Source organism: Ochotona princeps, chromosome 18, assembly GCF_030435755.1.
Source record: "Ochotona princeps isolate mOchPri1 chromosome 18, mOchPri1.hap1, whole genome shotgun sequence".
NCBI classification, from domain to species: Eukaryota; Metazoa; Chordata; class Mammalia; order Lagomorpha; family Ochotonidae; genus Ochotona; species Ochotona princeps.
The window spans coordinates 9,397,832-9,469,401 of NC_080849.1; the positions used below are offsets into that span (position 1 = coordinate 9,397,832).

Sequence of the window (71,570 nt, forward strand, 5' to 3'; positions counted from 1 at the left end):
TTCTTAAATCCTGAAAGCCAGAGGGGACCTAGCTTTTAAAGAGAAAATTGCAGACAAGTATTTGAAGGGAAACAAAATCTTTAATGAAGATAAACGGGTGGATAAAAACCAGTAATCAGTGGAAGAAAGATGTTCCCAAGCCAATGAAAATCCTAATGAATTATTCAGTGGGATGAGATCCAGGCACTGGTGGTATGTGCCCCTTCCTCACTGTGTAGATACTGGCTCCAGGCTTGTGTCCATGACATTGCACTGAGCTCAAAAACCTGTCACATTGTTGTAGCATGATGTTCCACTATTACTCTTACTGTTACTATTATTACTACTATTACTATACTACTTATACTACTAAAAAGACACAGTAACATTTGTCCAAATTCACTGGACAGCCACTTTTACAATATTAAGCTGCATACTTGGGAGGCTATGGTTCCAAATGAAGACCAGCTCTCTTTGAAAACAACTGGGCCAGTTTTTTAGCACAGGTTAAGCCTTCACCTATGATGCTGGCCTATGTGGGTGCCAATTCAAGGCTAAGCTGCTCCACTTCCAGCCCAGCTTCCTGCTAATGATCCTGAGAAATCAACAGAGGATAGACCTAGGTACTTACATAAATGATCTGGAAGAATCTCTGAACTTGTGGCTATGGCCTGGCCAAGCTTCACCCATTGTGCCCAACTCTCTCTCTGTGTTGTCCTTTCTCTCTCTCTCTCTCTCTCTCTCTCTCTCTCTCTCTCTCTTTCTCTCTCTCTGCGTCTCACACCTCTCCCTCTTGTTTTTGTCTCTTTGTTCTTACACTCTGTTTGCTCTCTCTCTCTCTTCCCTCCTATTCTCTAACTCTGAATTTCAGACAAATAGAGACTACATCTTTAGAACAGTCATAACCTATGATAGATTCAAAGTAACTACAAGAACCCAAATATTCCAACATTTAGGAATTATTTATGTGTGAAGATAGGAAAACGCTAATTATCTAGATTTTTGTCATTAGACACTGAATACATCTGTTAAGGATTATGTTGAAACCACATGCATATGCAAATATTACATGTCAATAAGTTGATTCATAACAAATCTTTAATAAATATTCTATTGGGAGTAGTATTACTGCAATACAATGTGACTATAGTTCTGATATAAAATACAGGTGTATATGGAAGATATTTTTATTCCAGTCAGCCAATGATGGCTTCCTGGAGCCTATAAGACAAGCAGGTACACAAAATGTAGAAAAGTGAGAAAAGGTTTGATGAGGGAAGTCAGCCTAGATAGAATAAACAAGGCATGCAAAGGCGTGTTGGGGATGCTCATAGCAGACTCCTGGATCTGAGGACAGTTCCATCTGGGTTTAGTGAGCAGTGTAATCATGTGTGTAGAGAGAGGAGATTGTAAGGAATTATAGAAACAAAACTTTAAACAGCCTTGTATAATCTACCACAAAACCTGAACTTCCTCTGGAAGGCTGCAGCCACTATTTCACCTAGGCTGTGAACTGGGCTGCCCTGACATGGTCACATAAACACTGAGGTGTAGGAGTAGAGCATTTATAACTGGAGTGCTGCAGCAATTCAGAGGAGACATAGCACTAAAATGATCTAAGCCAGAGGTCGCTACACTTTCACTGCCCCTGCAGCTTTATTGGGAGGCAGACACCTGCATATACAGATCACCAAGGGCTGCGCCAGTGGGAGAAGAACAGAGTTGAAGGGTCACAACAGAAAATGTTTAATTTGCAGGGCCTGATGTTTGCATTATCTGGCTCTGACCAAAAAAGTTCGCTAGATGCTGGTCTAATAAAAGATAAGGATGGATGGCAATAAAAGAGCACACATTTTAGAAATATCGTGGGACCAAAATTGAGAGTGTGTACTGATTGATGTGGTGAAGGAAGAAATCTAAGATGTCAACTATGAGTTGATATACAGGTGATAAATTGCTTTTTAAAAGATTTATTCATTTTATTGGAAAGTAGGATTACAGAGACGGGGGTAGAGAGGGGGGAGATGGAGAGAGGGAGAAAAAGAGAAAGATAGATAGATATATATATATAGAGAGAGAGAGAGAGAGAATCTTCCATCCACCAGTTCACTCTCCATATGGTTGTAAGGTCCACAACTGAGTCAATCCAAAATCAGGAGCCTGGAGTTTTGTTGGGGTCTCCCACATTGATATGGCCATAGGACTTGAACCATCATCTACTGCCTTTCCAGGTCATAAGCAAGGAGCAATATTGGAAGCAGAGTAGTCAGGACACAAACTGGCACTCAGATGGGATGCTGGTACTGCAGGCAGGGGACTAATGCTCTACCCCATGGTACTGAGCCCAAACAGGTGATAAATTTAGAAGCCAGATTTTACACTCTTTCTTTAGAAATACTTATGTATGCTTAATATTTAATACTTAAATATGAAATAATTATGCTATTTCTGAATACTACATTGCAGTGTAGAAAACAAGCAACATGTAATATAGTGAGCCCACAAAAATATCAACCCTATAATCCAATACAAATTTAAAACAGACCAGAATCATATTTTGAATCAAAATTTGGTGCGCAGATTGTCTTCCAAATAAAATCAAACTTGTCCCTTTTGAATTGATTTTCCGCTTTAAGTGAGTCTCCTTTATGTCATAACTCTGCATCTTGGACAAAGCATTTCCAGTTTCAATTTTTTTTACTTGCAAAATCATGAACTATATTGCCTCTAAAATTTAAAGATTCAAGCATTAATTATTCTAGACCAGAATGATTTTCAATTAAATAAAAAGAAAGGAAACAGGCAAAAAAAAGAAAAAGATAGGTGAGCTGCCTGCAAATTTGTCTGGGAAATAAAATACAGTTTGTAAAATAATTATTTTATAAAATGAGTTATTCCAGAGCTTGCAAGAAGAAACTCCAACCTAGAGGCTTGGGTGATATATATATCCAGTCTCATCCAAAGCTAGACTGAATACATACCATATTTAAGTAGTTATGCTTCCAAAAAAACAAGAATGTAGAGGCCTCCTAATGCCTTTCTCCTGGGCTTCCTATTACTTCTAATGCCATGATGATTCATCTCTTTGGAGAAGTTCAATACAATCACTGACTTGTTTCTCTCACATTCATGTGTAGAATCAATCAGTGCTGTTGGTCTGTCAACTGGCCAGTGAGCATATTGGAAAGATTGATATGAGTCAGCTGAAATATTATGCCTTGGCCGGTTGCCTTGATTTTGATGTTCTAGAAGCACTCCCTTCCGAAAGTTTTTCCTTTCTCCTTTTTCCTCTCATTTCCTGATGGAAGAAGGGAGAAAGGAACATTGTGTGTTAAGATATCATCGATTATTTTCAGAAAAGCAATATTCACTCAGTAGAAAATATTGGAAGAGCGGAAGTTGCATATGTAGTGGCATTGTCTATTACTTTAGCATTTAGGCATTTGCATTTGACGCTCAGAGCACAAATATTTTGAGTCATGATCAATTTTGCTTTAAATCAGTTAGGTAAGTCCAGAGCCAAGACACACCAGCAGCAGATGATAAATTGAGTCCTTAAGTCCTTGACAGAGGAGCTGACTTAGAGATACGAGATAAGAAAATTAGTTTGCAATGGAATCTCTGATGATTAGTTGGGATGGAAATCAGAAGGTTTCCTGCAGTACTGATTGTATTTTTATTATCTAGACAATTTATTTGATGCATCAGCATATTTTGCAACTTAACTCCCTTGGTCCCCTTGGTCCCTTCAGTAAAATCTTTTGCTACAGTGAGCAGTAAATAACAAGGAAAACTAAGGACAATTAGCCATTATCATAGTCCTATGACTAATGAAAATCGGCCGTTGCACTTTGGGGAAAAACATATTTGTTAACAAGCCTGTTGGGGATAGGTTAATGTTGCTACTTTAACTTTGTTTAGGAGACACAGAAGTGGAATAGCTTACCCAAGGTTATCCAGTGGTCTGTTGAAGTCCAAATTACACAAACATAGTTCTTCCCAGCAATGGCCCCAAGCCATGTGGCGAAGACAGAGTAACCGCAGCTTGCTCTAGTCACAGCTCAGATTCTAAACAGTTTCTTCACTGTGAGCTTTTTAGCTGGCAAGCTGGAAATGGGAAGTATTCACAAGCAAAGCTTAAGCTCCCAAAGCTTTTCACCTGGATGCATTTACTCACTTATTAAGATGGTGCAGATTTTAAAAGAGTAGTATTAGACATGGGGCAAATACTGAAGCATTTTTCTGATATGAAATGAAGAAAAATGTTTTATTCCTACTTAATGGTTAGCTTCTGGACATTTCTAAGCAAGCATATACATTAGTTATAGTTTCATAATTGCTTCTAGCAAGTCTGGAGGACGGAGCAGGAGCTGGAGCGGGACTTAGGAAATGATAGCTCTCTTCTGAGAGGGATGAGGACTTGGACTAGATCACTGGCTATGGGTAAGGAGCAAGGGAGACAGATTATTGGAAGTATCAGTAATCACAGGACACAGACTGATATACACAAATGACTGGACTTATGACACAAGAAAAAGGTGACATCAGACAGGGAGGCCAGGTGTCTGGCTTGAGGAACTCAGTGGATGGTGTTGCAGTTCGCTGGAACACCACCAGGAGATAAATCAGAATGGGGCAAAGGGAGGATGATGTGCAACAGCTATAGGAATGGGAATATACTCATTTTGAAATACACTGATTCCAGAACACCTGAAGACATCTTGAAACCAATTTCCAATGTTAAGTTTTCTACGCAGGTCTAAATGACAGAGAAGAATCTATACTAGCAAAAAGATTTAAAAGTCATGACAGATTCAGCCTTCCTGTTTCTTGACTGTCCACGCTTCTGGTCCAACTTGAGCTTGATTCTCAAATAAGGTTGTCCTCCCTAGAGGTGAAAACAGTTGCAGAGATCATCATTCATTTTCTTCATTTATGTTAAATTCTTTTTTTAAGCCATGTCATATTATTCTCATCTTAGCAGTACTAGGGAAGCATACAGGCAGATATCAACTTGTGGCTGATGAACTCTGAGACACTTGTATAAAACAATAGGCAGAAGTGCTATGGGAGACAACGATCAAGTTCTCAATTACCAAGCCATTGTGGCCATTTGTGAAGTGAACCAGTGGACAGCAGCTTTCCTTCTCTGTCAACCTCTGCCTACCTCTCAAATAAATCAAAGACATTATAGAGATAATTAGGCTTTATGCAAGTAAATCATTTAACACAGTGTCTTCACACCATAAATACTAAATAAATGTTACTTTTCTTAGCTATCTTACTAGATCCAAATACTATGACATCTTCTGCAGAATAAAAGTAGATATAATAATTAAATTATTCGTTGTAAGAAAACAAATCTAAGCTTTTTGACTGAATCTGCATAAGTTTGCCCTGAACAATATGCTTAATGGTTTCTTCTGATCCTTTTGTTTCCTTCCATTTAATGCACAAAGAAACCTGAATGCCATGACGAAGGCTTTATTTTCTTAATTAGAGACTATATATTTGCTCAGGGATATACCTCCAAAATAAGACAAAGGAGGTTGTTCTTCAGCTATGAAGAAATAAAGTAATATTGGAATTCTGCTAAATCCATTCCAAATTATCCTGAAAGTGTTCCTTTAAAACGAAACAACTGTCACTTATGTAGAATATATTGAAACGAAAGGAGCAGTCCACTTCTTACAGACTCATAGCGACACCAAGTGGCATTACAATGGAAATATTTTTATTTTTAGTCTTTGTAAACATGCGAAAGTGAAAACCTAGGGAAGTTGCGATTGTAATCAGCATGGCCTGAACTCTACCTCTCAATTAGGTGGAGCTTTTAAATTATAATTACAGCTAGTATTTCTGTATGAAAAGTTTTATCTCCAGCCCAGATTATAGTCAAATAAAAACATCATAAGGAAACCATGATCGGTGTGTACATGAACACTTGTACCTCTGTACAAGTCAGGTGTTTTGCAGTAGACCTCAGAACTCTGCAGAAGCAACTGCTACCCCAAATGATCACATGAGTGATCTGTGCAAAAGTCCCATGTTTCGTTCCTTCCTAGGTGTTTTATTTGAAGGGAATGGTGTCAGTAGGGACAATTATAAGCTTTATGCACCTTCTGAAAAGCTTTCTGACCCTATTGAATAAGCAAGGCCTGCTCCAGCAGAAGAACTCCCCAGCACACTTGAGTCACAAGGCATGCTTCTCATGAAGGCATCCTCAGGCCAGCTCTTCCAGATCCTTGCCCAGGATGCCCAGAACTCTCAGAAGATCACTTCTTCTCTCCTGTGGAAAAGGAGGTTGCCTAACTCAACCACCTTTTCTGCAGCCCAGCATGGAAGCAACGTGAAACCATGACGTTCTACAGCAGTATTTTTCGTCCAAATCTTAGCCTTCCACTTAAATGTCACTACTTACATTCCCAGGAGGGTGGGATCATCCAGAGACCCAGCTTCCCACCAAAGGAATCTTGCCTACTCTCACGTAAGAAGCAGCCCTGGAGAAATAGCAGCGAATTCTTTCACTGTGAGGAGAGAGACTTCAAAAGCTCCCAACAAGGAAAGTGGTGTCACTGGGAAATGTTGAGATGACAAAAGGCTGTATCTCCACTGACAAAAGCTGAAGATGAAACAAATGTTAGAACAGTGAGCATGATTTTGTTTTGCCACACTGTCACTGGAAGCCATCATCAAAGTCCTCAACTAAAATGAAAATGGTACCAGTATAACAAGCACACCACAGTCAACTTAGATTTCTAACAACAAAAAAGTCATCTTTCAAGTAACTCAAGCTCCCATATAATGAAAAACATCAGTGATGAAAGCAAAACCTGGCCCGAACAGTCCAGTGCCACACATTTGCTCAAAAACCTCCTAGCTGGGAGCCACCTGGGGATCCTCGGGGGAAATCCTTTCCTGCCTTACCAGCAAGAGTCAGAGCCCAAAGGATTTCAGGTAATTTGCTCCAGGTCCTGTAACCAGGTGGCAGTGACTTTGCGATCGTTAGCAAGTGACCTCTCCAGCTTCCTAGAGCCAGCTTCTGAGGTCTTCTATCTGTAAATCCATCCTTACCCAGTTCCCAAGCTCTGATCAGGGCTGACCTTGAAGTTCAGCAGATATATGTGGTCTGGGGTTTGTCTTGATCTCTTTGACCCACTCTGTGTTATGCTCACTGAGATACAACACAGTTCACTCCTCTTCCCACAATTGTGCGCATCCATGCTCCCTGCCATAAGTCTGTCTGGCACATGACAACAGGTACAGGACACAGGCTATATATTTCAAAAGAGTAATGGGCACAAAGGCACGAAGAGCTGGCACAAGCACGGTTCTTCAAAGAATTAAACACTATGGGTAGAGGAAAGCACAGAAATCCCAAAAAATAAAATACACCCTTACTTTTCAGATTTTGCTTAGTAAGACAGGTCCAGAGGATAGGTTGAAAGGTAAGGAACTCAGACAACTTGATTTTTTAAACAATGGCTAAAGTATTGGACTCTCTTTCTTCCAAATCTAAAATTCTCAGTTTTCCAAAATAAGAAAAAATGAGAAATAAATTGTGTGGAGCCTGTAGAGAGAAAGAAAGAAGCATTGGGGCCAGCGTGGTAGCACAGAGGGTAAAACTGCCTTATGGGCACTGGTTCCTGACCTGGCTGCTCTACTTGCAATTCATCTCCTAGCTAATGGCTTGGGGGGAAATGCAGAGGATGACCTAAGTGCTTGGATGCCTGTCACTCCTGTGGGAGATCAGATGACACCTGTGGGTCATGACTTCATCCTGGCCCAACTATGGTCATTGCAGCCATCTGAAGAGCAAAAAGTTGATAGTAAAGAGAATGAACACCAACTTTCCTACCCAGCTTAAGAAGCAGAGGATCACAATTACTTTTGGAATTTCTTTACCCTACCTCATCATTTTTTCTTTGCTTGCTTCTGGATGTAATGCTATCTTATAAACATTTATGATAATAATAATAACTTTGTATCTTTTCTGTTTATCGCATACATGCACCGTTACGCCACACAAGCATCCGTTTATCTAACGGTGAATTTACACCAATGCAGTTTGCACTTGTTTGCTTTGTGTCATGTTCCCTGCAGGGGCACAATTTTCCTAATGTGTGCTGTGTTACCAAAGGCTGCACAACCTCAAAGACAGAAAGAGTATATGAACACTGTAACAATATGAATAGCTTCCTGGAGCTGAGCAAGCTGATGGCTCAGATTCTCCTGCTGGAGAACATATTTCTGTCTTTATAATGATTCATTATTTTTAAATTTTTCTTAATATCTTTTCTCCTTAAAATGAAGAATAGCTTTATGAGCAAGAGTGTGCATGTCTTTTGAGAAACATGCAACAAGTTTCTCCAAGGCTTCTAAGTGGGAGTGAACTATCTAAGCTTTATTAAGTAATGACAGGTGTTTTTTTGAATGGTTTCACCAATGTTTACTTTCAACATACATGTGTGTTGCTATTGATCTTCATCATGATTCTGTATTGACTGACTTTTCTTTAATCTAGAGACTATAATAATTTATTTCTGCTTTGATTAGTTTTCTATTAAGATGCTTAGTATCTTTTCATAAGCTCATTGACTTTTTATTCTTTTAAGTAGCTCTATGAGACTTTTTCTTTCTTCTAATGTGCTATTTGATTTTTTTGTAGGTGTTTCTGTAGACACATTTTAGTTTTGGATGCTTACTTTTATAATTATTTGTGATAAATATAAGTTTGTTGGTGCTTAGATTTTCAGTTTTATGATGCACTTTAAATAGAATTTTACATTAATATATTTTTACATAAATTCAATGCAGTTGTTTTATTCCTTGCTTTGTATTTGTGTTTAAGAACCATGTCCCCTTAATCATCTCACCAAAAGTTCTGTATTTTCTTGTAGAAGCATCTGAAATTGACTTTTTCTACTTAAGCCATTAACTGTCAGGACTGGTTTTCACTTATATATATATAGTAAAACCCAGCTACCCTTGGGTGGTCACTTACCAGCTAGTATCTCATGCTAGTTCTACTTGTTTCACATTTCCATACATGAATAATTATACTCTGGACTCTATTCTAGGCTGTTGATTTTCTGTCTACCCCTGTGAACCCACCATACTCAGTGAAGGCATATACTCCTATAATCTATGTTTTTGTATGTATGAATCTCCATAAATAAAAGTTATGGAAATCCCCCTTCCTATGCTAGGACATATGTGGAGCCAGGCATCCTAATCCCCAGTACCTGAATTCTTGTCTTCCAGTGGTTGTTTTGCTGTGTAAGCAGCTCTCTCATTGAGTGACACACATTAGACACACTTGAATATTGCCTGTCATCAGATCCACATTGGCTCAAGGCATCTCTCAGGGTTACAATCAGTCTGATTCCACTGTCCTTGATGCCATGAAAATCCCATATCACTCACTGTGGACTTATACAGCTTAATCCTCAAGCTGACCTCATGGAATCTCCACCACAGGAAATATTCCATATTGTCACCCCAATGTCCAGAGGACAAGAGTGCACAAAATGCCTTTCTCCCTGAGCAGAAAGGTTTTTCAAGAAGCTCCATCCTTAGGTAGATGTCCCACCCCATCTCCTCCACCTTTTTCAAATTGACAGAAAGCATTTTGATTAGGGTTTAGATCAGTGTTAGGCAAACAGTGGCACAAGTACAACATTTAAGGAAGCATAATCCTTAAAGTGAATGTCTCTTTAAATTTTCTGCCTAGTAGCTATTTCTTGTTTAAAACATCAGTGTCCAGGAGATACAATCCAAATGCTAAAGTTCACAATTTGAAAGCATGTAATCCAGTGATTTTTAGTCGGCTCACAGAGTTGTTCAACTAGCTCATCACCACTGACTGCAAAATATTTCAATCACTGTAATAAATAAATGCCATGATACCCCATATGAACTTTTCTGTCTTTCGCTTCACATAGCATTTTCAACGTCCATCCATGTTTTTTATGTAACAGATTTCATTTCTTTTCATGGCTATTTAATATTTCATTCAAATATACTACATTTGTTTTGTTCTTTAACCAACTGATAGACATCTGAGTAGTTTCCACTTTGGGCTATTTGTAACACTGCTACTAAGAAATAATTATGAATAACTTACACAGATCTATTTTCACTCCTCTGTGGCATATTCCTCATAATAGTAGAATTATTGAGTCATCTAAGAACTCAACTAACTGAGGAAACACCAAATTGTTTAACTGACCGCGTGTTTAACTCACACTAGTGACTTGAAAGAATCCTAGTTTCTTCACATACTTATTACTGGATATTGCCGTGGCCACCCTAGGCAGCTCAGGGTCTCACTGTGGTTTGGATTTGCATTTCTCTAACAACCATGATGTTGAGCATCTTCTCATTTCTTAAGTCCTCTGCATGTGTTTTAGAGCTATGTATATTCATATACCTTATCCTTCTACATCTCCGTTATTTCGTCGTTGTTTAACTTATAAAGCAATTGTAGCCCCAAAGTTCAGATATGCTTCATTATCTCTTTAGTATATTGTAAATTTCCAGGATTACTGATACTCACCATTATGTAATTAGTTGTATCTTCCAAAGTAATTTGGTAACTCCCTCTGTAGATGACTCATTCACTATCTGTTACAAACATAACACTTCCCAGAACATTTGTAGTAACATTCAGGTGTGTTTGTGTTCCACCAAAAGGAGAGGGAGGTGTTGGCTGCTGCTGAGAGTGGTGGGAGGATTAGAGACCAGATCCAGGAGTCTCATTGGAAGGGGGTCAACCACATTCAGCCTGGCACCAGCAGGAGGCTTCTCAGCCTATCCCCTCCAGTCAGAAAAACCTCCCACTTCACAAGGTAGTGGATACAACGCCACAGTGTTTTCATCTCAGTAATCAGGGATAATTAGCCCTAGAGTAAACTCAGCGGAGATCCCACCTAACAAAGCTGAAACCAAGACCTGTGAAAATCATGAATAACAGTTTCCTAGAACAAACCTTAACAATATTCATATGAAAACAAAAATATCCACCATCAGAAAAAGGCATTTGTAATCCCTAACTTCCACTCACAGATTACCAGTCATGCAATGAAGCAAGGGAATATAACCTATTGGGACTACAATTAGTTGAACCTGACACACATGATAGAATTAGAAGGCAAGATTGTTTAGATGGTTATTATAAACTTTATCAGAAAGTCTCGGGATGTTTTTAAAGTTCCAAACTAAACTTCTGGAAATGAAAGCTACAATGTGTGTAACAAATATATATTCAGATAGATTAATGGAATGTTAGACATTGCAGAAGAAAGATTAAATGAAAATATAACAACAGAAACTATCCAAATTAAAACACAGAAGAGAAAACCAGGTAAAAGTGGAAAGAACAGCAATCACTATGAATTATTGCCTAACATTTGATATGACTGGACTATCTCAAGAATACAGGAAACAGTAGTATAGTTGAAGAAATAACTTCTGTAAGTTTATGAAATTTTATGAACACTTATAAGTGCTCAGATCTAAGAATCTCAACAAACTCCAAGCACAAGAGTTTATCATCAAAATCTGCTCTTAGGCATATTTAATCAAATTTCTCAAATACAATTATAATGAAAGAATCTTGAAAACCAATTAAAAACAATTCGGTTTGGGTACTGAAGAATAAAGATGACAATGATGGACTATTTCTCTTTAGAAACAATGCAAGTGAAAAGACATTGTTAAAATGTTGAATGAACAGAAACTATCAACCTAGGGTTCTGTACATTTAAAAATATCTTTCAAAAAGTGAAAATGAAATCGTTTTTCAGAAATGCAAAGACAAAGCCCGAAATAGGATTATCTTGTCAACTTCCATCAGCCTTGCTTACGCCTGTCCTTTAATTGGTCATTAAACCAGTCACTGCTGTGGCTCATGGGTGATGCAGACAGTGGGAGGTCCATTGCACATCACATAATTAGGCACACTGATATGTAGTTTGGGCTGTGGATCCACGCAATGTGCTCAGGTAACCAGAACAGGAACCAAATAAGGTCTCTAGGGGCTACATACTGTGGCCCAAATCATTGGATCACCTAGTGATTATGGGTCCAAATCCATGGAAGGCATAGTTACAATCAGGATCCAGAAGACCCCTCTGACTGGAAGGAAGGGTCAGAGATAAGCAAGCTACTAAGCACATCCTAGCTGAGTGGTGGAGCGATCTGTCTCTGCACAGGATGTTTAGTCAGTGCCAGAGTCTGACAGGTAAGCAGCTCTTCCACACTGCTCTGGCATCACAGTACTTGCCTGCAAGTCCAGTCTGGCATTGTGGCTGAGTTGCCACGGGCCTGCTTCTCATGGATGCACAGGTGTAGTAAGTTTCATATTTGTATTCTCTGAGTAAGGCGGCCATTTCTTCTCCCCCTTTGGCTGGCAGGTGCAATTTGCTCATTGCTTCAGTCTGTTCAATTTCTTGGTCAACACAGGGAAACTCTTTAGTGAGCATGCACAACTCTAATGAATAGCTTATTAGGAGCATAATATTCTTGTATCCAGATATCTCAGCTCTACAGAGGGGCTTGTTTGAGTTCTCAGAACAAGGCCTGCCAGTGGCCCATTTGAATATTCAGGCTAGTAACTGTAGCCCAAGACTGAGTTAGAGAGACAGCCTGAATCCTTTGCTGGTGGTTCTCTTGTTCGATGACCTGGACAGACATCACATCTCACAATGCTTTTCTTGTTATGCTAAACTTACTATGTTCGTTAAGATACAAATACTTTCAGCTTGGATGACAGGTTCACCTATTCCAACACTGCAAAAATTAGCCAGAATGCGCCATCAGAAGTGAGACTCCTGTGGCCCAAATGGTCTTTTTTATTTTTATTTTGAATTTTGAATTTTATGGTACAATTCCATTGAGTCTGGGATTCCCTCTTCTAGATTCCCACCCCCCAACTGATTTTCCCCGTATTGCTACAATAGTATAATCCTTCATAAGAAGTTATAAATCCATCAGTCTGTTATTTAAGCATGGCCTACGTTGCTGGTACAGACTATGTCAGACAGTCCAGTATCCCAAATGGTCGTCATAACTGAAGTTCCATGAAGCTACAAGGATCCAGTTAGGCTGGGTTTCCACAGGCTCTATATGCAGCATTTCCACTCACTAGACAAGACTTTTGACCCACTCATGCACGCCTGAACCCCTGGACAGGATAACAACTGCATTAATCCTAGGAGCCTTCCCCATGTAGACCCTTGTGGAGGGCCCCTCGCCCTCTACACTCCACTCCCACCTTGCGGGGAGCCCCTGAAATCTCTTCAGACATCCAGGGCTCCCCGGGAACGCGCTGTCTCAATCGTCCAGCAGGGGACGCCTAATCACTGTTTCCGTCTGTGTCTGATTATATCCCTGAAGAAGAATTACTTCTTTGAGATCTCCAGTAGTCCCTGCGCCTGGGGCGGGCCAGGTAAGCAGGAAGATCTGGCAGGCTGCGCTGAGGTAGCCGCCTGACGCCCGCGCGCGCTTCTCTCCTTTCTGCCTCAGAAACAGCGGCAGCAGTCTGGGCACGCAGATGTGGGGCGCCCCACCGGCCTGCCCTCCTCCCTGGGGTCCCCCAAAACGGCCTCCTATAGTCTGGAAGGAGTCAGCTGCCTCTCAAAGGTGCCAGGCCGAGCACCAGACGCCTGCCACCATGTGGCCCAGAGCCAGCGGACTAGGAGTGGGCGAGTGTGTCTTCAAGGCCCGCACAGTGCCTCCTCAGCTTGCAGGACAGGTGCCTCCGAAGCTTGATTCTTGTCATGGGGGTGCAGAGGTCCTGGCCCCAGGGCTCTGCTGCTTCACCCTGTAGTGGCTGAGGCTCACAGCTGTGCTTCTAAAACAGTGACAGCGCAGACACAAGAACACACACACGTTCTAGGCCTACGAATTAATTATTTGACCAAATCTGCTTTGTAAATATAATGTCCTTGCAGTGTATGTAGCCTAGCAAAGTCTATTTCTAGTTTGGCCAATTTTAAATAAGCACTCCTGATAAACAGTGATGTGTGTATTTGTGAATTACGTTACCAGAAATGGAGTCAAGATCTGTTGTTCAATCTAATTCATAAACAAATCGAAATAACTTAGTGGAAATGTAAAAACTAAGTGTGTAAATATAACTCTTCAGAGATCAATTTGGAAAATGTCTCAAAATACACCCAGCTTTTATGTTGACCGTGCCATTTGTAGGATTCTTCAAAAATATTAAGTATGTGAACAATTTTTTAGGATAGTCATAACAGTGTTCATATAATATAAACAATTTTGATGGTTTAAGTTGTTTAATAGAGTCAATAAAATCACAGCCATGTAGTAAGAAAACTATATACATCAAATTCATGACCTACAAAGGTATCTTGGAAAAGGTATATAGTAAGTTGAAATGTTACAAACTATATAAGTACCTGATTAAGTTGAGCTACAATATTTATAAATCAATGTTTGCCTGTATAAAATAAGGATGAATGCATATTACTACTAGCAGTGATAACTGCTGGGTGATCAAATTGTTGCTTTTTATTTTGTGACTTAGATTTTTCTGTTATTTCCAGATTACTGCCACAATGCAGGTTATCTGCTTAGTTAGGATGAAAAGAAGGTAAAGCGTTTCTTAAGCAGGGGTGTTCTTGAGCCGTATGTGAGCATATACAAGCATAATTGACTTGTATTAAGTGCTTGATGTGAGCATTTTTCTGGGAGACAGCGTGTGTTTCAGGGGAAGGGAATGAAGACAACGACAAGGCACATCGCAGAGATTTGCCTGCTGACTCAATCCCGTAGAGCTCTGTTGAGCCTTCAGGCGTTATGTGAGGATCCAAAAATCTGTTTTCTAAGAAACTGCACTAGGCAAGGAGACGCAGAGGCTTTGGTACTGACGGAAACGGAAACACTGTCTCTGTTGTCTGCAAGACACTGAGTGGTTGCGGTGATTCCAGTACTTACTCCCGACATTGTAGTCTGTGGGATCTGGGGGGCCTGCTGCTGGTGGGCAGAGCTTAAAGATCAAGGACAGAAAAGACTGTCAAGGACTAGTTTGTAAATCCTTGAGGTGCTCCCAAATGCCCAAGGAGCACAGATGTTTGGTGAAAGCCTACTTTCTACTTGTCCCTGGACGATGCAAGGAATCACAAACAACCCAAAACAAGCATAGCTGAATCAGCTGCAAACGGTGTACATCTGAAGCCGTGCTTATTCTTGGTGGTTCTGGGACCTGCAGCAAAGACACCAACTCCCCAGGTGCACACCCTTTATTTTAGCATTCAAACCACCCCACCAACTCGGCAAGGAGGAGTTTCTGAGACTGGCTATGCATAGAACAGAAAGAGACGCTGGCACAGCATCCACACCACATTACGGAGAACAAAATCTGCCACAAAGCAAGAGGCTGTTGGTTTCATTGTGCCTGATGAAGAAAAGGAAGGGGTGGTTTGCACAAAACCTCAGACCCATTCGGCTGCACCGGGTATTCCTGACTACGGCCGTGGCTGCAGCCATCTCTGTGCCCTCCTCGTTGACCTCCACAAAGCACTTGTGGGAAATTTTGGACAAAGGTACATTCTTCCTAGATGACATGCCTGAGAAGTCAGCTTTGGTTTCCTCAAAGGCGTCCGTCATTCCTAAATGTTGAAGAACAGACTCTAAGTCGTAACTCTCCTCCAGTTTTAGTACGGGAAGGAACACTTCCACTTGGCTCTTGGTCATCTTTTCTGGATTGGTCCAAGCTCTGAAGGTATCATATGTAAGTGCCTTTTCCACCTGGAATAACAGAAGAGTCAAATCCTACAGAGTCTGTCTGGGAACAGCCTGGTACCCACCCAACCTGCCTGTCACTTTTTCTCCAACAGCATGAGACTATGAAGTGAGTTCTGGTCTAAGACAACTTATGGATTTGTTTCTTCTTATAAAAAACACCAAATTTATCCCCAAATTCTCATCTGTTCTCTATTTTTGTAGATACAAGAATAAAAGAACTTGGAAACAACTGGCACAAACTTCCAGTAAAAGCATTATGCACCAAGATCATCTAAAATGTGAAAAAAATGGTAATTAAATTCTTACCAGCTGATATTAATAGTCATGTAATATACATTACTTTGAATCAGAGAGATTGCTTAAGGAAAGATATCTTGAGACCATGATCTTCAGTGGATCAGAGAGCTACTCAATATTAACAGGGGAAAGACTTCTTCAGGTTGAAAGATGGGGAAACCAGGCATCAGTTAACCAAGAAGGCAGATGTGTCTCCTGGGACCAAGAACAGACCCAGGGAAGTCAATGTCACTTGTTTTTGGCATTCTTGAATCAGCCAAGATCCATCTCTCAACCTATTCAACTGCACAGAAGAAACAAAGGAGGAGGAGGGGCCTTACGCTTGTATATTCCCTTCCTTTCTCCAGTTTGAGCCCAGGCAAGCTCTCCTCTTCAGCATCAATGTTTGAACTTTGGCTCTACTGCTATATCCTCCTAAACTTTTCATGATTGGAAGGACGGATCTCATTCTTGACTTGTATCACCCTCAAGGCCCTGTGCATTGACATGCTGGAAATGACCAGGTGCGCTGTTACATCCTTGCTGGGCCAAGGAGAGCTAAGGTAAAAGTATTAACACCATGAGAAACAGCAGTATTTATGAATGACTTTTCTCCCGCTTCCAGAGAGCTGACATATTAGCAACTGTCAGTCCTGCATCTCCTGTTTCCTTAGGTTTACTTTCTCCTCTAGACTGTATTCTGTTTCTTTCCTGAGAAAAGAGCTCTCTCCTTTTATCCAGGTCCTTGGAGCAGTTCAAGTGAAGTTCCTGGAATAATACCTTCCTCTCTCAAAAGTGTTAGGAACACAACATCTCAGGCCACACTCTGCTTAGTCGAAATCTGCGTTGAACAAGATCCCCGAAGGTTTAAATGCACAACCATGTTTTTGAAAAGCACTGTCCCAATCAATCCCTACTCTGCTCCTAGAACTTGTGTTCAATAATTATTAGGACTCGAGTACCACTCCCCCCTTTCAAATACAAGAACTTCCTCTTTTTACTTTTAGAGCTTGATCCTTTCAGTTGCTTCAAAACTTGTGTACCGCCAGATATGTTCTCAACAGAAATGCATACACATGTTCACTACAAGATATGCAGTGGTGTTCATCCAGCACTACTTATAATCATTTGAAATTAGAAACTCCTCAAATGCCACCTGGCAGATGAACTTTAAAAGCTAAGCTCATCTGAAAATCTAGGCCCAATAACCAAGACTCACCACAGTAAGATCCGTGTTGTCATCAGGAAGCAAAATGAGCATGCTCAGATCTTCATTTGCATAGGGCAGCTCCAGCACCTGCGAGTGCACCTCCTCTATGTGCCCTATTTTAAACTTGGCTCTCTTAAACATCATCTGCACTGTCTTCTCCTCCTAATAAGATACAGGATTAAAATTTAATTATTGAAACTGATAACAACTTACAAAATACAAGACAAGCCAAACACAGAACTCCAAGCACCTTTAAAATCATTATTACTTCTGAGCACTTATGTTTAAATTCTTACTACATCTCAATATTGAGTGGAACACACTCTTGTTCCAGAAGATCCTGCTTCAGTGGCAGAGAGAGAATAGTTTCACAAATGTAGAAGGATGTGACATTCTATTTATCCAAGCTAAATGTTGTCTAGGTAACACTCACGCCCTCTGGCTGAACAAAGTGGTTATAAAAGATGTATAAACCAAGGACACTTATACTTTTGTTCTGAAATGTTCTCCTACTATGTAACTGGTTTTATAGCTTTGGATTTTAGGAAGATAGATCATTAACAACATGTGCAAGGATAGCAGTTTTTAAAGCTTGCCTAACATGTATGTCTAACTTTGTTACCTTTCTACAATATGCTAATGTCAAGTTGATGAATGGCCAATTCCAAGCTGAAAACTGTGAACCCAGCCATTCTCATATTTGGAAGAGTAAAGCCCTATCATCTGCTAAACACTCCTTTACTTAGCCCAGAAGTGCACAGCTGTGAATTCCAAGGCAATGAATCCGGAAAGGTGTTTCAGGACATATGAACAATGATAGCAAAAAGCAATGTAATTCTAAGACTTGCTAGAAATTTTCCTCCAAACCGTGTTACCAGAGATTGAAGATAAGCATGAATACAAACAGAAAAGCAAAACTATCAACAGAAAAAATTATTTTAGCTTTTTTCCTCCCTCTCATTGAATAAGTCTCTCAAGAAATAAAATTAATGAAGTGTGAAAAATTATGTTTTTCTATTGTCATCTTTCCCAGCTTATTGTGCTAATAGTTGAACAGAAGACTGTGTGCTCACCTTGTTAGTTTTAAACAGCATTCCTCTTGTGTGCTTTCTGTCAAATTGCTCATTCCACTTTGCTTTGAAATAGACAGCATTGACAAGAACTAGCTTAGTCAGGGGACCAACTGTCCCAGCACCCAGCACCTCTGAAATCTTACCTGCAAAGAATGAGGGAAAATTATATCAAAACAAACATTATCTTACAAGTATGTTCCTGACATACAAAACACAGGCTTCACCAAGAGCCCGATTGCAATCATCTTTCCTAGCAGCCTGCCGAATCAGAAGGATGGCATTTATCTGTGTGCTCACACACAGCGTATTGCTTGCCCTGAAACAACAATCTTCAAGGAAGTAGGGCAATCATGATTTCAACATCAGATTATAGTTGTAAAATTGAAAATGTAGCCATTTCCAGGCTTCTTCCTGCAGGTTCACATAACTGACAAGCAGCTGCTTTGAGAAAATAACCCAGGAATCTTGCTTCTGACTCCAGGGCTCTCGACACTGGCATTGTAATATCTCAACCATGCTCCTTTTGGCATCCTTGCCTGGATGAGTCTTTGTTATTGGGGCTGCTGTCTTCATTGTGGACTGATGAGCTAGTAGCACCTCCCCTAATTATGAAAACTAAACATATCTCCAGCCAATATCAAACATCACATAAGAACAAAAGCACTAGGTTGAAAATCACTGTTCTGTGCCAACCTTAAAGTCTCACTTCGACAAGAAAGGCTTCCAACGGGTGGGAGATGTATACCTAGAAGGGGGAGAAGACAGACTACCTGCAAGCAGTGACTTGGCAGAGGAAGTAAAGGGATGGTCAGCCAAAGAGAAGGAAGGGTGTGAGTGGCCACAGGTACAGGGAGGGCAAGGTGTGGAGGAGTTGCCAAGTTCCTCAGGTGACTAAACGCTGCTTAGTCAACTAAGCAGCAACAGAAAACATGAAAACTGTGAGTCCAGCCATCCAACAGATGCGCAAATGCTCTTCCTTTCCATTGGCAAGTATTTTCCTGGCCTCCCATAACATCACGGGCATGGATGCCACTTGACACACAATGGAAGATCCATAAAGATTGCACAGATGATGGAATGGGCTCTAATTAGTAAATTTGATTCCTCCACTTTTTGGAAGAATTTAAACTTCCTGTTAGATATTTAGGGTTCTTAAAATAATGCTTTCTTTTTCTGTGTAGTGAAACCAAGGACTGTCCTGTGGGGTCTGGGAAGGTACGGGCTCCGCATTACCTGTGCCCTCACAATTGGCAGCAAATTCAGGGAAAAATCATACTCAGAAAGCAGTTGTAGCCACAGTCAAGTTAAAAACGAGGAATGGGCCCCATAGTAGATCAAGTCAGTGGGCTGTTCATGTTACCATTGGAAACAACACGATACCACAAAATCTGAGCTGCACCCTAACGGAATGTCATCCTCAGACCTATCCCCAGACGGAAGATAAATAGAGCACCAAAGAGGAAGCATGTGGGCAGGATTTTCTGACATGGTCTTGGGAAAGGAGACTTGAAATTCTATTATTTGAATCAACTACTTTGTCAGAAATTACTACTTCATGATCTGATAAGCTCAAGAGAATTAACAAATTTGCATGCCTAGCCTGAAAATCAGAGAACACACACAAACAGGCTTCTGGTAACTGGGTTATACTGGAGAGCCATGGAATTCAGGCCTCAGCTAACTCATCCTTGCCTTCCATCCCCACAACATTAAAATCTCTTACCTTCTGTCTTCTCTGCCACCCAGTCATTGATGTGTTTCCTGCATCCCTCGGTGTTCTTGGCAAAGGACAGCTCCTCCAGCTCGGCCTGGTAGAACTTCCAACAGGCTTCCTTAAAGCTCTGTGAACACAAAACACATAGCTTTGTTTGACAAAGGTCCCCAAAACTAGATGAATCTCTTTTCCTGAACATGCTTCTACCATAAACATCTGCACAAGTAACTCTTCACTGTAATGAAGTCATGCAACTGGTAAAAATATATGGACAACTGTAGCCATAAGGGGCTTGGAGGAGTGCGTGCTGACTGTGAACCTGGAGTGCCTTCGGTCTCTGGGAAAGTCTAAAGATGAACAGCTGAAGGCCCCCTCGGAACATTGCCTAGGTAACAGGCTCTTCCACAGTGTTCTGCAGTCCATCCTCCACTATGATTGCTATTATCCTTGAAAAACAGCTGTAGCTAATGACCTAGAAAAAGAATGAAAGTTTATAAGAACTAGGAAGCACCTTAGGAATACTGCTTTGCAGGTTTATAACTACCATATTGTGTAAAATATGTCACACTGACTAGAAGACCAGGCATCCTTATAGCCAATAAGCTTTTTGTCTTGGACTCCTGACCTTTTGTCCACTGTGTCTTTCTCATGTAGCAGTGTTCCTGTGTCCCAAGACTAGAGATCCAAAGAAATCCACAGACAGCTTACTTTATGCCTGACACTGTGCCAAGGCCCTAGCACCAGTGTGCAGGTGAAAGAGACAGGAGAGAGAGAGAGAGAGAGAGAGAGAGAGAGAGAGAGAGATCTGTATACATATCTATGTCTATCTAAATCATAGATAAGATGTATGTATTCATAGATATATAAAATGTGTGTGTATATATAGCTACCTTCTCTCTCAAGTAGGTTAATAAATTACCTTTCAAAGAATACATTTCTGTCATTAGTATGAAATTATGAGCAAAGAGAAGAACCAGGCTGGGCTTGGAAAGAACTATTTAAAACAATTAATAAAGATGTGAATGATAAGGCAAGACTACAATCTCCAGCAATGCCATTATTATTCAGACGTGGCATCACATTCAAGAGATCTTGAGAAAAGGTTCTGACAGAAAATAGCCCGGAAGCCACAAACATGACTAAAGAGGAGTTTGGACAATGGACAGATGTGGTCACACTGTAAAAAAGAAATTGGGGAAAGCAGGTCTGGATGCAGATGGGTGACACATGACATAAGCGAAGCATGTGTCAGAAACGAACCAAAAAGGACATAATTCAGAAAAATTATAAAACCCAAAGTTATGTTTGTATTAATGGAATGCTGGACAAGTTATTATGGCAACTAACTTCACTGTTGGTTTTTCTACAGTTTCTTAATTTTATTTATTTTTCATCAATGCATGAGTCCTACTTACTGAAAGGAAGTCGCATGTTTCTTCTCCAAAGAGTCTGTTGGCCATTCTAAGCAAGTACTGAGTGCCAGTTTTGTTAACTTTAGTGACAAGTGACTGGAAACCTCGGTGGACATCCTGATCCTTGTTCACAAAAAGTACCTGGTGATGGAAAACAAGTCCCACTTTTAATACTGACATTATGCTCCCTCAAAGAGTTCCAAACTGCATTGCAGATCACACAGGCTCCTATTTGAGGACAGTGGCTTGACTATCCAGTGCAGGGTTTCTAAGGTTTCTCAAACTCAGTACTATTTTCATATAGGGCAAGATAATTCTTTGTGGTGCGGCTATCCTGTGTCTTGTGGGATTGTTTTTGACACATTTCTGTGTACCCAATGGATGTGAGCTTCACCTCTTAGACCTTGCCAAGTACCTGTAGGTAAGAACCACTGGTCTAGCAGATTTACTCATTGTTAAGGAGGCAATGTGGGAAATAACTAAGGAGGGAGGCTGAACATTAAAACATATTAACAATTAACTGAGACGAATCAACTGTGACCCAGGAAATACAATAAAGAACAGACATAAAAATGAGAATGTTATTTAGTGACTTCTCAGAAGTTCTCCTGACCAGAGTATAATTTCAAAGGTCAGGTAGAGTCCAGTTTAAGTTGTTCTTGCATCCCTCAACCAGCCCCAACCCAAGCCTCCCTCCTCCAGAGAGCCAAAACAGCTCTTGGATGTTTGAGCTGGGGTCTGGGCTCCTGGGTATGCTGTAGGAGATCATTCAAACAGAACAGACACACGTTAGTGGCAAGTTGATGCCAAGGCAACGTTGGGAACATTTTCACCCAAGGTCAAAGAAATACACGGGAGTACTACTTTGTCAGTAAATAAGGTTATAGATCACCATTTATATCAGATTATATCTTCCCTTAAAGTGACTCTGAAAGATCCAAGCCCATGTTGATGTGCATACTTGTCCAACATTTAATCAATTTAAAACAGCTGTGTTTCTATGTTAAATTTCATATTAATTTAAAATATGGTTAGACTGAAATGTTTTGCCTCGGGGGGTGGTGGTGCAGAACTATACTTCACCGTTCTTATCAAACCAGATAAGCTGATGATTTTATGCAGAGAAAACCGCTTTGACTTGATTTCTCCCATAAACTTAAGAGAAGATCGCCTGTCTTAAACACTTCACCTTTCCACCCACATCCTTTCCTCCCATCCACCACCCAGCAGCTGGCATGAAAGTATGAGAAGACCAGCTCAATAAGAGCAATGGAGAAAAGTGTCCAGTTCTGCCTCAGTGGCATGCATGCTCACCTTGGACATCTGGTCTGCAGTGTCTCCTCTTGCCCCCAGGTAGACCATGGCCAAGGAAATGTTGATGCTCAGCGGGGAGAAGAAGACATTTCGTGATGTTTCTGCTTCACCCAACAGTTTTAATAACTTAATGGCAAAACTGTCATTTCCTTCACAGAGTTGGTCCATGGTGAGGGTCTGGAGCAAATGCACAAGGCAAGAGCACATCAGTCACTAACACAGCCCTCCTGTAATCTCAGTCATCGGTGCCCTGTTGCCATTGGTGGGCAGGGGAATTACACTCCCAGCAGCATCCATCCCTGAAAACTAGGATTGTATTATCTCATCTGGACTTAATGAAATCACAATGGTCCTTGCAAGAGGGGAGCAGAGGAGTCAGAGAACGAGATGTGACTATGGAAGAGGCAGAGGTCAGAGTGATGCTGGGCTGCTCATTAAGGAATGTGACTGGAAAAAGACTGTGAGCTTTCTGTAGAACAAGGGTATAAGAAGGAGTTGTGCTCTTTTAATTTAGATTCAAGCCATCCAGACCTACAAGGAAATAGTCTTGTGTTGCTTCTGGTCACTAAATATGTGGCAAAGTGCCACAACCTCAGTAAGATGCTAAAACACTGATTTATACACAGCATCCAACCCCAGCCCCCAGCTGGTATCCCCTTTCACAACAGGGGCTCAGGCAGCCTTGGACTGGTCACTTCCTCCCCTACTCCGTGGCGTAACAAAGGACAACACAGACTTGGCACCAGAAGCTGGTCTCAGTTGGAAGCACTGAGATCAGCACTTTCCCTGCATCTTCTCGTTGGGCAACACGACTGGTACACGCAGTCACTGCGGTACTGCTGCACGCTAGGGGAGAAGAGGCTGCCCAAGGTTCAGTGGCTCACCCAGAACCCACAGACACTCACTAGTGACCGGAAACATCAGTTTCACTTCACACTCTGAATTTTTTTCCATTGCTTTTTGTTTGAAAGGCAAACATACTGAGATATATTTCATTTGTTTGGGGAGAATAACTACTATGAATGGATTTGGTTTTTAAAGATTTTTATGTGTTTTAATTTTAACTAATTTTTAACAGATGCAATAAAGCTCATGGATACAATTCTAAGATTATGGTATTCCCATCCTTCCTCCTTCTCTCCCCCCACTCTGAATTCTTGGAATATGAATTCTTATTCATTATGCAAACTCCTTGTGTTCTTGCTGCCCCTTTCAAATTTATAAAGAATTATGAAGCAAAGAATTGTGGACCATTCTTAGTAAATAAAAGCTGTATTTCTGTCATCATGACAAAAATACTTCAGCAAATTCCACCAAATTTGAAAGGTTTGGGATAGTGCAACCAAAACTCTGAATTACTGGCAAAACAGAATGTTTAACTTTGAATCAGGGGGATTCAAAATACATATACCAGTTTACACTCCCCCCAAATGCCAAAGCTGAATATACATGAATATAAATGTGTCTCCCAAGTTTCGAGTTATCAAATAAACATTCTGATTTAGGTGTGGTAATTATAGAATAATCCCAGACAAGCTGACCTTAAACTTACTCTCAGCTTCACTAAACAGTCAAGCTAAATTTGATGAAATAAGCAAATTAAACAAGTCCCTCCCTTCTCTATTCTTACATTCCTTTTCTTTAGAACACTTTCAGTTGTTAACCTAGTCCTCTGCCCTTTGAGATGCGAGTCTTGTGAAAAGCCTCATAGCAAGCTGCCATCCCAGGACCATTTTTTCTCAAGCACTAGCTATCAATGAGTTGCCATGGAAAGGGAAACTAGTGTCCCTATCACGAGGCATTTGCAAGAGCTATGAGTCTAACTTAGGCAGGCACCTGGCTCCAAGTAGCAAAATTTTTTCCACAGCAAACCACCAACTGCTGTAATGTTAGCAAATTATTTTATGTTTCCCACTATGGTTTACTTTATTAAATCTTATAGAGACCTATGCTACTAGTCCATAAATCATTAAAATTCATCAATGCAGTCAATTTTCCCTAAGCCTCCTTACCTCTTACAACCTAGAACATTTCCAACAAATCACAAGTTGGCAGCTAACACAACTCTTCAAGACACCCCACTTTTAATGTAACTCCAGCACCCCACATTGGAGTGCTAGTTTGGGTCTTAACTGCTCTGCTTCTGATCCAGTGCCCCATTAATGCGCTCAAGGGAAAAGCAAATGATACTGCAGGTGCTTGATCCCCTGCCACCCAGAGCTTAGCTTTGGCCTGGCCCAGCTCTGCTGTTGTGGCCATTTGGGAAGTGAACTGGCAACTGAAATATTATCTTCTCTCTCTCTCTCTCTCTCTCTCTCTCTCTCTCTCTCTCTCTCTGTCATACACACACACACACAATCTCACAGTCCCTCACTTTGCATTTCAATATATAACTGAATAAATCTCCCTTTTTTTGAAAAGGATAAATTATCATCCAAAATCCTATGAATTTACATGCTGAATTTTTTTCTGTTATTGCATTTTCTTATTCTTTAAATAAGGCAAATCTTTTCCCATTCTGAAAATTGGCAAAGAAGCAAAACAAAACCTCAGCCTGACAGAGCCCAAGCCTGTGTCCAGCTCCATAAGCACACGTGCAGTGCCGGATCTTTGTTCTCTGAGTTCCCCAGAGGGCTGCAAAGTGCCTTGCCCACCAGCTTGGAAATGCCTTCCATCTGCGGAGGGCAGGGCAGAATCTTCTGTCTTGCTCAGCAGCTCAAGATGCAAGAAGAGTTGAGTGAGCAGAGCTGAAGGATGGGAAGGAAAGAATATGTCAGCCAGAGCCTCGACGTGACTAAACGTCTTTCTTAAAGCTTCCTCCTAAGAAATTTCGTAAGAGGAAGTATCTCTGGTTTAAACAAAAAGTGTTTTTTATTTTATTGTAAAAGCATGCTCTAAGTATAAAGTTATTGTCCAAAACAACTGAAAATTCTTTAAAGACTGTTAAATCAACCAAGAAAATGCAATAATAGCAGGGTTTACACAACTTGATTCTTATTCATTATAGAACAAAACATTGAGGTTCCTCACTGCCCTGACACCATGGAGCCCCTCTAGAGCAGTGTGTAGAGCTGCAGGTGCTGGGAGGAGATGGGTCTGCTGTGGGCAAGTTCCAGGAACGGCAGGGTCCAGCCTGCAGCCAGGTCACCCCTAGTCTCACACCAACTCACCTTGCACTTGAGGCTATTTTCAAAACTGGAAGCTTGGATGAACTATTCAAACTTCACAGTACAGGGCCTATGGAAAGGTGATAGCAGAGAAACTAAATGAAGCAGGCAGTTGGGTAAATTGAAGATAATGGAGACCCAAATAAAACTGGATTTGATCCTACCTTTACATGCTTTAGAACCCATGGAAAGGTAGTCATGACCCGTGTGTGCGTGTGTGTGTGTGTGTGTGTGTGTGTGTGTGTGTATTTCATCATTCTTTTGAACAGGCAAAGGAATGAAGTAAATTATTGCATGGATCTCAATTTGACATTTTAATTGCTCTTAATTGCTAACTCCTAGTCCTGGTTTCTTCCATCCTTCCTCTTCCTTCATCCCATTTCTTCACCTCCATTCCATTCCACATGCAGGTGTAGTCAGCAGTATAGCATTTCCCATCCACATTCCTCCTGCAGCAGTGACACAGACGTGGGAACACACTCACGCACAGGGGCACTTGCGGAGTGACCTCCTGCTCGTGACCTGTTGAGGTCAGCAGGGGCAAAGAAGGAGCAGAAATGATTAGACCACACGTTGTTAGGTACTCCAATCTCACTTACACATAAAAATTGTTGAAATGGTTGGGATCAAATAGGACCTTTTCCAAGCAATCTAAGAATGTAACACAAAATAGCATCCTCAGGTGCCAAACCTATGAACTGTGTTATGAAAACGCAGCCATGAAAACAAAAGTTTTGAACGCCAATCAATCAAATGAGGTGGCATTGAATGTGTTTACCTCTTACAGGTATACAGGATTGACAACTAAAAAAAAAAATACAGAGGGGTAGGAAAAAGTCACAGAGCTCAACCAAGATGCATACAGAAGATGGACCCCTCAACAACTGTGCACCCCATTTCACTCTCCTTCAAAACTAAGTTTGCTTGTATGCCTTAAGAACACAAAATGAATGATGGATTACCAATTACCCACAAGGAGTTCACACACAGGAAGGACCCACAGAGAAATGCATGATTTCAAACCTGCCATTTGTTCTCCAAGAGCATAATTTGCCAAGTGCTTGGCAAGCCCCCAGAAGAGCACACATACTCTCCACAGAAAAGCGGGGTGGGCGTTTTGTAGTGGAACAGGGAAAGGTTTGCCTGATTTCCTTGGAATGTGGATGTGAGACAGGCTGGGCACCTGGGGCCACATTCAAGAATGTGAACTTGACGTATGGTCTGAAAAGCAACAAGTATTTTTTTTTTAGGTAAACAACTTAAATGAATGCATTGGAGTTTTAGAAGAAGACTGAGGTCCGCTCTCTGGACTTGCAAACTGCTGGAAGCCACTACCACAGATGAGTGGCTGCTGACTGCACAGGGAGTGACTGGGTTGATGGCCACGCACAGGCACTACTCACAGCAGAGGCAAGCAGAAGGTCCGGTGGATCTTTCTGAGACTCCAAGCTAAACTCATGCTGAGGATGGGTGAGACCCACAGGGCTGTCCACGTGCAGAACCAGATTGCAATGGGGACAGTAATGAGTTCTAGGTGGGGTGTGGGACACAGCTGACCCAGTCATGAGGACAGCCAGAGGTGCTTAGAGTACAAGGTCTAGAGGCAGAGGCTAGGAGCGAGGGCATCCTGATTCCAGCAGACTGAATGTGAATTAATGAAACACTGGAAGCATACAACAATAGTACATAAGAAGACATTCGCTTAACACTACAGAATCTGCAGTAATTGAAAGTAAAAAACAAAAAAGTGTGGGGTGGGGAGAGACTAAGATCCAGCAACCAGGGGCGTGTAAGTGTACAGTACAAACAGTAGTACAGGAAGACAGGAAAGCAGCCTGGGACCCTTGTTGTGGGGTGAGGGTGTCCCAGGCATAGCAGTATAGGAATTAAAATAATTGCTGAGACTGCCAGAAACTAGTAGTTTTGTTGTATGTTTGTCTTTTTTTTTTTTTTTCTTAAGAGAGGGAAAGAATCCAAGAAAGGGTGGAAACAGAGAAAGGCATGGAAGGTTCAACTTACAAACTGCCTCCTGACCAGATCTTCCAGCCAGCACCTTCAACCCACCTCCTGGAGACAGGCGGCGCCCACAGCGACTGCCACTCAGCTTCTCCAAAGTTCCCGCCCACGCAGCCTGAGCATCGAATCCCATGAATCCCACAGCCGGCGCCGGGGCTGGCAAATCTCAGTGCTTCTCCCCAGGCAGGCCTGTCGCAGCTCCCTGCGCTCCGCCACCGCCCGCGCCTCCAAGCATCCCGAACTGGGCAGGTCGACCCTGAACCCACGACGCCCGGAAGCTCTCCTTCCCTTCGTTCTCTCGCCGGCGTCTTCCCGCTTCCTCTCCACCTCTCCATCCTCTCTTGCCCGCGCTGACCTCCCTCCTGGAGAAAACTCTCGGGACCCGTGTTCCTCCCCAGCCTGGTGTACCTGCGGGTTCTGGCTGTGCGGCCAGCTGCGTCTGTGGAGCCGCTTCCACTTTACCTGCGTCGTGGATGTTCCGTGCCCTTCTTGATCAAGGACAAAACTTCCGGGAGATGACTCAGAGCAACAAGATTGCACAGGGTCAAGCAATCCCTGACTCCCAAGACAGGAGGCTGGATCCTGGGAGGGGTGCCAGCCTCGCCTGCACCCTTGGCAGAGAAGAGATGGGACTGGGCTGGGTGCTGGGAGAGAAGTTGTGGGGGAACCTCGCCCTGCGTGGGAACTCTCCCATGGCACGGCTGGGTTAATGTGTGCAGTGTTCCTGTTGGGTGTGCGTGTGTGCGCACTTGTGCTTAAGAACAGTTTCAAATTTGGGTCTTACCTTTGAAAATTTTAAAAACAAACCCAGACGTTGAAGTTGCTATAGATCAATGGTTTCCAGGTGTTTCAGCAGGACAACCATCATCAGCACCATTTTCAACACGCATGCGCAACAAATCTCGGCGCCTGCTCAATGTGCTAAATTTCAGTGCACTGCAGATTCTGTAAAACACAACAGAAACTTACGGGGCAAGAAAAAACTTAGAAATACACTTTCATATGCGCACAAAAGCTACTGAATGAGAGCAACATGAGTGCAGAGGTGTGTTTCATCGAACTCAATGCCTTCAAATGCAGCAATTTGAAGATGCAGCTTTTAGTTTACTTCTGCGTTTGGATTGCTCCTCTCAAAGCGCCACCTGAGTGCCTCTGAGGAGTCCATCAGAGATCCAGGTCCTCAATGGCCATGTGGACTTGGGGGCATGCAGAGAGGGAGGTCTGCCTTCTCTTCTAGACTAGGGGAAATCACTAAAGCGTCTTAAGCTGGGAGAAAATGTGTCACATTCATGGTTCATAACGATCCCTCTGGCTGCATTGTAGAGTATGCTATAGGAGCCCAGCTCAGCCCACAGTGATATGTCAGTGACCTCACTGCAGGTGACGGATGAGCAGAGCTGCAACGAGGCAGAGCAGGGGGAATGTGGAGAAGGACATAGCCTTAAGATATTTATAAAAGGGGAGTTGGTGTTGTAGCACAGTGGGTTTATAAAGCAGCATGCGTTGTAGAGCAGCGTGATTCCGTGCCATCCACATGGGTTATCTGGACAGAGCTCCTGGCTTCAGCCTGTCTCAGCCCCAGCTTTTTCAGGCATTTGGTGAACTGAACAAGTACGTGTAAGATCTCTTTCTTTTTCTCTCTCTTGCTGTCACTTTTACTTTTTTAAAAAAAAGCTTTAAAAAAAGCAATTCTAGGAGAAAGGATGGGTATAGCTTCTTGGGACGTGAAGGGATGAGTGGGAAGAAAAGAAGCAAAGATGAATCTAAAAGTAAATGAAACTCTTTATATAATAAAATGTGGAAGTGATGTATTTCCAAGGGAGGAAATCTGTATACAGGCCATATCCGTGAGAATTAATTATATCCAATTATTAAGTCAGGATCATTTAAATCCTGGGCCCTAAAAGGGAACCTCAGGATAGCTAAGGCTTATTTCAAAGAGGGCCTTATATGGCTTCACACCCTAAGCCTTTCTCACACCAACTAGAGACCCCACAGTTATTCAATAAGGTGTTTCCCACGTGTGCCACTCAGACACACAGACTGTTGTCAGCTTCATCTTGTGTCTACTTGCACGATTCCTAACTGCATATCTCTTCAAACAAAACTGGGGAATAGCTGTTGGGCCCGGGAAAGGTACAGCTCTAACCTGTTTCCAATTTGAGAGTCTCCTGGTCACACTTCTATCTGCTCAACAGAAAGGTAGTAAAGTCAGATTTTCCTACAAAGGTTTGGAAACTCTGTATTCCATGTTACTAAATAAACAAATAATTGATCATGAAGAGTTTCCTGGGTGTTCCAAAATGTTCACACCCAGTGAATGATTATTCTTCAGCAGTGAGCAATCTATATATTCCCCATTGCACCATCTTCTAGCCCCAGGAGATTCCCAGGTAGTTTCTGTGGATTCGAGAAGGTAAACAGCAGCACGAGGAATTCAGGAGTGTCAGAGTGATGACTGTACTCCCAACACGTCACAGAGGGGAACAGCAAAGCCAAGGTAGGTTGATCTGCTCAGATTCCCACAGAAATTCACAGTAGAAGCAAGATTACAATCTGACCTTGTTCCCAAAGTACTACTTTGGTTGCCACGCCCAGCAATAACATTGGCACAAGACAGCTACACACGTTCAGTGATGAAAGAGGAGTTTAATTATAACAAACAAATGCCAGAAGAAATGACTGCAAAGATGCAAGAATGGAGTTTTCACGCTCTAGGAGAAGCTGGGCTAAATGACTTAAGCGGGACCTCCTTGTCTGTCAGCTGCATGGCTGTTTACTGGAACTAAATTGTTATTTTGAACTTGGAGACTGTTCTGACTGCTAAAAGGTACCAATTCTTTTGAGTTTTGTGCTCCAATACAACTGAGTAGTTTCAATTTACTCAAATATGTTCTCTATTCCTTCCTCCCACCACTTCTCTCTACATAATTACCTCCATTAATGTATGTCAAGTCCTATCAATTTATGGTTCATTTATATAGGAACTAATTTGTCCTTTTTCATTAACATTCTCTAATCATTGCTGCTCATTGCCAACATAATCCTAAATTCTGAAAGTGAAAAAGTTGATTATCCAAATATGTTTCTGCCAAGATGTCTAGATTTTTACTGAAATAAATTAACCAACCAAAACAACTGGGAAGCACTTGCTGACCAGCAATCGGGACAACTCAGTAGATCTAAACTTGTGTTAAATTAATTGTTTGCCATATTTTGTGTTTCAAGGGACTCAGAAGAGAGAATACAAACATCCAATTCTGTATTACTCTGCAACTGCCAATAGCACTGCATTATTCTCCTTTTCTCCATTGATTCCAGGGGTGTGGTCTGGAAATATGGAGTCACAAAGTGTTGGAAAACAATTAGGAAGGTTGGTTTGGATTGTAAAGACACATTGTTCTCTTAGGGTGCCTTGACTGGACATTGCAGTTAGGAATGTTCAGTGGGAATTAGTCAATGGCTACCCTCAGAACCTGTATAGCAAGAGGGCAACCATCCTGTAGCCTGATGGTAAAGTCAGTTTATACCTATTCTAGTGTCCTGTCTGCCTCGGGATTTCCCTCAGACTTTTCCTTTTTAATGAAATAGTTATTAACAGCTGCATTGACTTCAGCCGGGATGGACTGGGTAGCTCTGACTACACACATCTAACTTCTGCCACAGCTTTTCTAACAGCACGTGAGACTCATATGAGTCACATCTGTCAGGGTTCACTGCGAGAAACCATCTTAGTTGATTAAAGACAGAGAGATGAATGTAAAAGGCATTTTTAAGCAATGGTTTTAATAGGAGCAAAAGCAGCAGACGTAGTTGGGAAACTGCTACCTATGACTAGGGTGAGTAGACAACAAGAGAACTAAAGGCTCAAGAGAACTGCATGACGTCAGACAACAGGGTTATGTGTTAGCCATAACTGCCTCAATGATGACACTGGAGATCTATTTTAGATTTTTTATTGGAAAAGCAGATCTACAGAGAGAATGAGAGATAGAGAGAAAGATCTTTCATCTGCTGGTTCACTCACCAAGTGGACACAATGGCTAGAGCTGGGCCAATCTGAAGCCAGAAGCCAGAATCTTCTTCTGGGTCTCCCATGCATTGCAGGGTCCCAAGGCTTTGGGCCATCCTTCACCGACTTCTCAGGTCACAAACAGGGAGCTGGATGGGAAGTGGAGCAGCTGGGTACAAACCAGCACCCATATGGGATCCCAGTGGATGTGGGGCATGGATTTAACCACCAAGCCATCATGCTTGGGCTCGATAACGTTGAAGATGAAGATAGTATTGAAGGAAGTCATGAGGGCCTTTATGATGGAATTTGTGATGGTATAAGAACGAGAAGAGAGAGAGATAGTGCTCTTTCAGCCGTATGAGGACACAGTTAGAAAAAGGTCACCTACAGCAAGGACGAGAAAGTGGAACCAAATATTCCAGCTGCTGATCTTGGCTGTCCAGCTGTGGAAACTGCCAAATGAAGCTCTGTTGTTGAAGGCATCCAGCCTATGCTGTTTCTCATAGCAGCCAAGCTGACAGAAACAGCCTAAAGTCCCAAGGCTAAATTTCAAACTCCCTTGAAGGCATGGCAGCCACAGGAACAGGCAAACTTTCAGCAGCAGTGAAACAACCCAAAGACAAAATGTAGTTCACAGAAGGTATGAGCAGGTGGGATTGGCCTGTGGAAGCAAAAAGTCTGACAGGGACACAGTTGCCCGATGTTGCATCTTGAAAAACTGCAGAGGTGACCACAGTGTGAGGAGAGCAAGCATGGCCTGGGGCTGCAGCTAGAGCTGCTGGGTGCGGGGGCATTCTGTGTGCCTACCAGCATCAGTCAGAATCAGAACCAGAAGAGAAGTGCAGTCTTCTTGCAGCCTCTTTCTAGCTCCCTCTACTGGCCAAGCCTATTGCTGCACCGCCTGGAAAGCAGCGCTGGTTTTAGGTCCCTATGACACAGAACACACACGAAGATGTTCAGAGGCTCAGACAGCAGGTATTACCTCAGGCGCGCGAAAGGCTGTCACGTGAGGCCTCCGCGGGGCAGAGCCGCCCAGGAGCGCGGTGTTCAGTGGTCCAGGGGCCTCCGCGCACTCCCTCTGCCTGGCTCCACAACGTCCTCTCTGTCCTGACCAGGCTTGGAGGAGCGGGTGCTTCCCACCCTTGCGCTCAGTGCCCACGGGGCTGCGTGGATTTCTCTAAGACTGCATTGAGATCTGCCACCTGCCGGCAGGCCTGTTGATGGAAAATAGCCGGCTGCGCACCATGGCCCTGTACTCTCTAATCAGGGATGGGACTGCGGTTTAGGAGCAGTAGATGTCGCGGGTAGGAGGTCCCTGGGGGAGGGTCCACCTGAGAGATCATGTTGGAGAGAAACAGTTCAAATGACAGCCAAGACACCCAAAGGAATCTGTCCACGCCCGGTGTTGTTTTCCCCTCAGCACCAAGTGTCATCGGTGAGTACCCATGGGTGGAGGCCTTGTTCACTCCCGCTGCCACTACAGCGTGGTTTCCAGCTGAGGGCGGCAGAGGCACGCGGTGTCCTCAGCGCTGGGCCCGAGCCCAGGGCGGCTCTCCATGGTCAAGTGTGGGTGTCTGGAAGTAAAGCGAGGCTGGAGGCAGAGAGGAAGAGGCACCAACCAGCCCTTCGCCTGCAGTGATGTGCTGGCCCGAGAATCGCGCTCAGCACGGGACGTTAGTTCAGGAATGCTCCAGCAACCAGGCTACACCAACAAGGGGTTCATCGCCTCTTGTCCCCCCTGCTGGGACACCCCCAAACCACAAAGACTGTGCTGGAGTTTCTGTGGCCTTGCAGACCCCCGGACTGGGACTCACCGGTGTAGTCTGCTGAGGTCTTACAGCACTTCCACGAAATAAACAAAGAACAAACTTTAGCCAGAGTGTTGCTTTTGCCTGTGCTGATCTGTGAAATCCTGTGGCTGTTTGAAAAATTATGTCAACCTCCACTTAATTGAGGATTTTCATGCAGTAGCTCAAATACAATTTTCGGTTTTGCTGTTCACTGTAGGAAAATGGGATTCAGGTTCAAGGCCTGATCACTACTCCTTTCTAGTGCACTTTTGCAGTGCTGAGATGCCTGGAGGTGCCTATCCTGTTGCTACAGGCTCCTGAGCTATTCGCACCTTTCACAGAGCCCAGCTTTCTGTTCTGTAGTCCTCCCTGAGAATGTTTCTGGTCAGCCAAAGCCTTCCTTTTGTTTTCCAGTGAGATTAATGATTTACCGCAATTTTGTACTGTTCTGAAAAGGAGTCTGGATGGGAAGGATTTGCAGGAGCTTCTCTTGGAAGCAAATGATTTCCTACTCTTGTCATTCTGCAAAGATTCCTCTTCCTTTCCAGATCACGCTCAGCCCAGAGTACAGTTCCCAAGCACTCTATCATTGACATGTTGCAAAAGCCATCCATGTTACATAGCAGAATTAAACCATGTAAGTTAGAGAAAAAGAACACACCCCTTTCTCCCCCACCCCACATCGCCATGTACCCACAAGTACTCCAATATGTGATGTAGATGTCTTAACTACTAAGCACAGGCTCCCTTGTAAGAACTGTGAAAACAGGGAGGCTACTGTGGCAAAATTTATTTATATCATCTTTAATAAAAATCTTGGAGAAAATTAACTTGATAGCTCAAGAATCATAAGGCATTCAGTTGAATAGCACTGTATTTTTGCAATGTAAATAAAAATCACACAGTAAGGCAGAAATGTGTCGGCGTGGTACAGATTTGCTTAAATTCTCATTCTTTCTGGCTATACAGACATGATGTGACTACTACTTGCTTAGCATTGCTGATTAATATTCTGATGGGGAGGACGTCCAGATTACACACTGACGGAGTAATCATGCTTCTCCCTCTGCAGTGAATTCTGTACACTGCAAGATTTTGTTTCTCAAAGACCAAGATGCAGGATTAAGGGGAACAGAACCTTCCATAAAAGAGAATGCTTTTGGTTTTGTTGTGCCTGATGAAGAAAAGGAATGGGTGATCTACATTGACTTCAATGGAGGGGACCCTAATTCTAAAGCGCACCTCACTTGAAGTGCCAGCAGCAGCCTCTGTCCCCTCCTCATTTATTTCCACAAAAGCTTTGTGGAAAACATTGGACAGAAATAGGTTTCTCTCCAAAGACATTCCAGAGAAATCAGCCCTGCTCTGGCTAAAGGCATCGCTCATGCCCAAGCTGCTAAGGGCCGACTTGAGATCATAACTCTCTTCCAGCTTGAATTTGGGAAGGTGCAGCTGCACGTCGTACAGCTCCATCATGTCCTCACGAGTCCACTCGTTCAACTTCTCGTATGTTATGGTCTTTTCCAGCTGTAGGTTTGGAACCAAGGAAGAAGAAATCAGTAGTTTGAAATTGAAATGTGTCTCGATTTGGATTCAGACAAAGTGGTAGAGTTAAATCTCTAGGAGCTATGTAGATAATTATGGTGGTTCCCATTATGCACTGTAATAAAATATACACATTTCAGAAGACTTTGATTGAGTAATGAGGTTCCTGACACTGTCAGCCTTCAAATCTTTTGCTTTGAACAGCAATAATTCTTATGAAATAGGAGAATGTGTCTGATCGTGGCAAGATGTCAACCGTGTGGACACCCAAGTGCATCAGTGTAAATACACATTAGGTGTGTTCACACAAGGCATTTACTCTAGTATAAGCTTTATAACATGATATAGACAAATTAATTTTATCAACATGAGAAACAACTATTGGAAAACAAAATTTGGAATAAAATAAGATGTTTATATTCTGTAATGATGACAGTATGAAATTAACAATATAAAAAGTAAGAAAAATCCAAAATCTTACAAACAACAGTTTTTTTATTATGAGTTTAAAGGCTTCTGTCTTCTATTCACATGTAAAAAGCGTTAAGTGCTGAATATGTGCCTATAAATGCATGTGTAGATGTTGTTTTTTTAAATGCTGTGTGTGTGTTTTCAAATCATAATTCTTTGCTGTCTTGAGTTTTCTAAGTGCCAGTTGTCAAAGACATATATGCAAATAAGAATGTAGCAATAACTTCAGCTCAGGCACCTGCACTTGGAGGAAGAGGATCTTATCCTGCAAAGCAGACTCTGAGGGTAACTCATCAAAATTGATCTTATTTTTACCATCTTCTCCAGTTTCACAAATTTCGTTAACAATTTGGAAATCCTTTCCACATACCAGTAAAACCTTTGGAAACTTGCAAGTATTACAAGCTGGATGCATATGCAAAATTAGATACTGTGCAAAGAGAGGTAGGACAAGCAGTGCATGAGAAATTAATATTTGCTTTAAGCAAATTGCTCAAAATCATGTTCTTAAGTTTTTCCCAGTGAGATACAAAGAGCAAGCAAAGGAACTCATTAGACAGACTATCCTGCTGTATTTACCTGTTCCAATCCATTAACATTTTCTGGCAGAATTATAAACATGCTGAGGTCACGGTTCTCATAGTAGAGTTGAAGGCCCATGGCTTGCGGATTTTCAATGTAAAAAGTACGCAGCTCTTGTTTCATGGACATCATCTGCACTGGTTTGCTTGTAGCCTATAAAGATCACATTAAGAAGTCATTAAAAAGGTATCCCACCAAATCTATTATGCATCACCATTGGTTCTCAACTGTCTGGACCACTGGTGAAACTGATGGCCCTTTCATAAAGTGTGAATAAAAGTACCCAAGCCTCACTTTGTAGATATATTCCTACTGAACGATGTCACCAAGATGGTATGTGGCAGTGTCTTTCCCTCTCTAACATTATTATGACAATCTCTGAAATCAAAGCAAGATGATTTCTAGTGAACACTTTATAAACAAACATTCCTCGCTATATACACATTCTGTGTAAACTCTGTAAGTGCCAGTGAGCCAGAAATCCAGTAAAACATACTTCACATTCAAATGTTTGAAAAAGTGTTTTGGTGCCATAAAAATGGGAATCTGCTAAGATGATAAAAAGACAACCAACTACCAAAAAATTTGCCAAACACATACACAAAAGAAGTGGTATTCAATATACCAAGATTTCTTAAAAGAAAGCAATAGTAAAAAGATCCGAGCAGAAACATCACCAAGAAGGCACGCAGCACAAGAAACGTGGTCAATCTTGTGAAACTACAGGACTGAGAGTTAAACACATCTACAGAATGAACAATACCCAAATGCCTGGAAGGAAACACAAGACACTGCAAGGAGGGGTGGAGCAACAGGCACCGCCCAGCGCAGGGAATTGCAAACCATCATAGCAACTTTGGAAGAAAGTTTGGCAAATTCCTTTTGGTAATTTTCTGAATCTAGGTGTTACCCATATGTGTTTTTAAGAAGCAAAACTTGTATATACATAAAAGAGTCTTGTCCACAAGTATTTGTAATAGTTTAATCATTGAAAACTGGAGTGTGAGACTAGCGTGGCAGAGGTTGGGATGCTACTTAGAAGGTCAGTAGCCCATTTCTGAGTGTTGGTTTGAATTATGGGAGAATAGCACAAGAGCTTGGGTCCATGGCATGCGTGTGGGGAGCTTAGGTGGAGTTCCTGGCTTCTGGATCCTTTACCATGTCTCTCTGTCATTACAGCTTTCAGTTAATGAAATAAATTCTTAAAAAAAAAAAAAAAAAAACCTGGAGGGCCCGGTGCAGTAGCCTAGCAGCTTAAAGTCCTCTCCTTGAACGTGTCCAGGGATCCCATACAGACCAGGTTCTAATCCCAGTGGCCCCACCTCCCATCCAGCTCCCTGCTAGTGGCCTGGAAAAGCAGTCCAGGCGAGGACAGCACAAAGCCTGTGTGGGAGACCTGGAAAATGATCCTGGCTTTGGATCGGCTCAGCTCTGGTTGTTGTACTACTTGGGGAGTGAATCAATGGGTGGAAGATCTCCCTCTCTGTCTCTCCTCCTCCTCTCTCTCTCTCTCTCTCTCTCTCTCTCTCTCTGTCTCTCCTCCTGCTCTCTCTCTCCCTCTCTGTCTCTCCTCCTCTCTCTCTCTCTCTCTCTCTCTATATATATATATATATATATAATATATATATATCTGACTTTGCAATACAAAAAATAAATAAATCTTTTAAGAACTGTTTAAGAAAAACTGGAATGGGTTCTCACCTTGTTTATTCTGAATGGCCTTTCTGTAGTATTTTTCACTGAGAATTGATGTTCCCAAGTTCCTTTAAAGTATAAGGCATTCACCAGAACCATCCTGGTGGTGGAATCCACAGACTCCTCTGGGAGAAGATTAGGAATTTTACCTATAGGAGCAAAAAAAAAAAAAGAGTTTCTAATGGCCAGTGGTTATGTGCATATTTTAATTGAAAATAACCAGATTTTCCATATTCCCAGAACAAGAGAAGCTTTCTTAAAAAAATAACGTTTCCAGGGGCCGGCACAGTGCTTCAGCAGGCTGAAAATTAAGGTTTCAGATTTTCCAGAAATGTTATATTGTAGGGATAATAAATGCCATTCCTGCCCAGAAAAGCCAAGGAGAGAGAGAGACCTCAGAGACACAGTCTAAGAGTCTGTGAGTGTTCATCACCGTAAGTATAACGTGGTTTGAGGAAACAAATGCTTCCTTCCCTTCACTTCTGGGTGGCCGCCAACTGCAAGCTGCTCCGGTCAGCATCTCCAAGGCTGTGCCAAGGTTTTCTGGTTGCCCAAACCGCTGCTTTCTACAATCGCCTGGATCAGATTGGTCTACTTTCCGTTTAAATGGAAATTTGTCTAACTGCCCCCAACACATTCTCTACAATCTTGTTAGTGAAGAACCTCGAAATATTTAGCAAATCTACTCATATCAAATAATGTTTCAGAAGCAGTGTATCTGATGCCTGAAGTGGAGGCTAACATCCAGGCCAGCTCAGATTCACCCTAAAACAGCTTTATTTTTAAAAATAAGGGCTGAGTTTTCAAATACAAAAGTACAGACATGCAGGAAATTTAAACATTTTCAGGGGCATCCAGCAGCACTCCGTGTAAAAATCGATACGGATGATTTTCCAGGAAACTATCAACAGAAACTCAAGAATTGGTAGGAAATCTGAATCATAGAAATCAAATGACTGAAACGTAAAATCTGTCAAGCAATTACTTTTGTAGAAACAAACCCACTCTGGGCGTTTTGACAGGTGAGTTCTCCTAAACCTTCAAGTAACTGATAAAGTTGTACACTACTAAAGCAGCTTGAAAGTATGAAATGGAAAGTTCTCTGCTTGCTTTTATCCAATTAACACACTGCCTGTTTGAAAACATGACAAAGAAAGCAAAAAAAGTCTCCACAGGTAAGTCAGTGCTTCCTAGGACAATAAGCCACAAATCCTAAATTGTATTTTAGCACATAAGGCTGATTACTATTATTTTAAGACTCTCAGAAACATGTATCAAGGCATCCACTAATCCACTAATTTAGGGCTGTTGCAATGATCTGCATATCTCTGTTTGTCTAAAATTCATTTGTGGGAACTTAGAACTCACTGCTCTCATAGGTGGGGCCTTTGGCCAGGGACATGGCAGATACTGAGGACTCTGTTATCATAATAGAATCAGTTCCCCTTATCGGGGAGGTTTAGAAAGCCTGTTTGCCCCACCTGCCACAGAAGCATGGGTTATATCAGAAAGCAGAGGAACACCAGAATTATCAGCAAGCACCAGCAGCTAGGAGGAAGCAAGACCCAACCGATGCCCTGAGCTTGACCTCTAGGCTCAAAAACTGTTGAAATGACATATCTCTTACCCCACACTTCGATGCATGACCTTGCTGTTGAAATGACATATCTCGGGCCCGGAGGCGTGGCCTAGCAGCTAAAGTCCTCCCCTTGCAAGCCCCGGGATCCCATATAGGCACCGGTTCTAATCCCGGCAGCTCCACTTCCCATCCAGCTTCCTGCTTGTGGCCTGGGAAAGCAGTCGAGGACGGCCCAATGCATTGGGACCCTGCACCCATGTGGGAGACCTGGAAGAGGTTCCTGGTTCCCGGCATCGGATCGGCGGGCACCGGCTCGTCGCGGCTCACTTGTGGAGTGAATCATCGGACGGAAGATCTTCCTCTCTGTCTCTCCTCTCTGTATATCTGCCTTTGTAATAAAATGAATAGATCTTTAAAAAGAAATGACATATCTCTTACTCCACACTTCGATGCATGACCTTGTTGTATAAAGTATTTTAGATTATACAGCACGTTAAGCAACACACTTTTGTTGGCATTGTTTCCAGATAAATATTCTATATAATGCCTATTACACCTTTAAAAACTACAAACACAGGAGAATCTTACATTCCTTTTTGCATGTCCCGCTTCGCATTCCCTGAACTCCTTTTTGGTGTGATACGATCACTTCCTTGATGAGGTGATGGCTTAACTATGAGTTTTTGGTAACACTATTGCAAGAGCCAAAAAATTATGCCCTGAATAAAAATAAAGAATTTAAATATTTAGACTCTATCTGATATTCTAATTAAGAAATACCTCTACCTCCATACAGCACACGTTAGAACAGATCGGTCCATGCTTGGGGAGAGCTCTCTGCTGAGGCTGGTGAATACTGACCCTCAGTTTGCCTTTCAACCCAAGAGTTGATCTCGTTTCGGATTTGGTCAAAAGATTCCACAAAGTTCACAGACTGTGGTTCTGCTCCAAAATAGGTTTTTATGTCTTCTAAGTATTTCTGAAAGACATAAGCAAAATTCCATTTTACCCAGATCTTGTCCAAACCTGAGAAGTCAAGTCTATTTAGACTATCCAACAAGCTGTGTAGAGGGACAGTTGCAGACCCCTTCCACATCATTTATGTCTTTTTATTCCCCACTTCCAGTTTCAATCGAAAACCAGACACCTTCATCTTCCAACCTAGTTGGACACTAATTGTAAATGCAGAAATTCAGTTGTGAAAAGAAAGTCTGCCACACACAATGCTGGTGCTTTCACATCCTCATCCTAAACTTTCACTCAGGCCTGGAAAGAGGCTAAAGGTGAAAGGCCATCTCTCAGACTTACGGCAGTGACCCCAGTACCCAACAAGTATTGGCGGCAGTGGGTGATAGCACTGGAACCATGGTGAAGCCTGTGGATTTGGTAGCTGCCTTGTGTGGACACTAAACTTACCTAAGAATTTAGTAGAGGACTCCTGAACTAAAAACTTCTTTTTCACATTGTTGTCCTTCTCCATCTATTTCCCTTGCCCTCTATCTGTTGGACCCCTGGGTTCTCTAGTCTGTCTTGGCATGTGCCAAAGGATGTGGAAAACAGCACTAGAAGAATTAAATGATCAACCAGGCTTGGGCTGTGCTACTCTGAGGAGTGTTTGAGTCTTCACAGAACAGAATTATTTACTTTTATTGGATTTACAGAGAGGAGAGACAGAAAGAGCTTCCATCCATTGGTTTATTCCCCAGATGGCCACAACAGCTGGAGCTGATCTGCACCAAAGCCAGAAGCCAGGAGCCAGGAGCATCTTCTTAGTTTCCCATGCAAGTGCAGGGTCCCAAGGATTTGGGTCATCCTCTACTGCTTTCCCAGGTCACAAGCAAGGAGCAGCATGGGAAGTGGAGCAGCTGGGACATGAACTGGTACTCATATGGGATCCCCAGAGTAAAAGGCAAGGATTCAGCCGCTAGTTTGTCTCAGTCCCTTCCCCCTATGTTTTTAAATTCTGTTTCCTCTTAATCAGCTGCTGGCCCAGGAGTTGTACAGGTCACATTTCGATATCATGCCCATTGGCCATTCCTAAGGGGAAAGGATGAACATCACCCACTCATTCTACACATAAATATCTGATCATTAGATCTTGTTTGAAATCCCAAAGACTTCCTTTATAGCTAGACAAATATTGTTTGGTCTAAATGATTCTTTACTAGGAAGTACTGGCTACACTAAGATTGTCCCTGAATCAATGTGCAAAGAATGTATTGATCATTTTCTCATGGCACTTTGTTTCTCAGTAGCTTAGAACAAAATATTTGCACTTACATTGAGAAATGGATATGCCTTCTCCACATAGATCCCATTGGCTGTTTTAAGTAGGTAGGAATTGCTGGGCTTGGCAATTTCTGAGATAAGTGTCTGGAAGTGAGAGTGTATTTCTTCAACACTACTCAAGTTGATTTCCTTTAAAACAAAAGGGATTAATCCAAAAATGCTGAACAAGAGCAACCTATATGTTAACAACCCTTAGCTAGATCAAGTAATTCATGTGTTATAACCAAAATTTCAAAATGTCCTTAAGGTAGATTTTTAAAATAGGTTTTCTTAATGTTATTGATGCAAAAATTTAAACATTATCAGGCTGTAGTTTTCATCACATTTAGTTTGTAAAGGCAAGAGCACATTTGAAAGTAGAGACTCTTTCAATGGGGACAGAAGGGTCGTGACAAGGGATAAGAATACATCTCTTCCAAAAAACACTTGTAATCTGAAAAATTGTTCCATAATTTTAATATTCAAGGGTACTTCCAAAAGTTCATGGAAAGTGGTCTGAAAGGTTTTGAGGTACAAAGGTTTTAAAAGTCATGGACGTATTTTCATGAAATATATTTCCATGAACTTTTTGAAGATTCTTTGTGTGTTTCATAGGAAAATTACTCATTAAAACTTGCTTATATTAATCACAAAGATACAAGTGTTAAAAATACTTTCTTCTTAACCATGAAATAGATATTAAAAGAAGAGCTATACCATTTTCCTTTTCTTTTCACGTTCAGGACATTTGTTGTCCTGGTCTCTGCTGAGTCGGAGCACCTGTGATATCAATAAAAAAACAACTGAATGTAACTTGGGAAAAGTAATCAGATGGAATCTGAATCTGTAGGTACAAATCAGTCATTCCTGCCCTTGTGTAACATACACTTAATTGAACAAAGAAGCTCTGGTTTTATTTTAATGATGTGTTAGGCTGAATCAAGCATTACTTTCAAATGAATTTGTGAACTTTTAGTTTAAGCTGCTTTCTTCATTTTAACATTTTTTAATTGCAAGTTGAGGATGAGGCAAATTTCTATTATTTTCTATATTTCAATACCCATGGTTATTTAGAAAAGAAGCCCACATATTGCATTGAGACCATCATTTAGACAATTTAAGGAGTCCACCATCATCCAAATTATTTGACCAATTCTGGGAACTTCAGTTGTTTTATTCCAATGAAGTGCTTCAGTTCTATCTTCCAGCACTTGACACTTATAATCTTTGTATCCAGCCCAGTACAGCATTCGAAAGCCAACAGGAAGGATGTGGATAGCTCTGCTTCCCTTGAGTCATCCAAGAATAGGACAGAGGGCAATAACTCTTCCCCAACGTTCTGTACCCATTAAAATAATAAAAGCTAATTCAAGACAGGTTACACTGACCCACAGTGACAGAACAAGGGAATGCTGCCACAGAGAAAGAAGGTGCAGTCAATGCATAGGCTTATTTGCAGTTGAAGGTTCTAATATTTAAAATAAGGGCAAACAGCACAGAAAAGAACTCTATAAAATGGCTACAAATTAAATTCTAGATTTACGAGATTCTTAGATGACATCTTGGTTAAGCCGTAGAATTTACTGATAATCAAAACCAGCTGCAGGCAGAAGGTGTTTTTGTTTTTGTTTTTGTTTTTACTATTGCTTTCAAATCACACAACATCTTGCGAACTAACAGAGTAAGGGTGATATCCCACTTCTAAACTAACAGAACGTTTCCTGCCATCCTCACTAAAAATTCCTAGCTATACCCAGTTCTGGACTTGACAAAGAATTCCTTAGAGTGAAAATTATTGTTTTGATCCTTGTGATTATGTCAAGATACAGGACTGTTTTTCTTTTTATTTTCACATATATTCACATGTATGAAGAATTATATATGCAGTTGTATTTATGTGTGCAAAACTACTTCAAAAGCTTATAAATGATGCTTGTTTTAGATAAAAAATTAAAATTCATCCATATGTACAAACACACTTTGCTGTCTATGATAATTTGTATGTATTTATATTCACAATGCTTTGAGAATACTTACAGCAAGCTAGAATTTCTTTATACAAAATTTTGTTTCACTATTTTAATGGTCTCAGTTGGCTCTTTGGTGATTCAAGACAGCCAAGGACTGAGAAAAAGATAAAAAATTGAAATAGAGCAGGAAGAGCAAAGTCATTTAATGTTTCTTTTTATACTTCAATAAAATCCTTCTAAAATTTAAAATATGCTAAATAATCCCAGCATTTAACAAATGACTCATTACTTCTTGAAATATCATAACCACCAAAATTTTTTTAAATTTTTATGGTATTGAATAAAAATTAATATGCTGATCATTTCTCCATTTTATTTTATTAGAAGACACAGGTTCTTAAATGGATTTCTGGGCAACAGTTTTTAAATGTACTTTATTCCCTGTGTTCCTTTTATGGTCTATCACTTTTTATGCAAATCTTTTTAGAAATATTTTTGTAAAATGTGGACTATATGTTTTTAAGGAGAAAATTGAAGTCAAAAGGCAAATAAAAGCATTTAGTTCTAAGACTACCAAGGATCACTCACCTGGGCCATTTGAGCTGCAGTGATCCCTTTGGTGCCCAAATACACCATGGCCAGGCAAGTGGAGATGCCCCAGGGAGAAAAGAAAACATTTTTATCCTCAGCAGATTCAGCTAACTTTTTGCCTAAATCGAGGGCAAACTGGTTGATTGATGTTGCTAAACAGTCCATTGGGAGAATCTAAGAAACATAAAACATAAGATAAAAAAACGCATTAATAATCCTTTCCATTTTGATTCTATATTTTTTCTTTTGATGTTACAAAAATATTCAGCCATACACAAAGATTCCCCAAAAAATGGATAGAAAATGAATAGTAGGAAAACCTTATGCTTAGGTTTGAAATTTACTTCACCTTGAAATAAGCTTACAATTTAACTCCAGTTTCTGGGTTTTTTTAAAAATATCTTCTTGTTATTATTTTATGATACAGTTCCATAGGCTCTGGGGTTTCCCTTTCTCCTCCCCAAATTCCCTTGCCCCCACTAATTTCCCCTATATTATACATAGTCCTTCATAAACAATCATAAATACATCATGCTGCTCTTAAGACAATGTAGTTATGGTCAACGGAAAAGATTTCAGCTTCCTATTGTCAAGATAAATTTAACAGTTTCGTTGAGAGTCCATCTTTAATTTGGAAATAGAGATGCATACTGCATTGTATCCCCACATCTGGATATGATAGTCTCCATTACACAGTTACTAGACATCCCCTTAAATGAAAAGCCATACAACAAAATCAACAACAGGAAGAAAAATAGAAAGTTTACAGCAACATGATACTTAATGACCAAGAAGTCACTGAAGAAATGAAAAAGAAAATTTTAAAAAAGTTTTTGAAGAAAAAGGATGCTACTGTATGACCTATGTGTTACTGAAGAAAGCAATCAGAAAAATAATTTTGAAGAAATGAAAATAAAAGCAAAAATACCAAAACTCATGACATATACCAAAAACAGTATTGAAAGGGGCATGTATAGTATCAGGAGCTTACAAAAAAATAGAAATACCACAAATAAATGGTATAATAATGAATCTCAAGGACATATTTAAAAAGAAAAATGAAAAGGAAATAAGAAATGAGAAAAATCACAGCAAATATAAATGGAATTGAAACTTTAAAACTACAGATTGTAACAAGAAAGAGCCATTTTTAAGATGATGTGCAAAACAAACTTTTAGTCAGACTAGCAAAGAAAGCAAAAGAGAAAAAAGCAAGTAAAATTAGAGATGAAAAAGAAAACATTCTAAGAAACTAATAAGGTGATCTCTTCTTGCATAATGGATCCTTTGATCATTACGTGGTGTCCTTATTTATATTTCTAAATATTTTTCATGTCGAAGTATGTATTAGCTAGTACAAGAATGCCTATAATAGCTTGCTTTTCCTTTCCATAAGCCTGGAATATCTTTTTTCATGATTTGCTTTCAGTTCCTTCATATCTTTGTTAATGAGATGTGTCTCATGTAGGCAACAGACAGAAGGATTTTGTTTTTTCATTCAGTCTGTTAATCTGTGATGCTTAATTGATGAGTTTAAGCTATTTATGTTTAGTCTTGTCATTTTAGCAATGGGCTGTTCATTGTTTGATTTAATCTTCTTGTTTTGTTTTGTTTTGTTTTGTTTTGTTTTGTTTAACACATTTTCCTTTGATTTGGGTTGGTGTTGTTCCTTTTCTCTGTCGAAAGAAAATCTTTAAGTATCATCAGTAGGGCAAGTCAAGAAGAAGCAAATTCTTTGAACTTTTTTTTACTGTGGAAGAATTTTATTTCATTTTCAAAGACAAAAGAAAGTTTAATTGAGTAAATTATTCTAAGCTGACATTCTTTCCTTTTAGAATCTGTAATACACCACTCCATTTTCTTAATTTCCTCTGAGAGGTCAGCAGGGAGTCTGACTGGGGTTCCTCTATATGTTAACTGGTATCTTTCATGTGCACATGTAACAATCTTTTTCCTGGGTTGGACTGAAGAGGGCAACATTACCATATGTTTTGGTGAACATCACTTTTGGTCAGAACTAATGGAAGTTCTGTGCCCATCCTATGTTTTGTTTCCCAATTCTTTCTCCAATTTAGAGGAGCTTTCCTTTTTTATTTTATTCAGTATTTTTAAAACTTTATTCATTTTTATTGGAAAGTCAGATATACAAAGAGCAGGAGAGACAGAGAGGAAAATCTTCCATCAGATGATTCACTCCCCAAGTGACCACAAAGGCCAGAACTGAGTTGACCTGAAGCCAGGAGTCAGAAGCTTCTGGTAGGTCTTCCACACAGGTGCTGGGTCCCAAGGCTTTGGGCAGTCCTCAACTGCTTTCCCAGGCCACAAGATGGGAGCTGGATGGGAAGTGGGGCTGCTGGGATTAGAATCGGCACCCATATGAGATCCTGGGGCATGTAAGGTGAGGACTTCAACCACCAGGCTACCACTCCATGTCCCATTAAATAAGTTTTTAAAACTAGCTTCTCTGGTCCTTCTGGAACTTCCATAACTCATATTCACCCCATTAATAGTATCCCTTAATTGTTGAATATTTTTTTTAGCTCGATTCAGTTCTTCCAACTTTTTCATTTTTCCCCCATTATTAAAAGAAATGTCTTGCAAGCCAGATTCTTTCTTCTGTCAAACTCCTTCTACTATTGAGACCTTCCAATGGATTTTTAATTTGCCTCATTGTGTCCGTCATTTCTAATAATTTGGCTTGATTTTGCTTCAGTGTTTCTATTTTCTGTGTGACAAATTTCTTAAATTACTTGAATTCCTGTATGTGATTCTCATTGTTGTTACGAAGCTTTATAGCAAGTTTTTCACATTCTTTATTCTCCATTTCCTAAATGTCTTCATCAGTTAACTTGAGGTTGACTACAGCTTTTGCTCATTTGTGGCAGTGGCATTTGTAATACTTATTGTGAGTCTGTCTCGTCTACTGCTCTTGGTCATTCTTATTCTGCCACGTCAGTACTGTTTTCCCTGTGGGACTAGTGCAATGCTTTAAGCCAGAAATGAGCTTTCTCTCAGCTTAGTGTATGTACACCTTGCTGTTATCCAAAGATGCTATATGAATGCAGTCAAAATCACATTGCCTTGACTCAGTGTAATTGCTTCTGCCAATATCTCTTAACATCTAAGATTTTAGTGGGAGCAATTTGATGATCCAGGAAGAAAAAAGGGAAAGGAAAGAAGATGAGGGAAAACATAAGTAGAACAAGAAGGTGAGTCAGAACTCTTGTCCCTTTCTCCACCAAAGAATTCCACACACTCTCAATATGCAGATGGTACTCATGTCACCCACCTCATGACTCTGTGTGTGTCAGAACATGACATGCCTCCTGTACCCGCACTTCCCTAGTCACCTAAGCCTCCCCCTGAGGGAGCTGGTAATTTTGGTTGGTAATAAGAGCGCCAAAAGTGGGATTTTAGGGACTCAGATTTCTCCACAGAAGAGAAGAAACCTAGCAGTATATGGAATTGGGCTAGGACCAGAGAATGGGACGTTGGGGAGAGACAGACAAACCATTGGCTCCACAGGGTGATGGTCAGGGAATAAATGCATGCTGCCAGCCCCACTCTAATGCCAAAGTAGAAGTTAGACTGTTATCTTGAGAATATTGTATTTTCTTTTGCCTGTGTTGCCAGATATAAGTACAGAAACAGTAACTCCACAAGCATGACTCACAAAAACCTCACTCATGGTTTCACAATTCTTAGCAAACTGATTTCTCTAACTCAATTGAAAGTGAATGTTTTCTCCCCTTCAAACTTCTTTGAGCCCAAACATTGAACCCAAAAAAGTACTTACGATACTTTGTGTTCCTTGACAGGAGCAGAACGGACAACTTGTTCCTTTAGACAGCAACTGTGGTTGCGTTCCTGAAGCGTTAACGTAAGAAGTGAAGTTCTGGCACCTCCCTCTGTGTAACCCCACCCCAGAATCACTTTCACAAGCCCATACAATCCTCAGGCTTATCTTGGCCAGAAATTTAGATTAAAAAAAAAAAAATAGGCTAGTTGGCACTTTTGCCTTCATCATTTAATTACTCATGTTTTGTTTCTTATCAGCATGTGGAAACTTGAATTCTGACAAATTGTAACTCATGCTTCCCTTCATTAATCCCTTCTCTCTTGTAACTCATATTTTCCTTGCTTAATCCCTTCTCTGCCTTGCTAACTGACAACAATTGGTGTGTGTTTTTTTTTTTTTTTTTGGCAATGTTTTTGAAAGACACATAGAAAGCTTTAAATTAATAAAATGGCAATGGGCAACAAAATAGAAAATACTGTGGCTCTGCTTTGTTTTCCCCTATAAATGTGATCTGGCTTATCTTTGTTCATTATTAAAGAAGAAACGGTAGATCAGCTATTGAATTTACATGTGCATGAAGTGAAGGGAGTGAAGGTGGGAAGGAGTGGAAATCCAGAAAGGATAAAACGGAAGGAGGTTTCTCCAAGCTGTTTCTATTTTTCTCCTAATAAGACCACATATATCCTTTGGCAAACTGACTCAGTTTAATATCTGTGTGTTGGTGTGGTACTTAGAGTAGAAATTATTCTAGACTTGTTCAGATCTCTAGTAGGAAGCTCTCTGGCGTCTGCCACTCACAGTCTAGGCAGATATGTCTGCATGACTATTCTTGGCTGAAAGTGTCACATGGAGGCTCCAGATAGAAAGATGGTTTTCCTTGAATGATGGCAGTGACCAGAGAGTGGCTTGGGATATCTCACTACATGGCATGAAGCCCTGTATCAGTTGCTTATAGCGTGTGAAGGGCATCAATATACACGCTGCCAAATCAACCAGGAATTGCTTCATTCTCTTTAAACTCATAGACTAAGCTTTACTCATTTCATTTCTCAAAACTTTCTTAGATTTCTTTGCCACTGTCTATTGGTTAAAACTACTATACACATTTGTGATATCTATATCAATCACATCATGTTTGCATATTATTTTGCTACTGAAGTGAAGCAAAGAACCCCCACTTAAGTAATTAAATGCATTATTAGCGTAACTTTGTTCATTCATTGCTGATTGGCCTGCCCTGTGTATAATGGCAACATGCAACATGCACAAACAGCACTAGTATGGAGGGAGGAAAGGAAAACAAATGAATAAGAAATGGGAGTGGGAGAGAAGATTTTTATCCAATTTTTTTATGATATTGATGTTTGGACAGCATGAATTTACTACGCTTTCAATAAACTTGAGAAACAGATAGAAGTGCTTCAGGTACGTAGTGACTATTGTAATAGGAATAGAGAAGAAGAGAAGATACAGGAATAGAGCAAAAGCAAATGGAGCAGAAAATGGCACTCTTAGTGTAATTAGGTTGCTTTAGCAGAATGCCACTCACGGGAGTTGGTATTGTGGGACAAGAGATTCACAGTGTGGATAGCCACGCCACCATACACCAACAGAGCATTGTGTCTGGCATCCATTGCCTGGGTCTACCCACACTCCTGTAGCCAGACTCTATTACCAGTTCATGCTCCCTAATCTATGACTTGTCTTAATTCTCAGGTCTGAACTCGGTTCTATTCAAAAGCATCCAGTGTTATTTGGAACAAACACCTTTAGAAGGAGCAAGCTTATGTTTCTCCTCCCCTCCTCAGACACAACCCTTCTCCACTTCCCTGAACTCTTAGATTAATGGTTGTAACCTTGACTCTGTTCATTTGTGCTTGTTGCTGATGTCCTTTAGGTGTGAACACGGGGTCCCCAAAAGATTGTCACCTCAACCACTGTGAGTCACTAGGCCTTTGGCTGTTTTGAGAATGTAATGTCAATCAATTTTTCTTGCAATTATAACTCTTTCAATCTCAACACTGGATCTTCAAGTAAGAGAGTCAGTTGTGTTCTGGATTTCTTTCTTTCTTTCTTCCTTCCTTCCTTTCTTTTGCCTAATTTGGATTGTCACAAGAAGTCTATGATATGCCACTCCCTGGAATCAAAGTATAATTAGCTTATGATGCACAAACAGTTGTATTGAAACATGGTCGTTTGGGCCCAGCACGGTAACCTAGTGGCTAGAGTCCTAGCCTTGAACCCACTGGGTTCCCACACAGGCACTGGTTCTAATCCCAACAACTCTGATTTCCACCCAGCTCCCTGCCTGTGGCCTGGGAAAGCAGTAGAGGATGGCCCAAAACCTTGGGACCCTGCACCCGCATGAGAGATCTGGAAGAAGCTCCTGGCTCCTGGTTTCAGATCAGCTCAGTTCCAGCTATTGTGGCCACATGGGGAGTGAATCATCAGACAGAAGACCTTCCTCTCTGTCTCTCCTCTCTGTATATCTGACTTTCTAACAAATAAAATAAAATAAATTTTAAAAAGAACTATGTTCATTTATTGTATGTTCATACTTTACATAAGTTACAAAAATGATAAGTAATTCTAATAATGAAAATAACATGTTTCCTATTGCTAAAGATTTTCTTCAAAATATTACAAAAGGGCATACAGAAACTCCTGTTCATTCACTCTAAGAACAAGTAAATGTGGTTAGATAGAAAATCAACTGGCCACCTGCTTCTGCAACTTAACTGGTTGCATTAAATAGACATTTAATAACAATTTTTTAAAAACCCACAATTATATGAGATAATAAATAACAAAAGAAAAGTTAATACGATAAAATGAATGAGAAGAAAGAAGGAGCAAAGTGGAGATTATCTCCTTTAAGGAGACTAAATGGTTAATGGAATTATGATTGAAGATTATCTGGTCATTTTTGCCTTTATATTTTATAGGTCCCAGAATTTTTACAGAGAAACAGAAACATGGAGAAAAAGACTTGGCTCCTAAAATAGCATTTCTGAGACTGATAGCTCGCGCCAAGAAGTCGTGTGTAGAAATGGAATCTTTTCTATTTTATGGTGAGGAGAATCTGCCCAAAAACAGAATGCTGTTGGTTATTTTGTGCATGATCAGGAAAAGGAAAGGATGGTCAGCCACAAACTGGGGGCCCCCATGGCCAGTTCTTCCTGTCATAATGCCCCCAGTGCCAGCAGTGGCTTCAGTGCCCTCCTCATTAACTTCAACAGTTGCTTGATGGAACACTTCAGAAAGAAACAAATCATTTGCTTCCGACATTCCTTGGAAGTTGGCCTGGCCCTTGCTGAAGGCATCCTCCATGCCCATATTTTTCAGAATGGATTTGAGTTCATAACGCTCTTCTAATTTGAACTGGGGGATATATACTTCAACATCATCTTCAGCCATCGTGTCTTTGTTGGTCCAGTTCTTCAGCTTGTCATGGGTGATTGCATCCTCCAGCTGTAATGCAAAGCAAAGAGCAAAACTAAAAACTCAGTGTTAGTTAAAAATTATAGACTTCAATTAAATAATGTATCATACAAAATTTTAATGGACTGGTCAAACTTTTGAGAAGGTAGCATGTATACCACATGCTTCAGAAATTTTGGAAAATGCCAGTTACATTATGCACTCAATAACCTATTTCTGTAGGAAAGCATAGAATACTTCTTAGATGTAGAAGTTCATTTCCTTAGTAGGAGTTTTATCCCCAAAGGTTTAAAGCAATTGAAGATGGAATGCCTTACCAATTCCAACCCAGTGCTAGCATCAGCAGTTTTTTCTGGAAGCAACAGGAGCATACTGACATTTCCAGCATATGGGAGTTCTAGGATCTGAACTTTTAGGTCTTCTATGTATCCAATGTTCAGCTTTTCACGCAAGTACATCATCTGTACAGGTTTACTCTCAGTCTGAAATTATTACAAAGTAAAACATGAAAGTCAAGTCTAAGATGTCAAGGTATTTACAATGGAGCTGGCATCATGGCACAGTGAGCTAGATCACCACTTGCAGCACTGGCATCCCATATGAATGCTGGTTCCAGTCCTGGCGGCTACATAGCTGATCCAGCTACCAGCTAATGAACCTGGAAAAGCAGCAGAAAGTGATCTTGTGCTTTCGCCTCTGCCACCCAAAAGGGAAGACCGAAATGATGCATCTTGTTCCTGGCTTTGGTCTGGTCCAAGCCCAGCTGTTGCAACCATTTAAGGAGTAAACAAACAGATAGATGATTCATTCTCTCTTTCTCTCTCTCTCTCTCTCTCTCTCTCTCTCAGAATGCCATTCTAATGAGCAAATAAATCTTTTAATAAGATTTACAACCATACATAAAAGAGAATGGATTCAAATTTAATGTAGAAAGTAAACTATTTGTATATCCTTACCATGAGTACTCTAATCTTGGTAGACTTTTCAAGTTATATGCACTGTTTAGTAACACAGACAACAATGAAAATAACCCTGAAACTTTTGTTCAGTATTAATTATGGGGCAAGAACTTCTAAACCTCAGTGAATGCTTCCAAGGAATTTCTGAAATGGGTGCAGTAATAGTACAGTTTTATACAAGAAACATGAAATGCATGAATGTAAGTAGGGTGTTAGCTGGTAAGTGATCCAGCCAACATTTGAATCCAGACATGCATTTGTATGAGGCCTGAGGTCCTCGGCTCAGCTCACACTGCCTCTGGAAATTACTGAGTGCCACTGAGTAGAGTCAATGCCCAGTGAACCTGAGTCATAACCAGCAGGTAATCTGGGAATCAGTAAATGATCTTCATTTTTCTGGCTCCATCTTTCTTTAAGTCCTAAAATACACATTTGCGCAACGCATCTTATTTTCTCATACCGAGTTCAGGTGGAAAGGATAGAACCCATTCAGCTTCTTCTCAAATGGAGTTTTCCACTTTCCTTTGAAGTAGACAGCATTAACAAGGACCATCCTGGTCTCCGTGTCTACAGAACCTTCTGGGAGCAGATTTGGGATTTTACCTGCAGTAACAAAACATAGATTGAGTTTTCACATCAAAGCCAAAGTTATGAAGACTTTGTTCTTTTGGGTAAGCATCAAGCTCAGAGTCAAACTCTGAATGGATATTGATTTTCAAAATCAAGTTTTTTCTCTAGGCTTAAATAAAATTGGAACACATTTCTCAAGTTTGCAAAATTCAAGAGAAAATGAAGACATAGTTATTTTTAAATTCAGAGTCACTATCAAATTAGGAACCATGTTTTCACTTCCTTTTATGTGTTACTTTCTCAGTTTTGCAGTTGTATGAACGTTATTCAGTTCAGAAGGTAGTCAAAGTCCCTTAAGGTACATAATGGCCCTTTTCCACAGTGCATCACTTGTTTCTCCCAATCCAGCCCAGACTGTCTGTCAATTTAACCAATCCATTCAGTTAAAATTAATAAATTCTTTAAAATCTAAATCCTGTAAATAATTTCAAAATGTATACTAAAACTAAACTAAGAGTCAAAAAGACACAGGAAGAAAAATCAATCATTTCAATGTGCCCAAAATACTGTAGAAAACATTTAATATTAATTGTGAAAAGATTCTGTGGTAAGTTCTATAACTGAGCCAAAGAACATGAAGAACAATAGCAATGGACCTGGCATGGTGGCTCAGTAATTAAATCCATGCACAGGTGCATGTCCCAGCTGTTTCACTTCCCACCAAGCTCCCTGTTTGTGGCCTGGGAAAGCAGTAGAGGATGGCCCAAAGCCTTGGGACTGGGAAGAAGCTCCTGGCTCCTGGCATCAGTTCAGCACAACTCCAATCATTTCCGCCACTTGGGAAGCGAATCAGCAGAAGGAAGATCTTTCTCCCTGTCTTTCCTTCTCTCTGTAAATCTATCTGTCCAAAAAATACATAAATCTTTAAAAAAGAAAGCAATTTAAAATAGCAATACAAAGAAATTAAAGCAGTAATCCTGAGTATGGTCTCAGATATAATGACATCTGACTGCAATCATTAGGAAATTGAAGAAAAAGTTCCTTTGAGGTGAGTACATGCTCTACATTGTTCCAACCAGTACAATACACTACATGAGTTGATCCTCACAGCGACTCTTTTAGGAAGATATCATTAGTACAATTTTACACAAAAAGGACACAATGATGAAGAAAGTGCGCAAGTTCCCCATAGTTATAATGCTAGTTAAATTTTAAATATTCTGTTTCCTCAGTCTAAAGCTTTCTAATATTGCTGACAGATATTGGACTGTTGTAAGATGATCACTGTTTTCAAAGGACAGTGTCGCTTTATGTAGGAACAGAGGAAACGCATGACAGACTCTCAACTCTCAATAGACTGCCTAGACCCTATTACTTTGGTAGAAGAAAAAACAACCAAAATCATTTTAAAAATAATTTTCTATAAATGTTAAATATGAATATGAGTGATGAGGTAAAAAAAAAAAAATAACAGACCAGCTGAAAAGAGAAATTATCAAGAAGTGCGTGATTAGGGACACTTCCAGGAAAGGGTGGGACTTTGCGGCATAAACTAAACCCTGCAGCTGAGGAGTCCTTGTGAAGAAGGTGTGGAGGTATCAGTGAGGACGCTGCACTTAGGGGAGTTAGAGAATCCTGCAGCAACACGCAGTCGGCCAGATTATGAGAGCTTCTCCTTAGGACAGCAGGGAGTCACTGAGGCTTCCTGCCACATAAGAATGAGTACAATAAGCCTGCCACTTCACACTTTGGGGGCACCTCGCTACTAGTCAGACTTAACTCCATTCATTTTCTCAAAGGGTCAGGTGTTTCTTTTCCGGACCTTTATATGTAACTGCATACTCTGTCTGCAACACCCTCTCCAAGCGTCATGGTTGCCTTTTCCTAAACACTTTCAGCTCACCTTCCCGATCAAAACTCAAGCATGTTCTATTCTACTCAACTATCTTCCTTATATGCTCCCAAGTAGTGCCCTGTACTGCCCGATCAGAGCACCTATGACTCTTTAACAATTGCCATTTTCATTGCTTCCCAAGATGGAAATTTCTATGGTGGCAGGAGTCAGAATTCTTGTGTTCATTTCCACTCCAGTGTCTGGTACATGGTAAAAGATATAGATAAATATTATTCATTCAGTAAGAATGAATGTATTGTTTCACTAAGGTTGAGTGGTATGAAAATGTAAAGGGAGGCACTAATCTATGAAAAAATTAAGGGCAAAAGGACATGAGTTAAATTGGTTGAAGGGGCTTAGAGAATCGAACAGAGATGAAGCCAGGGCCAAAACAAACATAAAATGTGTTGACTTTAAATTGTGAAAGAGAACAAAGAACTTAAATATTTTTGAGACTTTCCTCTTCCATTGCAAATATTCTTTTTTTTTTATTCATTGATTACATTGTATTATGTGATACAGTTTCATTGGAACTGGGAATCACCCCACCCTGCAAATATTCTTTATACAGTACAATGATTACTCATCTTAGGGTCAAGTATATTTTTCCTTGTTTTGGTCCATGGAGGGCACAGAGTCATAATTACTTCCCATATTTGGAAACATTTGCCTTCCTTCATATTCCTTATGAAAGTAAAATACAAAATCAAAATACTTAAATCTAGTTTATATATTTTCCATCAGTGGACCTCAGTTAATTTTTTTCTTAATTAACTCACTACTACAGTTACATGGCAATAAGCTTACATTAACCAGTAAAGGTTGATAAATTTTAACGGTTCAATGGCTAAGTTCAAAGATTGTGTAAAGATCTCAGCTTTCCAAGTAGAAAGAAGAAAAGAAAATATTCAAGTGGTTTTACCTTTGGTCTGAGTGTTGACCCAAGAATTAATTTTTTTTCTTGCTTCTTCTGCGCATTTCAGAAAGTCTACTGCCTGGGGTTCTGTAGAGTAATATTTCTTAGAAAGTTTCATGTACTCCTTTAAAGCAGAAAAAGGACCAAATATTATGAGAAGTAATTGCGAACTATTCATAGTTTAGCTGTAAGTTATAAGCTATCAATACTGGAAACCCTGGAGTAGGGCTTGAAGTGGGCGAGAGGTGCTGAATGAGGAAACAGAGATTACACGATCTTCATTGACCTCCTTCCCCAGATTCCAGCCCCAATTCCATCTGTCTTCCTGTGCTCCTAGCATTGCAGATATTAGAGGAAATTGGCTTGGGGGATAGTGCCCCTGGAAGGCAGTTTGTCGTGCAGATGTCTAACCTCCACAAATGAGACATTTACACCAGAGAATGAACAAAGAAAGCAAGAGCAAAAGGAAAGCTGGTCACAGCAGGTGAAGCTTGGGGGCATGTACCAAATTCTGATTCCGCTTGTAGGAACTGCAGAGAACTACTCTGAAAGTAACTTGACTTCTGGTCATTTTCGTCACATACCATCTCAATTACAGGTATTACTTACATCCGTGAAACCTGCAGACTTCTCTCCAAACAGCTTGTTGGCACTTTCCAATAAATAATCCCCTGTGGATTTGTTGATTGCAGAGCTGAGAGAGCTGAAGGAGGAATGGATGGTGTCTCTAATTTGTGCCTACAACAGAAAGAAAGAATTCTCTTATGTGACAAAGAACTACTACAAAAAGATGTGTCCTAAGCAATGACATGTTTTTTTCAAAAGAACAATAATAGCTATATTAATGCATATTTTCTTCTGATACTCTAGAAAAATCTTTAATAAAGTGATTTTAATGAGGATGTGAAGATTTAAACTATTTAAACTAGCAAAATAAGTTTTAATCTGTCCCAAATTTTATTATATTCATGCATTGTATTTAGCTAGGAAGTAGCCAACATATTAGAAGGAATTTAGATTCATGTACAGCTCCCAAATCTAAAGAATTTTTGGTTTGTATTTAAGTTGAATAAGGTATCTGATATACAGAGATAGTGTGATTATGGCATAAAATTCCATGTTGTTTATTTTAAATGTGCAGAAAGTGTATATTTTGTGACTTCTCACAACCTCCCCATGACCAAATATGTTGATTGTGTTCTTAGATTGTGGCAAATTTTCCACGATGTATGTTATATCAAACCACTGGGCTGTACACCTTGAAGAGATGTAGATTTTATCTGCCAATTATGCCCTAGAAAAGTTCGGAAAAATTATTACTTTAACCACGCTAATGATCTGTTTATATAGTTTCTATGAGCATCCTTTTCTCAGGGTAGCCTATGCAACAGAAAATATGGGTTTTAAAAAGTCTCAAAAGTAAATGGGGATTCTAGTGCACTGTCTGAGCTGCACACAGGATGGCCTCCTAAGGGACATGAGAGGATCTGCTTGAATCACAAGATTATAGGAGTCACAACACCTCTTCTAATCATAATTCACAGAATGATGAAGCATGAGGAAACTCAGGAAGAAACCGTGGGTTTTATCTCTGTACCATCTAACTATGAGCAGGACAGTGATGGTTGGCTGCACACATTTAGATTCAGGTCTTAGAGTTGAGCTGAATAACTGAAACCTAAGCAAATGGAAAGTTGAGGAAAAGTATTACTACTTGAGATTGACAGATGATAGATAGCTCAATAGATAGATGATAGATTAGATGACAGGAAGGAAGCAAGCAAATAAAAAGGAAGGCAGGTAGGTAGGTTTGTTTGGTGGAAAGACATCTTTGGATCAGTGACCTCATGCACACATTGAGCTTGGCCTTCATTCTTCAGTAATTTGTTGCTTCATCTTCTCTCTGCTTTGTTGGAAGTCTTCTTCTATGAAAAAGGGTGATCTAGGAGCCTCTGGCATTGTTTTAAAATACATTTACCCAATTACTGGCAGAGGAGAGTGATAGAATTTAAAACTAGCTTTGATTAAACTCAAGAATTCTGGATGTCACCTTGGTTTTGCCATTTGTTAGTGGTATGACCTCAGAATGCTAAGTTAATGACTCAGAATCCTTGTTTTCTTTTTCTGACAATGACATGTAAATTTAATATGAACAAATTAGTGAATTACCTGCACAATAGCGTCGGGATAGGGACTCTTCTGGACCTGTTGCATGAATTCACAACCAGTAAAATTCTCCGGGGTGACATCACGACCTCCGACTTGCTTGAACTGGAGCACCTGGAATGAGAATAAGGGAATGATTACGTTTTCCTGTTGAGTTACCGAAACTTTAAAACCAACAGCTGACTGAGACCTCTAGGTTGTCCTTTGTATTTGCCTTTGTGTATAAAAACAAGTTTAAGTGCTCTTTCCATGTAATGCGGAAATAGTAGACAACCTAAATCCCCCTTACAAGAAACTACAAGAAGTGTATTTCTATTAAATCATATCAAAAACATTTTATGTTATAAGATTTTCTGTTACATAATGTTCCCTAAATTATCTTTTAATCTATGTGTTACATTGAAAAAAAGAGTTGGCATTCTGAAAAAAAACAATAAGGTTAACTCAGAATCTTCTAAATTACTCCCTTTTCAGCAGTCTTAACATAGAAAATACATTTACAATCTGTCTAGAACTGTCAGACAAAGCTTAAGCAGAAAAGCTCCTTTTACATTAACAGGAATCCCCTAAAATATTTACACATGCATAGTCACACAGAGAAGGAAATCAACTTCATTGTGTAGAGACAGATTACAGGGGCAAGATGACAACACGAGTCTTTGTTCATGTGTGGGTGGCTCCAGACAACACAGGGAAGCAGGCGATATCAGTTTCCATGATGCTGACCCACTCACACACACCCGGCATTGCTGCCTGCTGAACAGTGCTGGTCTGCTCCACCCACTCAGATATTTTTGGAACCCTTAAGTTCTGTAGAACTCTCCCACAGGACCCAGGGTGTAGACAGTGTGATGTGCTAAGCATGTTGACATTAGGATCTGTTAACAAAGGACAGAAAACCTTGTTCAGTCTCGTTGTGGATTCTTGAGCTGAAGAGAAAGGCTTGGTATTGATGAAGCCTTTCCCTGTTTCTTGAGGCCGACTTCTAAAATTCCACCTAGCATTCTCAGAAACAAAGTGGTTCAGTTCTGCCCAATCCCCCTTTAAATCAGGAGCCTCTGAGGTGGCATCGAAGTCTTCCTGAGTCACTTCAGAAATGCCTTTGAGGGGGCTCTCTGCAGGAGTGGAGGAGCTGAGGGGACCTGAGCCAGGCTGCAGCCACAGACGAGAGAGCACGGCAGGTGCCCCGTCCAAACCAAAACCCACGGAAGCATTCCCTGCCAGCACATTGATCTGATACGCCTGTGCTTCCCAGGAGTTGATACGTGCTGCTTTGGCCTTTCTTTCCACAAAACTACACTCACATTGTGTCTCTTAGCTACACCAAGTCCCAACCAGGGGTGTTTGCTGGTTCTCATTTGCTGATCTGTGAAGTCAGTATGATAATCATTGAATGTACCTCCAAGGATTATGTATTATGTGAGTAAACTCATGAAGTTTCTCAGAAAGGTGGCCTCTGTTAAGTGCTAGCTAGCAGGTGCTTTATGCAACCATCTTGGAGGTGTTGAATTTTCATTTGCCTTTTATAGACGAGAACACAGAGGCCATAGGATTTATATACCTTCATTCACATGCTTAGCAAACGGCAAAGCATGACTCCAACACAGATGAGTAGGTGCCCAGTGTCCAGTGCCCAGGCATATTCCTTCCACCCCGGGATTCCTCTTAATCTTAGTTGAAAAGCAATCAAATTCACATTTGAAATACAAAGTGCACAAAATTACAAGCAATTTCTTGCGATGGAAATCAATCTTGTCTCCAGAGTAACCAGTAATAATTTTTCTTTGTTGTTTTTTTTTACTTAAAAAACCCACTGCACTTTCTTAGCATTTAATTTTCAAAACTGTTGTGCTGGTTCCTTTATATTAAAAGAAAAAAGGGAGATTCAGGTGTTTCCTAAATCTTCCAGTGCAGCTCACTGCATTTTTCAGGGCAAAGATGATAAAGGAGAAGGAAACTTGCAAAAGACTGCTGCTGTCAGAGTTGAGCAACTGAATTTTGCTGTAAGTTTTGATGTTCAAACAGGCATGAGCATAGAGACCATCCCTTGTCCTTCTGTGGCAAGGATGGCCAATGCTCTCTCTATGAAACTTCAGATCTCAAAGGAGGTCTATGTTAAATTAGTGATCATGTCTCTGAAGAAAATGCTTACACACCCAGATACAATTTTCATGGGAAGCTAGTAACAAGCCCATGGCATTTTGGTGTGACCAAAAGCACAATACAGCCTTGTGCTTAAAGCATTCAGGTTTAATGTGTGTATGCATGGGAATGTGGAGCAATTTTAATTATCATCCAATTGCTGGCCTAAGAAGGCGGAAGGAGCATGAAAATTTTCCATGTGCAGAATAAACCTGTGGTGACTATTGCAATATGTGGTGGCAGGCAGAACTTCACCTTATTTCCAAGCCCCAGTGGAAAGAGCATCCTGAACAAATCTATGTTCATTCACTAGGGAAGGCAGGAAAGAAGGAACAAAACAATGGAAGAGAAAGAAGGAGGAAAGAAAGGAAAGAAGTGAAAGAAAAAAGAAAAGAAGAGAGGAAGTAAGTGAGGGAGGGAGAGAGGAACGAACCAGAGAGAGGGAGACCTGAATGCAGGGAAACTTCATAGTGCTGCCCCGTACCCTGTCCACTTTGGTACTGAAAACTGGCCACACATCCTGCTGAGCCACACTGCTGATGGATGCAAGTTCTCTATGTGCTAGCCACAATTCCAGCACCTATTTTTTTTATCTCCTGTGACCGTTTGTAGAAATCATTAGGAAGAATTCTTCACAAGGGTAAGGAACAAACACACCAGGGAAGCAGAGTGATTTGGAGTGAGTTAGGAGTTAAGAAATGGTGGTAACTTTATCAAACATGCAGTTGAGGGTATCAGTGGCTGTTTTGTCTTCTTACAGTGAAGGTGACCTGGATGTAAAACAAGAGCAATTCTACAAATCCTTTCAGAAACCATCCTGTCCTAACGTGGAGACTGAAAACAAGCTTACCTTGGCCATCTGGTCTTCAGTGTTGCCCCTGGAACCCAGGTAGATCATGGCCATGGTTGATGAGATGCTCCATGGAGAGAAGAAGAGGTTCTGGGTGGGGCTCACTTCTGCAAGGTGCTTGAAGAAATTGAGGGCAAAAATTGTGTTTGCAACATTAAGGTCTTCCATTGTGTCAACCTAGAAAGAAAGCAGTGAACGTGGTAAGAGGAAGCTTTAGGAGAGGGTGTAACATTGTGGATGAAATCAGTAGAGAAACACAGACTATTACACTCTGCCCAGTCAGGGCTTCCCTCCCTGTACTTCAAACACACAGGAAGTGCCCAGGCATGGTACAGCATTCTTCTGACACCATCTTTAAATTCCCACTATTTTAAACAAGACGCCCCATGTTTTCATTTTGCACCATATCCTGAAAATCATGTAGCTAATCTGGAATATGAAGAGACATTCAGCAATTAGCAGTGACACTTTATGGCACTTCAAATAAGAAAATGATGACAGCAACAATTAGTATTGTTTACTGAGTTCTTACCACACGGCGATTGCTGATCCAAACACTTTAGCTATGCTAACCATTTGGTCCTCAGTAAACTCAATGCATAAGTCACTGCTATTCTTGTTTTACAAAGCAAGAAACTGCTGAACAAAGAGACATTCAGAAAAGAGACAATTGCACTCAGTTTTAAAGTGTGGGTGTAGGAAACGAAGCCAGGTAAGCACCTCTGGGGTCACACTGTCCATCCCATGCTGCACGTACAGCTCTGCTGCACATGCCCACATGTTGCACAACCACACACAGGCAAGCACACCCTGATCCACTGATTCAGACGCATGACACTTGCATGCAACTACTTGTCAGCTCCGGTTGAAAGCAGCTATCTGCTTTCCCACTCCTTGCTTGTCAAAGTATCTCGGACTCATTGTTGAGGAGTTGATACTGCACCCAGCCTCTGCCTACGCCCTATCCAGCCACCCGCACTACAGCCCTGCTACATAGAAACCACTTCCTGGGACGGTGAGTTTATTACTGGGAATAATAGAAGGGTTTCCGTGTCTAACACAATCCCCAGGAGGAAGTCAGTGCCAGGCAGGAATATAGAGATAATCTCTGATACATGAAACACACACATATACTCAATGTATCAACCACCTGAGAATAAATGCCAGACATGCCTTCCACAACCCAAGACTCTGCATGAAAGTCAATGCTTGGACACACCCAAGGCAGGTGTGAGGGTGGACGTGTGCGTGTGTATGTGTTTTATTGTGCTACTTATCAATGATCATGTTTCCAGCTGTATACTTCAATTTCATCATGGCTTCAAACACACCCCATAACTACCAAAAAACATCAACCTACTGTAATACTCATCTTCCCTCTGTGACTATTACTTCCAGAATTGGAGATGAACTGGGAAAGTCCCCTGGGAGAAGGCATACCTTGTAGCAGTTGTCATGCTACCTACAGCAGTGACATCATACAGCAGAGCTTCCCAAAGAGAGTCAAATGTCACTTGTTTCTCTACTCCATGGACATCTTATGCAAGCCCTTACTTCATGAAATCATGTTATTAAGGAAGTCATTGGAATTTGTATCTAAATTGCTTATTTGAAACAACTCATTTTATTTTAACAAGATATGGTAAATCAAACGTGTTCCTCTAACTCTTTTGCCTCATCAGTTAATATCTGTAGGAACAATATGAGGAACACAGATAATATTCTGATGCTCCTCACTGTTAACTCGTGCAAGGACAGACAGCCTTTTTGCATAATCATGGATTCAAGCCCAGATCACCCTTTTCGAAGCTGACTTTTTTCCAGTAGCTCCACTGACTTCTACACATCTTCACTATAGCATGTAAGAACTTAAGCTTGAGAAATGCCAGAAAGAGGAAATGAAAGAAGGAAGTTGCTGCTCAATAAAGCCGTTAATTCTCATTAAATTTTAAAAAGGGGAGGAACAATTTTTTCTTCTGACTTCATCACAGAGAATGGATTAACATGAGTGGCTCAAAAATTCCTATTTTATACCAATTTATAATTATCTTTATAATGATTTGTTATTTCAGTTTTTGAAACAAGTTGTCTTAATACTATTTGGAAACAAACTAAAAGAATGTGAAAATATGTCAGAAGAGTAAACTAAAACATCTATATCAAATTCTTTGTAATAAACTGCACCCTCATCACTTTGATACTAACGAAAAGAGAATTGTCCCACATAAGCTTGCTTCTTTTTAAAATATTCTGAATTTCATTTTCTAAGTGAAGTATGATTAATAGAAAAAATGGCATTTGGTGTCTCAATTTCAGTTACAAATTCCTTCAGCTAACTTTCTGCTTGATCTTAGTAAGGACTTGCTCAGTAAACCTTGGGGATTCCGGTTACATGAATGAAGAGATAGAGCTGCAGATTTCACAGCTAGTTAGTCTCAGAGTCTAGGCTGAATCCCAACCTTCAGCCCTAAATTTAATGCCTCTCCTAGCAAGTTGTCAAAGTTTGGGATGTTTGGGATTTTTGACAGTTGTGACAGTGCCTTCTGATTGTCAGACAAACCCACGATTTGTGTTTGCAAGGCAGTGTGTTTGTAAGACAATGCAAAACCAAAGTCATAACATAATGTCAAATAATTCTCAGATAAGGTACATATTTGTGGCAAATTCCTTAATGTGGTAGTAAGTTGGACAACTTCAGCATGCTCCTACGTAATGTATAACACTTTGATGAATGGCTTCTGACACTGACGGATGCAACACTGAAACCTGGCACAATGAAGCACTGGGGATGTGCCACACTTAACCATTTGACCACAGCGCCTCTTCTCACTGGCCCTGCGTGTTGGATTGGGGCTTGCTGTTACAATCAAAACAACTTAATCTTTGTGCCTTCATAGGGGAAATATCTTGAAAGTGAACACAGAAATCAGTAAGAGCAAAGATAAATCAATAGTTTCAAAGAAACCCATTAAAAGTTGCTGCTGTTTCCTCCCACAAAGTTAAAAGCAGTTTCTTTTATTTGTTGACACTTATAATGATTCAGCGTCTCTTTACAGGGCATTAAACTACTAATTGAACTGTACTTCAGTAAATTCAAATACAAGTAGAGCTGATTTTCCTCTTTCATTACATCGTCCCCTTATCCAACTAAAGGCAACAAGTACATTCTTACCCTGGATTGACCCAACCCAAGTTCTTTCTCAATTTATGCAGTTTCAGAATGTCCAGTTTAAATAAAAACTAAGTATTCTTTTCCTTTTACTTAAATACAACTTATAAATCAATTAAAACATTTTAAATGAAAATATTATAATTTATATAAGTATCTCCATGAAATTCAATGTCAAAATAGTAGCTAGTATTATATATTTTCTAACCTTATGGTAAAATTAGAGGAACATACTCTTTGGTTTAGCTAAGCCCTTAGAGGTATTCGCTGGCTTCTGAGATTCACAATTACACTTTACCACAAACTTAGTCTCAGCTTAAATTAAAATATTTTCAATAGACAACCAAACAAGAAAACAGCATTGAATTCTTACTTACTCTTTACAATCACCTCAATATATTATTAATACAAAAATGAAAGAATAGACAAAAAGACGTCTTTCCCAAAAAGACGGCAGAAATACCTTGTGGTTCTCTGGGTTGCTGTCTGACTGGAACTGCTCCTCTGGGAGTTGCTGTAGTCCTGGCAGCATGATGACAGCTTTTATAACACTGCGCTCCTCCCACACACTTCTCTCACTCTCCTTTTAGTCTATATCCTTTGAGTGATTCAATAGTTTACTCAGAAAGACATCATTAAAGAAGAAACCCTTGTTTGCAAAGGCACAGTTTGGGAAATATACTGCTGACATAACTTAGAAACTTCAGAATTTGGTAATAGGATCTACAAATGCCTGCCAAAGTTAAGTAAAGTCTCTCGGCCCCAACCTTAAGTCTTCCCTCTCCAACCATGTTCAGTGGTGATATCGGATTCCACAAGGCGACTTGTTCCTGTGGACAGCCATGGCCTCAGGGCTCCACGTAACTTAGAAAACATCTGGCTCTTTTCTGAAACATGCAGATCCAAGTGACCCTTAGGTAAAGGAAATGAAGAGAAAAACACTATTTGTTTTTCACAAATTCTCCATCTTAAATTGTCCTACTTTTTCTCTAATTGTAACATCCTAAGTCTGGGTTCCACCCTGATCTCCAGCTAAAAACCACACCCAAAGAGATGTTTTTATTTGCCCTGATTAGAACATGCATCACAGCCTATCTGCAACTGTAGCAACTCACCTGTTAATTTAATTTACAATTCCAAACACCTCATAGGCAAAAGATACCATCACTGAATATAACTGTGATTTTGAAAATGGTCATAACGTTTATTTTTTTTAAAGATTTATTATTATTGGAAAGCTAGATATACAGAGAGGAGGAGAGACAGAGAGGAAGATCTTCCGTCCGATGATTCACTCCCCAAGTGAGCCGCAACAGGCCAGTGCACGCCGATCCGAAGCCGGGAACCAGGAACCTCTTTCAGGTCTCCCACATGGGTGCAGGGTCCCAAAGCATTGGGCCGTCCTCGACTGCTTTCCCAGGCCACAAGCAGGGAGCTGGATGGAAGTGGAGCTGCCGGGATTAGAACCGGCGCCCATATGGGATCCCGGTGCGTTCAAGGCGAGGACTTTAGCCGCTAGGCCACGCCACCAGGCCCCTATAATGTTTAAAGTCATTGAAATGTGTCTTAGGAAATTATACAGACATTTTCTCTTCACTTTTAAACAAAGGGAATTCCAAAGGTCAACTAATGAGGACAAGGAATGACACCATGTTTCATCTGTAGCACAGGCTGCTCGCGTGCCCCAAGAGCTCGGCTGACAATCTGAGGTGTCAGCTAACCACACAGTGTAAGTGGGGGACCCTGCCTGAGCTTTGCAGCTTGGCTCGGGTCCACAGCACCAGGTTTATTCTTACCTCACCTCACAGCCTTAGACTGTGATCACAAAGGAGTGGGCGACTTACTGACATCACTTGCTCTTAGACAAATGGCAGGATAGGCACATCCCTGAGAACTTGTGTCTAGCAATTGAAAACCGCACTATCTGGTGTCTTTATTGCTGAAAGATCTCAGGTCACTGATTTAAAAAAAGAAAGAAAGTTCACTCCGCAACACTGACCTACTTGTTCAGTTGGTCTGTAAACCAAAGGATACAAGGTCACTGAGCCATTTACAACCGCTAGTTTCCATTGATCTTCAATTCTCCCCTGCAGTCAATTCTCATGAGATGTGATTACTTGGTTGTCTAAGTCCCACTTATCAACCTCAGTTCCCTGAAGGGCCTCTTCTGGCAAAGTCTCTGTGACTAATCTGTTTTCTACCCCACATGCTGGCAGCCCAGCAATTTGCCACAGGTGTAGGATGTACCCAGAACTGCAGGCACTCTGTGTCACTCACTTGCCAATCAGCTCTGCTCTTTCCGGCTTTATCATCTCACCTAGGTTACTCTTCTCAGGAGGAACACCTGCTTCCCTCATCCCGTGAATCCAAATCCAGAACCTTGAGTTTCTATTTGCGCCCTGTGGCTTTGCTGAAGCCCCCTCGGCTCCTCACACCCCACAGTGAAAGGCAGCATCTAGAGCTGAGTGGACAACCTACTAATCATGCTCTGAATGATGCGTTAGATGAGAAAACAGCAAGAACAGTACTTAACATTGAGTGGGCTCTTACTAAATAATTTTTGATAAATTGAATAAGATGCTAAACTCTCTGGAAAAGTCCTATATTTTGGTGAACATTTTGGTTTAGAAAAGTCCAGTTCAAATCCTCCTTATGCCACTTACTAGTCATAAAATATTGCAAATTTTCTTCTCAAACCCTCTAGCCTTTAATTTTCTAATAATGCTACAGAACCAGCACTGTTGATTTCCTATAGGAAACAAATCCCTTTCTGGAACACAGCATTCTGAATGTGTTAAGGTGTTATTCACAGATTAATCAGTCTGTTGAGGAGGCCCCGGATGCTTGGTATCGCATGTGACAGGTAAAGCTGCCGCCTGTTGCACCACATCCCATATGGGTTCCAGTTGGTGCCCAGCCACTCTACTTCTGATCCAACTCCCTATTAACGGCCTGGGAAAAGCAGAAGATGACCCAAAAGTTTGTGGTCCAGCACCCATATGAGAGCTTCAGATGAAGCTCATGATTCCCAAGTTTGACTGGCCCAGCCACAGTCATTGTGACCGTATGGAAGTGAGCCAGTGGGTGGAAGAATCACCTCTCTTGCTCTCCCTCTAGCTCTGTAACTGTGACATTCAAATACATCAGAAAAAAAATTTTTTTAAATGCCTAGAGAAAGATGCAAAGGACAAAACATTTAAATTGAGTAGTACAAATCAAGCGTGTCACAGGAAAGAAAGGAAAGACTTGCTAACTGTGCTAGGACCTTCAGAAAAGTGTGGAGCTAAATTAGAAGCTTAAAGGATAAAGAGGAAAAGGCAATGAAATCACAGGAGTGGGGAGTGAAGGCCATTGTTGCACAGCTTCCTGAGTCCCATCTGCAGCAGAGTTGCTATCACAGGATCTGGAGAGGAAAGGAAGGATGCAGGGTTACAGAGAAGCCTCTGGAAGCATAGTGCATTGTGATCTAATCTAAATGCAGCCTACCGAAAACTCTGAAGAAGGGAAGTAACTAGTAAAAGTGGTGTTGCGAGAAAAACCCTGGCAACATGGGCGAGGAAAAACTCAAGAGTAGAAGATCAACTAAAAGACCCATGCAAGGGAAAGAAAGAACACAGCCTCTGCACTGGAAGACGGGCAGGAGGAAGTTCCCTCCGATCACCTGAAATACCACGTACCACATACATTATGCATACATGATAAAGAAGGTCGTATCTCTGGAAGCTGAGAGAAGTGGAAAAGGAAATCTCTCATCCACGTTTTTTAAAATTTTGTATGAAAAGGTGTATAACACAGTCATTGTAGGAAAAAAGGAAATACAAGTTTTGTTTGCAAAGTGATTTTCATGATTTGAGTAAAATGTGCATAAACATAAAGCATGGAGGTATTTCAAAATGCAAACCATAAATATGTCTGAGTTTTACATGTAGATGTTTGCCATTTCTTCTTGTTTTGCTTCAAAGAATTTCCCACATTTTCCCCAAAAGATGAACACTACTCTTAAAATCACATGCACATCATCAAAGTATCTGTTTTAAGGTGTTTTTCCCCTCTTCCTTCTAGTGCTATAATGAATCATATGTAAATGAGTAATAATATCTAAAGAAGAAAACAGCTGCACATGGAGAGTTCTAATATTCTAGCTTGGAGAGTTTACTATATTGTGCTTTTCTCTGAAATGTCTGTACAGTGGTTTTGAACAGGCAGTTGAGTTTAATATTCCATGTCAGACAGTAACAATTACAACTTCCTCAACAATGATATTCTTTTCCAATGGCTGGCACAAGTACTTGGCTCATGTTAATGTTCACTGCTAGATAAATGACTTATTATGCTCAGCATGTTGCAATGATTTGGTATTTCCTTTTACTTTGAACATCCACTGCTAGTTCCGTTGTTATCTATGGTTTGCTGACAGATGAGACATTCATTTACATCAAAGATAATACTTGTGTCTGTATTGCATGGCTTATTTTATAAATTTAAGTGACTATCTCACACTTCAGCAGATAAAGCTGAAGGTAGTCATCTCTAAGAAGTGAATTTGGGAACAACTTGGCTGAAGCATTCTACAATACATACCTCTTGGGAGATCTTTATTAGGGAATAAACATCTCCTTTTATTATAAGTGGCCATCACCAAGAAATCTACAGCTCTTGGGGAAATGCTCTGTGTGCCTGAGTTCTTGAAGCCAGGGTTTTGATGAGGAAGGAGTAGTCAAGGAAGGAGTTTCGGGGTGTGTGTGTGAAGAAAATAAGAAAAAGAATAGCAGGGCTTTGAATGAAGGTATGTCTAGGACACAGAACTGGAAGGTCTCCAAATTCAAGACAGCACAAATCTTCTCCTATTTTAACATGTAGCCCTAGGCCATCTAGAAGTGTGAGAAAGCCTGCAGAAGAAACTAGCTTTGTTGGGGTGTGTAATGCCTCTGATTGAGTATTTATCTCGTTACTAAGTGATGACCGTAACACAGATGTCACAGTAGCAGGTGATGGGAACAAAACTCCTGTATTCTGTGATTCAGCTCTTGTGGAGAGCAAATATGTTCTTAAGACTTGCAATGCCACAAGCATGCAAAGAGAGACTGAATTTTAGTAGCAGCCTCAGGATGCATTCTGAGTCATGAATTCACTCACCACCTGTATCAGATGAAACTCCATTCTTACACTGATGAGTTTTCTTGGATTGTATAGTGATACCACATTAGATTCATATAGCCTCACCCAACTTTCAATAATCCTTCTGGATTATTTATGGATAAATGAATTGACTATGTTATTTTATGAGTCTTAAGTTAGACTGTCTCACCCAATGTGTTTCTAGGATGTCTCGGACAACAGTGTATGCTTGGGAAAAGTAGCATAGTTCAATGCTAACTTTCATAAAGGTAAACACATAGCCAAATAATCATAGAATATGTTCCAAATTCAGAAGGTAATTGCCTTTGTTTTATTCTATTAAGAATGCCTGTGCCTTTTTTCATTGAACATTGATAAAAGACCAGAGATGCATCAACATCAGCTACTGAAATACATTAGTGATTTGTGTATAGATTTCATATTTTTCAGTCCTCTACAAAATGGCCAGGAAAGTCCCATGTTTTCTAGGAAGGAAATGACAAAAGAAATTAGATGAATTGTGAGGTAGTCATGCATTTTTCTCTCTCAGATTTATATCAGCGATTTCATATTGCCTTCTAATCATGACACCCTTAGACTTCTGTGAAATGAAGAGGGAGAAGAAGTGATTACTCAATTCCTTCTATGTCAATTAGTCATAAGGGTCTAAATACACTGGCAGGAAGATGAAAATATAAGTGGATGCAGGAGATAAGCAATAGAGATCACCCCTGCTGAAAAAAAAAAGGAAAAAACTTGTACAACTCTTGACCACTGACCTGTCTGCCACTCCATCCTTGTAGAGGATGCCCCCACCTGTCTGTCCCATAACTACCCAGGCTTGTCTACTCAAAGCTGATTACATCAGGTCTCCAACGTTTTTCCAGACTTATTCCTCCTCATCTAGTCCCATCTGTCTATCAATCTTGTTTATCCATGTTAAAATCAGAGATACTTCCTTGACTCTTTTTAATGCTACTTTCAAATTTAATGCGTCACACAAATTTTACTTTCCAGATATTTTTGGAAGTGATATGCTGCTTTTAAATGATTGTTCTGATTTTAATCTTTATTACCTTTGGTTGGATCTCTGTGTCTCTATTGTCAGGTCCCTTAATCAATAAATTTGGTCTCCTGATAATGTGAGTATGACCTAGGAAAAAGTCCTAATTTGGTTCATATGGGTCCAGGGCCATCTCTGATCTGGCTTCTCTCCAATCCTGTTAAATTCTATGCTATAGATAACATATTACTGCCTCTGGTACACAACAGGTACTTGAACATTTTTAGTTATTAATAATCCCTATTTTTATCTCTACCACTAAGAAATTTTTATTTAAGTTCTGCTTTTGTGTATATGTTTCATTTGAAAGACTTTTGAGAGATGAAACTGTGTGTTTTATTTTATACACATGACAGAATACATTGCACTCATTGGTGGTGCAGTGAAGACTGCATTGAAGGAATTGAATATGAGATCAGTTTTTGGAACCTGAGTCTAAGGGTTTAGGCAACACTGGTGGCAGGTGTTGGAGTGGGACTCCACTGGTAAGAGCAACCTTCATCTTGGTGGCTTCAGTAGGCCCAGATGGCAGCAGACCAACAGCAACGGAAGCATCTCCTTTAACTCAGGTTTAGGGATGGAGCCCCTCAGGAATCAGGCACCCCAAGAGTTTTAAGCAATAAGTATCAAATACAAAGGCAAAGAAAAGCCAAGAATTAAAGGCTATGAGAGAAAGTGTCCCGGAGGGAGGCAGGCTAGCTTATTGCCTTCATTTTATGTTTTGTATTGAACATTTGACAACAGACAGAAGTCCAGGTGCTCCAGGTGACAGATATGTGAGATTTGCAAGAACATTTGGTCCCAGAGTCAGAGTTTACATGATCTATGTGTTTGTCATAAAAGTGACGAAGCTAATGAAATCCCACAGAGATCAGGACATCTCATATTTCCATCAAGTCAGAGCCTGTAGAGGCTTACATTTTTTCCCCCAGCATTTAGTTCTAGATACTTAGTCGATTCCTCCAAACCTGCTGCTTATCTTAATCAAAGGAATTAATATCTCCCTTCACTCCAAACACACTGTTTCTCAGTGACATTTGTT

At 40.6% G+C, this 71,570-nt stretch overlaps 3 protein-coding genes across 4 annotated transcripts; all 3 read right to left on the reverse strand.

Annotated features, from left to right (window-relative positions):
* Positions 1-15,317: 15,317 nt before the first annotated feature.
* Positions 15,318-22,984, reverse strand: LOC101535432 (serpin B8). The gene is made up of 6 exons (XM_004579442.2): positions 22,753-22,984; positions 21,442-21,579; positions 20,036-20,153; positions 18,313-18,455; positions 17,249-17,401; positions 15,318-15,756 (listed from the first exon to the last, which is right to left on the reverse strand). The coding sequence occupies exons 1-6, from the start codon at positions 22,957-22,959 to the stop codon at positions 15,352-15,354; spliced, it is 1,164 nt and encodes a 387-aa protein (XP_004579499.2). The 5' UTR covers positions 22,960-22,984; the 3' UTR covers positions 15,318-15,351.
* An 11,759-nt stretch (positions 22,985-34,743) lies between these two features.
* On the reverse strand, positions 34,744-48,342 carry SERPINB10 (serpin family B member 10). 2 transcript variants are annotated; one of them, XM_004579445.4, is made up of 8 exons: positions 48,243-48,342; positions 44,439-44,615; positions 42,598-42,660; positions 41,893-42,030; positions 40,474-40,591; positions 38,040-38,182; positions 36,336-36,491; positions 34,744-35,267 (listed from the first exon to the last, which is right to left on the reverse strand). In XM_004579445.4, exons 2-8 carry the CDS (start codon positions 44,604-44,606, stop codon positions 34,863-34,865), a joined length of 1,191 nt encoding a protein of 396 aa, XP_004579502.2. In that variant the 5' UTR covers positions 44,607-44,615; positions 48,243-48,342; the 3' UTR covers positions 34,744-34,862. The 2 variants fall into 2 exon arrangements, with proteins under 2 accessions (XP_004579502.2, XP_058532928.1); XM_058676945.1 differs by having other exon boundaries at positions 48,238-48,333.
* Positions 48,343-51,160: 2,818 nt separating this feature from the next.
* Positions 51,161-64,845, reverse strand: SERPINB2 (serpin family B member 2). The gene is made up of 8 exons (XM_058677000.1): positions 64,811-64,845; positions 61,179-61,355; positions 58,190-58,300; positions 56,630-56,758; positions 56,027-56,144; positions 53,101-53,243; positions 51,999-52,163; positions 51,161-51,711 (listed from the first exon to the last, which is right to left on the reverse strand). Exons 2-8 carry the CDS (start codon positions 61,344-61,346, stop codon positions 51,307-51,309), a joined length of 1,239 nt encoding a protein of 412 aa, XP_058532983.1. The 5' UTR covers positions 61,347-61,355; positions 64,811-64,845; the 3' UTR covers positions 51,161-51,306.
* Positions 64,846-71,570: the final 6,725 nt, after the last annotated feature.

What these genes read in the sequence shown, in the direction of transcription:
- LOC101535432 (XM_004579442.2), bottom strand. Translation starts at nt 22,959, where the DNA reads ATGTGCTCTTGCCTTGTGCATTTGCTCCAGACCCTCACCATGGACCAA. An exon ending in CTGCAGACCAGATGTCCAAG is followed by an intron (nt 21,580 to 22,752) that starts GTGAGCATGCAT and finishes TTCCATCACCAG; the next exon opens with GTACTTTTTGTGAACAAGGA. An exon ending in AAACATGCGACTTCCTTTCA is followed by an intron (nt 20,154 to 21,441) that starts GTAAGTAGGACT and finishes TTGTGTTCACAG; the next exon opens with AGCTTTAAGGAAGCCTGTTG.
- SERPINB10 (XM_004579445.4), bottom strand. Translation starts at nt 44,606, where the DNA reads ATGGACTGTTTAGCAACATCAATCAACCAGTTTGCCCTCGATTTAGGC. An exon ending in GGTTGAAAGGCAAACTGAGG is followed by an intron (nt 38,183 to 40,473) that starts GTCAGTATTCAC and finishes TTGCTCCTATAG; the next exon opens with GTAAAATTCCTAATCTTCTC. An exon ending in GGCCATTCAGAATAAACAAG is followed by an intron (nt 36,492 to 38,039) that starts GTGAGAACCCAT and finishes TGATCTTTATAG; the next exon opens with GCTACAAGCAAACCAGTGCA.
- SERPINB2 (XM_058677000.1), bottom strand. Translation starts at nt 61,346, where the DNA reads ATGGAAGACCTTAATGTTGCAAACACAATTTTTGCCCTCAATTTCTTC. An exon ending in ATCCCGACGCTATTGTGCAG is followed by an intron (nt 56,759 to 58,189) that starts GTAATTCACTAA and finishes TTTCTGTTGTAG; the next exon opens with GCACAAATTAGAGACACCAT. An exon ending in ATCCTTTCCACCTGAACTCG is followed by an intron (nt 52,164 to 53,100) that starts GTATGAGAAAAT and finishes TAATAATTTCAG; the next exon opens with ACTGAGAGTAAACCTGTACA.